Below are 72,089 nucleotides of genomic sequence, written 5' to 3'. Positions count from 1 at the left end.
GATAAATAAGAGCTTTAAAAAGTTGCAACTCGTCTATGTAAATTACACTGCAGTGCTAAAATTAATGTTTGGAGCTACGCAAAATTCAAATTCTGCAACCCTGTTCTGATCAGTCTTTGAGCAGAACACCACCAGTTAATAAATAAAAGGTTTTTAAAGTAACATATGTATATGTGTATACATATATATACATATGTAGTGTACAAGCGTGATAATCATTTGTGTGCGGGGCAGCATGTGAGTGACCCCGATCTGGGGGTTAAGTGACCTGGAGATGAAAGAAGGAAAAAAAAAAAAAAAAAAAAAACAATAAGAAATGCAAGTAAGGTTGTATATGACAGCTTTATTTCAGAAATAAATGGATATACATATATATAAAGTCAGATAAGCTGCTAAACAGTAAAATCAAAACAGATCTGCAGAAAATAAATATATAAACTATTCCTCAGAGTGCTCTCAAAAAATTGCAATTGGATTTGCTCTAATGTTACATAAGTCCTGCTTAAAAGCATAGTAAGCAATAAATTCTGAAAATAACCAGTGAAGTGTTAAATAAATTCTGTGCTTAAAATATTATATATATATAGAGAGAATAAATAAGTGACGAACTGACTTACTTTAAAAAAAAAAATAAATAAATAAATAAAAAGAGACTGTGACAAACAAAGAATGTCTCTGTGCCTTGTGAATGAGTGAATGCGTGTCTTCTTGCATGAGAAGTAAATGCTGCTTTCGCTGGATCTTCTGAATGACTCAGTTTTTAATAGAGGGAGCAGCTGCTTGAGAAACAGGGTGCGGTCCATGTTTTTGCTAGACGGTTATTTAGTTCAAGAGACTGTGGAAACAATAGAAAAAGAATTTATCGTTAGTGTGAGGACAAGAAAATCCCTTAAAATACAAAAGTTGTATGGTCGTGGTTATAAAGGAAGTATTTTGTCTGATTATGGGCCGTGGAGTCAGCTGGACTCCCTCGCTCTCACAGTTTTTCTGTGTAACATGCAGTTTTAAGCAATTTGTGACTTTAGAAAGGATATTTTTCGGTGTTTTGGACGTACCTTAAGGCTTCTGGTTAGGGTATTCAGGAGATCCTTCCTCTCGGACAGATTTAGTGAGAATGACTGGAGTTTCAGCCTGGGGACCTGACTCCACCCACTTTTACACACAGGAGTCCCGCAGTCTAAAAATAGCACAGGGTGCTGCGAAAAGCAGCTCTGAACCTCTCAGGATCATCTTTATGAAAACCATAAAATTAACAAATAATCAGTCAGGAAATAAAATATTTGTTAAATCTTGCTATAAAACAAAATCCAATAATTGTCTTGCCTCAACTTTAAGAACCATTAACGTTAATGGCTGGATTTTGAGATGCTGAATAATGAAAAAACAGATAAACTAAGTATTATTTCCTGTAACCTGGCTAGAAACTGTACTAGGCTGTTTTGAGTTAAAAACTGGTAGTTATTTTCCCAAAATAAAATAGATAAATAAAAAATGAAAGGAGGGATCTTGCATTTGGGATAGATTGTGCCTAAAGTTTTGAAGCCCAGAGGTGTGCTCCGCGCCGTTCCCTGTGCAGCAGCGCAGCACCACGGACAGCTACGCTCTGAGATGTTGTCCTTACTCCAGCACCATGGAGAGCGCCGGAGCGGCAGGCACAAGCAGCTGGGACTTTTTATCTCATCAGCCGGCCCTTCAAAAGCGGCCAGCTGGAGCTCATCAGGGGAGAGAAATGTTTGGAGTTGCAGAGGCAACGTTTGTTCTCTCCCCGTTGGCAGTTAACAGGTTGTTGTTGGCTTTTTGTAAAGAAGCAGCTTTAGAACCTTTTGTGTTTTGGGATAGTTGCATTTAAGCGGTAATTTTGGTTTTGGTGTGTCTGCTAGACCATCTTGTGGTTTAAATTACCAGGTGGGGATTATTCCCCTTTTGAAGTCTCAGTTTCCTGAGCTATTTTTGTTGTTTGGGTAACCTAAGTTAATTCAGCATTTGGTTTTGTCTGTTAGACAAACCTTGGTTAATTTAAGGGTGGGATTTTCCCCTTTTGCTGTTTCATTCCCTTTTTAAATAAAGGAGATTAATTTTAAGAGTGGTTGGTCCTCTGGACATTTTTAGTTATTCGTTTAAACTCAGTTTGGTAAGGGTTTTTGGCCCTTCTTTTGGTACTTTCTTTTTGTAATAAAATCCTTGAAAGGAAACTTTGAGTTTGGTCTTGCTTGGACAAGCCTTTTTCTCCCCAACGAGGGTCACTTTTTGTTAGACTGGTCCATCTTATGTTTATTCCCCTCACCTTCCTAGCTGAGCCCATAGAGGGGTGTAACATAAATGGGGGCTCGTCCGGGATTTCACTGATTTATAGCTGTTTTATTACACGGTTATAGCCTGTTTTAGATCAGTTAAGCCCGTGCCAAACGTTTGGACTAGTTTTAACATTTGCTCTTTGTTGGTTTTGTGAAGACACAAAACCCACGCTGTTTTGTGTTGTGTCATTTTGTTTTGTGCTTAAACATGGCTCAGTTTTGTGTGGAGACATTTATGGAGGCTCCATCCCGTGAGGTGCTGGAGCGTTGCCGCAAGGCTGACCTTCTGCAGATAGCTGTCAACCTTGCTCTTGACATCCCAAACCCTGTGCTGAAAAAAGACTTGAAATTGCTCATTGTGGAGCATTTGGAGGACATGGGGATTTTAAAGACTGAGAATGAGTCTGGTGCAAAGACGGAACCAGAAGGATCTCCTGCAGATCCTGATGAATGTGACGATCCTGAAGTCCCTGCTGCTGCGGAGGATCATGAGGGTGAGACGATGGAGACAGGAAAAACTCCTCTAACCGTACGAAAGTCTGTTCCGACCTCCCCAGGTTCGCCGACGGAAGGATCTCGAGACGCACGACTGCAGGTGCGGCTGGCACGTCTGGACATGGAAAGAGAGGAGAGAGCCCAGGCTAAAAGACTCCAGATGGAACTGGAGGTTCGGAGGATGGAGATTGAAGCTGACACAGCTGTGAGAATAAGGAAATTGGAACTGGAAGCCCAGCTTTCCAACCCTGGACTTCATATCACGCCCACCAAAGCTCCGCAACCCGCCACAACCCCGGCCTTTGACATTAGTAAGTGCATTTCCTTAATGCCTACATTTAGAGAGACCGAGGTTGACAGCTATTTTGTAGCTTTTGAAAGAATTGCGGAGACGTTGCAGTGGCCGCGCGGGGTGTGGTCTCTGCTGCTCCAGTGCAAGCTGAGCGGCAGAGCTTTAGAAGTTCTGTCTGCGCTCCCTGTCACAGATAGTCTGGACTATGACCGAGTGAAAACTGTTATACTACAAGCGTATGAGTTAATCCCAGAAGCTTATCGTCAAAAATTCAGACAAGCTAAGAAAAGTGCTGGACAAACACATGTGGAATTTGCACGTGAAATAAGCATGCTGTTTGATAAATGGTGTTCGTCCACAAAAATTAAAACTTTGAGTGACCTCCGAGAGCTTATCCTTTTGGAGGATTTTAAACGTAAGCTGCCTGAGAGACTGGTAACCTACTTAAACGAACAAAAAGTCAGCACTTTATCAGCTGCGTCCCTTTTAGCGGACGAATTCACACTCACTCACAGAGAGATTGTGAGGAGAGATGAGAGAAAAGACGTTCAGCCCGTTTTGATGAAGAAATCCATAAAAAGAAGCTCTCAAAACGGAAATCCTGAAACCCGTACCTGTTACTATTGTCACAGAACGGGACACGTTCTTAAGGATTGTTTTATGTTGCAGAAAAAGAACGGGAAGCCCACTGCAGCTCCTAAGGAAGTTGCATTCCTTAAAAAGTCGCCTGTGGTTAACCCCTTGTGCGCCGCCGGGGAGCCTGATGCTTGTTTTGCACCCTTTATTCTTTCGGGGGAGATCTCGTTGACTCCTGGTGATGCAGACAAGCAAAACGTTCGCATTTTGAGAGACACAGGTGCGTCTCAAACGTTAATACTGAGCAGCGCACTCCCATTTTCAGCCAGTAGTTCACGCGGGTACGCTGTTTTGTTACAGGGAATTGAAATGAAATCCCTGCCTGCCCAGGTGCACCGCGTTCACCTGGAATGCCAGCTCGTTAGCGGCTGCTTTGATGTTGCCATTTGTGACCATTTACCGGTAAACGGGGTTGATGTGTTGTTGGGGAATGATGTTGCTGGAGGTAAAGTGCTACCTCTTCTAGAAGTAGTTCCTCAACCTCAAGCCGAACATGTAAATTGTGCTGCTGATTCACATTTTTACCCAGCTTGTGCTGTCACCCGTTCGCAAACGCAGAATAATGCGGACATCCAGTTAAGTGACTCGGTGCTGATGAGACTCCTCAGTGATGACTCCGAACAGACAGCCCATGATGAACTTGGATTTGTTCCGTCATCAGACGCAGAAGAGCAGAGAGAAAAGGCTGATGCTGATCCTCAGCAAGGAGAACCTTTTCCACTTACGGCAGAAACCCTTTCTGCTGCACAGAAGAGTGATATTACTCTGAAACCTTATTTTGAACAGGTGACCACTTCAGATAAAACAGACAAAACTACAACACATTATTTATTAGATAATGATGTGCTGGTGCGTTGTTGGCCTCAGCCCGCGGCTGAGGGCATGGAATGGGGGTTGGTGAAACAAATAATTGTTCCATCCTCTTACAGAGAACATGTGGTCTCCTTGGCACACGAGAGTGACTGGTCTGGCCATTTGGGTGTCAACAAAACTTATAAACTGTTGTTGCAGCATTTCTTTTGGCCAGGGATGAAGAAAGAGGTGTCTCTCTTCTGTCGGCGTTGTCATGTCTGTCAGATGACAGGAAAGCCGAACCAGCCCATTCCTCCTGCCCCGTTACAGCCCATTCCTGTAGTGAGTACGCCTTTTGACCATGTCATCTTAGACTGTGTGGGACCTTTACCTCCTTCTAGAACAGGAAAGCGATTTTTGTTAACCCTTATGTGTTCAGCTACAAGGTTTCCGGAGGCCATACCGCTGAACTCCATCACCACCAGGTCTATAATCAGAGCTCTAACCCATTTCTTCTCCATCTTTGGGTTACCAAAGGTAATACAGACCGACCAAGGGACAAACTTCAAATCTAAACTGTTCAAACAGGTAACAAAAACCTTAGGAATCACACATGTCATGTCATCCGCGTATCATCCTCAGAGTCAAGGCGCTTTGGAAAGATGGCACCAAACTTTAAAGGCAATGCTGACAAAGTATTGCTTAAGTAAAAGCAAAACGTGGGAAGAAGGATTGCCTTTTGTGTTGTTTGCTGCTCGTGAGGCTGTGCAGGATTCTCTTGGTTTTAGTCCTGCCCAGCTTGTGTTTGGACACACTCCTCGTGGTCCCCTGAAAGCTCTAAAAGAGAGATTTCTTTTTTCTGATCCGCCTGACAGAAAAGTGCGGGAGTATGTCCAACTCTTCCAGAAAAGATTAAAGGAAGCAAACTCTATTGCTAAAACTCACTTGGACAAAGCTAAACTGAAGATGAAGGTTCAGTAGGATAAGACGGCAACCAGACGTAACTTTGCAGTTGGAGACAAGGTACTGGTTCTAACTCCTTTGTCCAATTCGGCTCTCAGCACCAAATTTGAGGGACCATTTGAGATCCTGAGTAAGCTCGGGGACACAAATTATGTGCTACACACACCTGCCAGGAGACAGAAAAGCAGGGTTTGTCATGTTAACATGTTGAAGCGCTATGAGGATGGTTCCCCTCTGTCTAAACCTGTAACAACTTGTGTTTTAGTACCAGATGCTGCTAACAAACCTATGGTACCACAGGAAGCTGGTGAAGTCGGAGAAGACTTCCCCTCTAGTTGTAGTCCTCGGTTAAATAACTCCGAGGCACTTAAGGAACTGGAAGGACAGATAACACATTTGTCACCTGAAATGGCTGGAGACTTGGTGAAGTTAATTCACTCTAGGAAGAGTCTGTTTGTTGATGTGCCCACTCAGACCACTGTGTTAGCACATCATGTTGAGGTGAGTGAAGCCAAGCCCATTAGACAGCATCCGTACCGTGCTAGTCCCGAGAAAAGACTGATTATGAAAGAAGAAACGGAGTACTTATTGAAAAATGGCTTTGCTATTCCCAGCAGGAGCCCCTGGAGTTCACCCTGTCTGGTGTAGAGGAAACCAGATGGAACCGCTCGGTTTATAACCGATTACAGGAAGTTAAATGCGGTTACCATCTCAGACTCATATCCTCTACCCCGTATAGATGATTGCGTTGACAGTGTGGGACCTTCCAAGTTTGTGACTAAGTTGGACCTGTTAAAGGGATATTGGCAGGTACCTTTAACAGAAGAAGCTTCTCTTATGTCAGCTTTTGTTACCCCAGATGCCTTTTTACAGTACACTGTGTTACCCTTTGGCATGAAAAATGCACCTGCCACCTTCCAAAGGTTAATTAACACTGTTACTTCTGGCCTCTCACATTGTAGTGCTTACCTCGACGATATTGTTGTTTATACAGACACCTGGGAAGAACACCTCAACACTCTCACTCAGTTATTTGATCGTCTGGTGCAGGCCAACCTGACCCTGAACTTGGCCAAATGTGACTTTGTTAAGGCTACCGTCACTTACTTAGGTAAAGAAGTTGGGCAGGGGAAAGTAAAGGTCCTGCATGAAAAGGTGAAGGCTATGATGTCGTTTCCTCCTCCCTCTACTCGCCGAGAACTGAGACGGTTCCTGGGCATGGTTGGATACTATAGGGGGTTTTGTCGAAACTTTTCTGCTGTTGTTCTTCCTCTCACAGATCAGCTAAGTCCCAAAAGGAAGTTTGAATGGACTTCGGAGTGCCAAGCCTCTTTTGAGGCTGCCAAGCTGCTGCTGTGCTCTGCTCCTGTCCTGGCTGCACCCGATCTGACCAGGCCGTTCAAGCTGGAAGTTGATGCCAGCGCTATAGCCGCTGGAAGTGTGCTGATCCAGGAAGATTCAGCTGGTATTGATCATCCGGTCTGTTATTTTTCTAAGAAGTTCAACCGACACCAACTGCACTATTCCACCATTGAAAAGGAAACGTTGGCTCTACTCCTTTCATTGCAGCATTTCCACGTTTACGTGGGTTCCAGTTGTTCTCCTACAATAGTGTATACAGACCATAACCCTTTGACTTTCCTCAGTAGGATGTATAACCAGAACCAGCGGCTCATGCGGTGGGCGCTCATCCTACAGGAATATGCCATCGAAGTTCGACACAAGAAGGGGACTAACAACATCATTGCTGATGGGTTGTCCAGAAGTTTTGGTAACCTGTAGCGTCCAATAACCACTACATATCACAGATGCATACAATTTGTTTTAACTCCTCCTTCCAGGGCCCCTTGTAGGCACAAGGGCTTCACCCTCTTTAGGGTGTTGCCGTTTGTTGTTTTCTCTAGGGTTGCGGCAAGAGGCTAGTGTTGTCTGTGTCCTGCAGACATCTCGGGAGCACCCCAGGGTGATGGGGGACGGGCTTGCCAATGGGCCACCCCTCGTCGTCGCTGGTTTGTATGTGTACACCCACACATGTGCTTAATCTGCCCGCCTTAACCCGCATGAAGAGCAAGGGTTGAGTTAGAGAAGCTCCCCCATAGGTAGTTAGCGGGATGCCCTGGTTGTGTGTAAATGGAGGATACTGTTGAGTTTTAAATGTATCTTGCGTTTTAAGAAAAAAGATGGTGGTGTCTTATGTATGGTTTTAGATTCTTTATCTCACCCCCTCCTTTTTTCTTTTAAGGGTGGGGATGTTACGGCCGCAGCCGTTTTGAAGCCCAGAGGTGTGCTCCGCGCCGTTCCCTGTGCAGCAGCGCAGCACCACGGACAGCTACGCTCTGAGATGTTGTCCTTACTCCAGCACCATGGAGAGCGCCGGAGCGGCAGGCACAAGCAGCTGGGACTTTTTATCTCATCAGCCGGCCCTTCAAAAGCGGCCAGCTGGAGCTCATCAGGGGAGAGAAATGTTTGGAGTTGCAGAGGCAACGTTTGTTCTCTCCCCGTTGGCAGTTAACAGGTTGTTGTTGGCTTTTTGTAAAGAAGCAGCTTTAGAACCTTTTGTGTTTTGGGATAGTTGCATTTAAGCGGTAATTTTGGTTTTGGTGTGTCTGCTAGACCATCTTGTGGTTTAAATTACCAGGTGGGGATTATTCCCCTTTTGAAGTCTCAGTTTCCTGAGCTATTTTTGTTGTTTGGGTAACCTAAGTTAATTCAGCATTTGGTTTTGTCTGTTAGACAAACCTTGGTTAATTTAAGGGTGGGATTTTCCCCTTTTGCTGTTTCATTCCCTTTTTAAATAAAGGAGATTAATTTTAAGAGTGGTTGGTCCTCTGGACATTTTTAGTTATTCGTTTAAACTCAGTTTGGTAAGGGTTTTTGGCCCTTCTTTTGGTACTTTCTTTTTGTAATAAAATCCTTGAAAGGAAACTTTGAGTTTGGTCTTGCTTGGACAAGCCTTTTTCTCCCCAACGAGGGTCACTTTTTGTTAGACTGGTCCATCTTATGTTTATTCCCCTCACCTTCCTAGCTGAGCCCATAGAGGGGTGTAACACCTGTGTAGAACCGATTTGACGATTCAGAAAAATTGTGCATAGGAAGTAGTCTAGATTTACCTTTGAGTCAATAAAGTCGACTAAATATTAGAAACCATCGTTGATTTTGATTTGTAAAAGAGAAAGTTCTGTCATTTCAACTCAATCAACATATTTAAGGAAAACGTTTGCTGTGCATTGTGGAGGCATGAACTTTACTGGGTGGGCCTGTCACAACCAGCTGCAAAGAATGTTTGGCTCTGACTTCTATACAAAGAGAACCTGGAAGCCCTCACCAAAAACTGTGACTCATAACATCAAGACGGGGAGCACTACAAGATGGACAAAGAGGCAGAAACTTATTTGCCCTGCTGCTGATGAAACAAAGTACAAAAGGGGGAGCATGTGTGCTAACATGTGAACTTTAATCAATGACGGTGGTCATCCTGGACTTACAAAGAGAGGCTCAAAAGAGACTGTTTCCTATGGTTACACCCAGTAAAAGATTGCTTGCTGCAGTCAGGTAATGAACAAGGCTTTTTGGCAACAACCAGTTGAATTGATGAAATGTCAGAACTGTGGAAAATTTACTAAACTACTGTAGAACATAGTTAACTGAGAAAGTTAGCCTAAAAAAAAAAAAAAAAAAAAAGATAATAATAATAACAATAAATAAATAAATAATAGGATTAGTAACCTGGATTTCAGCCCAACTCATCATTGGACGTCAATATAATCTTTATTGTCTTAGGATTCTCAGCTGCAGCGGACATGCAGTAAAGCCTTATTTTCTTTTCAAAAAGTCATTCATCGGCGTCATCACTTATCTTCATTAGTTAAGGAAACGGTGTCTATTTATAAGTCTAGGAGAACGCTTTAGGCTTCAACAGTTCTCTCCTTCGAGCAAACATGCGCAAATTTCCGGACAGTTTATAGTAACGTTCCATCCCATTCCATTCATTGCATAAAAATAAACATTAAATGAATAATTTGGCATTCAGCTGACTAAATGATTCATGGAACATCTCATCCGAGACAATAGTGAGGTAGTAAATAATGTTACAAGATATTGAATAAATGGTACCCCTCATTCGATAAAAATTATGTACACATTTTTTATCTTGTGAAATCTTTAACATAATATTTTAATTGGCCTTTTTGACGACAATTGGCTAAAAAGTCTTTAAGATTATCATCACAGGATGGCATGATAAATAAATAAATAACATAAATAAATAAATAGATAAAAATAAGAGAGAAAAAGCAAAATTAATTAAATGAAACGTAATAGTCATAAAACGTTAAATTGATCTAAAATCTGTCATTCAGTGCCACTGGAAAAAGGAAGAGGATAGGGGAGTATTTCTTAGCACAAATCACGTTATTGATTTAGCAATGCAGCTTAATTTCAGATGCTTTAAGGATGATACTAACTTGTGTTATAGATGGAGAAGTAGCACAGAAACACACTTCTAGATGTGGAGATAAGGAAAAAAACTGCTGATTACCAATACTATGCACAAACAAACCTGTAACTGCAGTTTCGTTATTTACAAATTAACCTTAAGTAGTGAATTAATTCTTAGGATTTCTTGTGCTAAGTGAGGTTCTTAAAAAAAATAAAATAAAGAAGGTAAGAAAGACAAGTAGTTTAGGTAAGGGACAACCTGAAACTTTTTGGTTGAATTGATAGTAAAGTGATTGTCCTAATTTCTAATTGGAGAGATCACATCGCAACGTGAGTTTAGAACAGCAGTTATGGGAAGTTTTGTTGGATTAATTTGATTACACGCTTTAGGTCTTATTTTTTCTTTCCACTGATTTAGCGTTAGGTTAAGTATTTCACACTTTCGCTTCAGTCTGACATTTGCTTGGTGTGTGAGGGCACAGAGACGTGTATGGACCGTGTGTTTGACTGTGTTTGTCTTGTTTGTTTGCTTATTTATCTATATGGGCATGGCCGAGCCTTGAGAAACATCAACAAAGACATTGGACTATTCTGAGTAAATTAACCAATTCAAATTCAAATTCAGGATCCTGAAACAATTTGGCTATAACCTCTAATTGATGAAGGACATCTTAAGAATTCATTATACAAGGCTTCCTCTCCAGTGTTGCCGGAACTGTTATAAAACCCATGCATGGTTGTATATTTTAGTTTGATCATTTATACTCATTGAATTATTGTTGTTTGCTTTGTGTTTTAATTTCTTTGTAATTTTTCTCTGTGACACAGGTGGAGATGCTGGTGGCAAAGTGGATCCCACTCATTTCTTTCTCCCACACACATTCTTACTCTCTCCCTCTCTCTCTGTGTATGTGCATGTGTATGTGTTTGTGTGTCTGTGTGTGTCCATGTCGTGATGTCACTGTACCTTTAATTGCGCTTGCTGTTCGTAACTGTATGTGTCTGATGTTGAAGGTATCAGAGGCTAGGGTCAGTGAGAGCTAGGACATTTTTGTGCATAACCTCTAATCCCTAGGCGATCGTTCCGGGGAACTTCTGGTCCGGCCGGAGTGTGAATCTTCCTACCAACTATCTGCCGAGATCAAGGACTGCACAAGCCGAGAAAGCCTTCATTGGACCAAAACTACACACACGAAGATGCTTCGCCTTCGGTGCCAGGCGTCTGGGTCCTGCTAAAAGTCACCAAAAGGAAGTGGACGGAACCGAGGTGGACTGAGCCATACAGGATCACGGAGAGGACGTCACACGCTGTCCGGCTGGACGGGAGGAGCCTAACCTGGAAGAGAAGCAGCTGACATCTGCCTAACCAGAGAAAGGATCCAAAAAACCAGGGAGAGAAGTAGCTGACTGCAGTAGCATGCCAAGCTGCCACCACATCCTGCTGGACGAGAATCATGACATCATCACCCCCTGCAGCTGCCTGGAGCCAGTGAAGGGACCTCAACAGGGGGAAGAAGTAACCACCCTATGAACATTCTACAAGGGTTCTATTTAACACCCTCATTTATTTTACAAGGGTAATATTTTACACCCTCCACCTGCTGACCCAATTATCCAGATGCCCTTGTTACTAGCCAATCCTAACATCTATTTGGGAGGGGAACCTTCTGATGAAAGTGATGACTCTCATGATGAAGAAGATGTTGTTAGAGTGTGAGAATGTTGAGTGATTTATGTAACAATCCCTTCACCTGTTCATTTCTATGAGTTTTTTGATTGTGTTGTTTTTATTTTTTTGATCTTTGATGTCCTAGGCATGCCCACTCTGTGCCAAAAGGCGTTCGCCTCAAAATGAGGGGACATGGGGGAATTTTCCCTATTAACGTACGACAATTAGGGTTTTTCGCCCTCATACGGTGAGCATGCGATCCATTCATGTTGTAACATGTTCAGTTGAAAGTATGATCATGTTTTTTGTATTAGTTTACTGCTAGAAAGATGAGTAAATGTAATCTGATTGGTTGTTTGTATTGGTATTTTAAAACTTTGCTTATTGGATTCTTTTTGATGGAATTTGGTGTTATTGTTTTGATTTCTTATATCTTTATTGAACTCTTAAAAGAGTTCAAAAGGGGGATTGAAAATATATATCTCTCATATAAGCTCTTTCATATATTATTATAAGCTCTTTTATATGATTAAATATGTATCTCTCACTTTTGCCCCTTATATATTATCATAAATACATTATTATATGCCTTTTCATGGAATCTTGTTATAATATCAAAGACCTCTCTGTGCCTTTTCTGCTCAAGCTGAACAGCTCCATAAGGGAGTGAAAGCGTTCCTTCCTTCAGTTCCTCAATACAAGAACAACTGTCTTTGTTAGCAAAGGATGTTGCAGGATGTGTCCTGATCATCTCAAGGTTGCATGTCCTTGGGATGAATTGGTCTTTCATTAACAAGGCTATTAGCTGACGTGCGTCTGCAGGTGCAGATGGCAGAATTACGTGTGTGTATGGCAAACTGCGTATGTAACATTCCTGTAATCTTCAATAAAAATCAGCCGTTTTCAGTAGAACGGCGAGAGTCTGTCCGAAGCAACTGACGGGAGCAGGTCGCGGGACCGGCTGTATGTTGCAAAGGCTCTCCCCCTCATGAGCGGTGAAACAGTGAATGGACTTCTGATCATTTGTCTCCACGTTCTGTCAACTTAAAAGGTGTTTAACTCCATCTTCTCCGTACCCGTGCTTGGTCTAGCAGAAGAAAGACCAACATAGGTTTTAATGTCTTTGTATCATGAGTGAAAATTGGTTTGATGAACTTTCAGATTTGTGCGAAGTAGATGTTGAATTAAACGTAGATGATGATTTGTTAGATCGAATTTTAGATAATGAAACCCCCCCTCTTCATCCATCCGGCGAAAATCTGTTACCGGATTGGTTTGATGTAAGCGGACTGAGTGAAGATGAGGTTTCAATCGAAGATATTTTGGACGATATTTTAGCATCCCAAGCCGTTTCAAACGAGGTCGATGAAATTCTATCAAATTCAGATCCGCCTTCACCACATGCTGTAGATGTAATTTTGAGACAAATACAACACCAGCAGATCGGAGGGAGCGTAAACGCAGCTTTTAACCAGCGTGAAATTAGAGAGAGAGTGTCTTTTCAAGCAATCAACGACCCAGCCGAGTTTTATATTAATCTGATGCAAATATTAACCAGGTTTGTTGAAAGAGGAAGTCAGATCGCACGTCCCAATGATAGGGTACAGTTTGAAATTAATACTTTGCACACGACGCACCACGTTATTTTTAATTATGACGGGTCAAATATGCTAAATCAGCTTCAACATTTATTGGATCGAATAGTCCAATCAAATGAAGCATTAGCGGCCGACAACGAATTTAATTTCAGACTGCAGGTGATAAATAACCCTTATGGCGGGGGGAAACGAAAAATCTAAACCATTCTGGATCACGAATTAGTCAATGAAAAACGAAACCATCTCATCTGCCCTCCAGAGGCCAATCAGCCGTTGTGTTTTGCGCTAAGCATAGCCGGCCTGTTAAATCCCTCAGCGAGAGATACAGAATTATTGAATGTGGCTAAAAATATCCATCATCAGTCAGGGCTTCAGGAGCAATCACCCGTTTCATTTAGCGACGTGATTCGATTTGAAAATATTGTTCAAAGGAAAATAATCATTTTTTACAGATACGACAAAATCATTTCTAAATTTGAAACAGATTTTAACGATCGGTCAAATCCGCTGTTCATTTTGCTAATGAATCAGAATTATTACGGAATAAAAAATATTAAAGGTTTCTTAGGAGCCAAATATTTTTGTTCATGGTGCTTTACCCCTTATCAAAACATGAACGGACATCATTGTAAATGGTTCTGTCGCGTGTGTAATACCGATTTATGCAAACGGGCAGAAACGTCTCTCATCACATGTCCTGATTGTAATTGAATATGCCAAAATGTAATATGTTTTCAAACTCACAAAACACCTGTTTTCAGGCCTCAAGCAGACAGGGCAGTTTCTCCTTGCGAAATGTTTAAAAAATGCACGATTTGTAAACAAACTTATTACATCGCTATGGGTGGAAATAGCTCACAGCACGTTTGCTCCGCGACCAAATGCATCGTTTGCAAACAGTCGGTGGTCACGGATGACCATCGCTGTTTCATTCAGCTTGAAAAAAAAGATGACGGTTTAACGGAAAAGGTTATTTATTACGACACTGAAACGTTTACGGATCAGAACGGCGTGCATACACCTTTTTTAATCTGTGCAAAATCCGATTCAGGTGAAGTTTGGGAAAAATTTGGTTTAGGATGCGTTAAAGATTTTATTATGCAGATGAGGCGGCCTAAATTCAACAATTATACATTTGTTGCACACAATGCGCGTGGATTTGATGCTTATATAATTTTGAGAGCTATGTGTCAATTAAAAATTGTTCCCAAAAATATTCTCATGCAAGGTTGTAAAATCTTAAGTTTTAACGATCCAGATTTTGGGTTGAGATTTATAGATTCATTAAGTTTTCTCATGATGAAACTAGCCAACCTCCCAGCTGCTTTGGGTTTTACAGATAAAACTAAAGGTTATTTTCCTCACAGATTTTCATCGCTTGAACATCTGAATTATAAAGGGCCTTATCCAGATGTCAACCATTATGGGTTTGAACAAATGTCTCCAGAGCATAAAAATATATTTTTAGAATGGTACAACGATGTGACTAAACATCAGCTGTTTGATTTTAAGAAGGAAGCAATGTTTTATTGCAGAAACGATGTGGAAATTCTGCGTAAAGCATGCAGTATTTTCAGAGAGGACTTTTTTAATGAAACGGGGATCGATCCGCTGAAATCTGTCACGATCGCTTCAGCTTGCATGCGCGTGTTTAGATCAAAATTCCTAAAACCAGACACTTTGGCCATCCCTTGTCCGCTCGGTTATCGACCGCAACAAAAACCATTTTCAAGTTCAAGCATCGTGTGGCTGGAATGGGTTGCACACAGTAGACATTCAACACGCTTTAACGCCTTTGGGGGAGCATAAAGTGGGATCTTTTTTTCTCGATGGATATGCTGTGATTTCAGGCGTTGACAACGGGTTTGAGTTTATGGGGTGTTTTTTCCACGGCTGTCCAAAATTTTTCCTACCGTCAGCCATATGTCCTCTGAGAAAAATCACTTTTGGTGAAATTTATGACAAAACCGTCGAAAAGCTTCAGACGTTGGAAACTGTGCATCGATTAAAACTGAATGTCATTTGGGAACATGATTGGCAGGAGATGGTAAAAACTGATCCGGACGTGAAACAGTTTGTCTCAAGATTTGACCCCCCGCCAGCTCCTCTTACCTCGTGAAGCCCTGTACGGAGGCAGAACATGCCCGGTTCAGCTGAGGCGTACGGCGCAGAGCGATGAAAAAATTCACTATGTGGATTTTACGAGTCTGTACCCTTATGTAAACGCCACTCAAAATTATCCCATCGGGCATCCCGAAATTCATGTTAAAAATTTCAAAGATCCGAGTCAGTATTTTGGACTGGTTAAAGTGGTTGTTTCTCCACCCAGAAAACTGTTTTTCCCCGTTCTGCCTTTTAAAACATCCAAAGGTAAACTAGTTTTTACACTATGTCGTACATGTGCTGAAATGAATAACCAATTTGATTCTTGTTCACACAGTGCGTCTCAACGTGCTTTGACGGGTGTATGGGTGAGTGATGAGTTCAATTATGCGTTACAGTCAGGCTACCGTCTGGTGAAAATGATTGAAGTCTGGGATTTTGAGAAAAGCAGCAAAGACGTGTTTGCAGGTTACATTAAGACGTTTCTGAAGCAAAAACAGCAAGCTTCAGGTTTTCCTGAAGGACTGAGTGACGATGAGTCGAAAAGAAAATACGTTCAGGACTACAAGCTCCGTCAGGGGATACAATTAGATGCGTCAAAGATTCAACACAATCCAGCTAAGCGTGCCATTTCAAAATTATGTCTCAATTCACTCTGGGGAAAGTTTGGCCAAAGAGATGATCTTGTGCAGACCACATTTGTTCAAAAACCTGATGAATTTTTTGACCTTCTGTTTTCAGGAAAATACGAAGTTAAATTCTTCAGCTTTGTCACTTCAGGAGCCGTTTTGGTGCAACAAACCTTGACAGATAAATGCCTAACGACTCCTGGCAGAAGCAACAACATAGTCATAGCGGCGTTTACCACAGCTCATGCCAGATTGAAATTATTAAATGCGTTGAACAAACTGGGAAATCGCGTCATTTATTACGATACAGATTCTGTAATTTACTCTGTTAAAGAGGGTGAGTGTGCTTTACCAACAGGATCGCTTCTGGGGGATTTAACCGATGAACTGCAAGGTGACTCCATCCAAGAGTTTGTATCCGCTGGTCCTAAAACGTATGCTTACAAAACCCGGGACCGCCAGCAGGTGGTGATAAAGGCTAAGGGTATCACACAGTCATTCATTTCATCTAATCACATCAATTTTGACAGCTTGGCGCAGCTGGTGGAGGGTTACATCGCTGGAGAGAGGGGGAGGTTTTTGCAAACTCAACAGGATATCATCAAGAGGAATAAAAAAGGCCTCATTCTCTCGAATGTTTCATTTGTGAAAAGGTTTCGTGTGATTTTTGATAAAAGGAGGTTGTTTGCTGACGGGACGACAGAACCATTCGGGTATTAAAAATGGAAACTGATTTTGACGCTAGACTGAAAGCTCCATTCAGTGTACAAATTGCTGGTCCGTCAGGCTGTGGAAAAACCTTTTTTGTAAAAAGTATTTTGGAAAATTGTATGCAATGTTTAACTGAAATGCCAAAAAACATCGTGTGGTTTTTTACATCTTATCAACCTATGTATGATGATCTTTGTAATAAAAGTATCAGATTCATTCAAGGTCTCCCGCCTTCATTCGACGATGATGATTTATTTCCATAGGGTCAAAACCACTTGGTGATCTTGGATGACATGATGTCTCAAACGTCCACCCATCCTGGAGTGTTAAAATTATTTACACAGCTGAGACATCACAGAAATATGAGCGTCATTTTAATCACTCAAAATGTTTTTCATCAAGGAAAACATAGTCGTTCCATCAGCTTAAACACTAATTATTTGATTTTGTTTAAAAACCCTCGAGATAAATTGCAAATCAATGTTTTAGCAAATCAAATCTACCCTACCCAGAAAAGATATTTCATGGAGAGTTTTCAAGACGCTACGTTGGAACCATACGGATATTTAATAGTGGATTTAAAAGCGGAAACGCCAGAATCTTTTCGTCTTTGTACGGGTTTACTTCCGGATCAGCTCACTGTGGTGTATTTACCTAAAACAGATCCATGTCAGCCAGGATAAAATGCAACGCCAAGATTCTACGTGCTTTGTCACATATGAAGCCTCGCCAACGTCAGGAGTTTTTAAAAGGGTGCTCCGAGGACGTTCTCAAGGCTTTGTGCGAGATAGCATTAAACGTGATCAAAGGAAATATTCGTCTGTCACCGCGTCAATTTCAAAAGTTGTCTAAAAGCAAAACGGTGCTCAGGCAGTTGACTCATAACAAAACTAGCCTTTTTAAAAAAAAGAAGCTTTTAGTCGGCCAGAAAGGCGGATTTCTACCCATACTCTTAGCTGCCGCTGCGCCTTTGATCGGGGAACTGATAGGTGGGTTAAAAAGGAAATAAACGATGGCTTCTCAAAAAATGTTTATGGTGACCCCCCAACAATTACGTCAGCTTGTTAAACCTACGATACGGGACGTGGCGAAGAGAATCTTGACTCTGAAATGAAATTAATTATGCAGGAGACGGGATTAACGCCGTATGAGAAAATTAAAAAATACAACGCGCTGCTACAGCGTTATTTAAAGCTGTTGAGAAGCGGATTACACAAAAGTGCAACTCCCACTGAACCACCCGCTGTGATGGCTGAACCAGCTTTAGAAACAGCCGCTGACACACTCATTAATGAGACGCTACAGAATCTTCCTGTATGCGGAAGGAAAAACGCCGAGTACTTGCTGAAGATGACACGATTAAACTGGACTCCGACGGGGGAATTTAAATATAAAGGCGATGTGCAGGAAGGATCACACATCCTTGACTTGATTAAAAGCATCAGCAACCCGTTAAAAAAACATCCACAATCAGAACCGACGGGTTGGACTCATTTCCTAAAAACTCTGGTAGAAAAAAATTTACCCATATCTATCGTGTCCAATCCGCTAGCGAAACGTCAGATTACGCACCTCAGGAACGAAGGGGGTGTGCTTCCGGATTCTGAAGCCGGTGTTTTGAAGAAGAAGAAAAAACCGAGGAGAGATATCATTTTATCACCAAGTTGGACCGATATCCCCACTTTGAAGAAAAACCAAAGAGGGATATCATTTTATCACCAAGTTGGACCGACCCCCCCCCCCCCCCCCCACTTTGAAGAAGAAATGGATCAGCTTTTCACCTTAACTCTCTTGTTTGTTCAATAAAACTTTATTCAAAACAAATTTCACAGTCCATGACATTCTTTAAACATTTCAAAAGTACAATTTACCTGTGTAAAATATATATCATGACGTTTGATACAATTTGAAAATTTTTTAACAAAATGATAAACCATAGCATCATTCTTATCTACGTTTTTATGATATTTTGACAGAATTTGTTTCAGAGAAAGTCCACAAGCCTTATGACACAGGAAAAAAGCACAATGCTGGCCACAACGGTCGGATGCAAAACTCTGTAGCTGATGATCTTGATATTGTATTCGCGAACAACGTTCTGTTAGAAAATTCAGGATGTTTTCAGGGTAATATTTAAATTCAGGCGATAGACCGTAAGAGTCAAAAAATGTCCCGAGGCCATTTTGTTCCACAGCTAGCGCCAACCAGTGTTCACTGGGTAAATGGGCAGGATGAGTGTTCACCACAAAGTAGGCCGGTAATTGAATGTTTTTTGGGACGGTAGACAGCTGATCAGATGCGTACACTCCGCAAAAATAATCTCCCAGCAGGTTCGATAATATTCCGTCCAATTCGTGATTATCCATTAATAATAATCCACCAATACCTCTCTCTTTGAGTTTATCTCCAGAATGGAGTCGTAACATGCATACACAATGAGTGTAGTCGTGGCTCTCAGAGGTTCTCCAAAGCGCATCTCCATCCTCAGGTTGCCGGTGGAAACGGTTGAAAGCACCTCCGAGTCATCCGCTGTGTTCAGATTAAAGGCAAAGAGTGTATACCCCTGTTGATATTCCAACCTATTAATCGATAGAGGCAAATCTTTCAATTGTCTGGAGGTGGCTGTAAACAGATTATAAAATTCTCTGACCGATGTTCCCTGGTAAAAAGTAGGTTGTGAAAATATATGTATCTACCTTATAAGCTTCTCTTATATATTTACCTTATAAGCTTCTTTTATATATTTACCTTTTAAGCTCATTTGTATTACTCTATGATATGTACACTTGCTCAGATACTCAAGGCCTCTACACAAAGATTTACAGCAGCATGTTCTGTTCTGCAACCTTGAAGGGAGTGAGCACATTCCAGCTCCTCTCGGCACCGGTGAAATGTATCTTCATGTATCAGGATGCTCCTAGTAATCTCAAGGATGCATGTTCTAGTGATGTATTAACTGTCCACTAACAAGGCTGTTATTTTCACTTGTCATGATCATTGACGTATGTACATGGCAAACTGCGTATGTAACATTCCTGTAATCTTCAATAAAAATCAGCCGTTTTCAGCAGAACGGCGAGAGTCTGTCCGAAGCAACTGACAGGAGCAGATCGCGGGACCTGCTGTATGTTGCAAAGGCTCTCCCCCTCTCGAGCGGTGAAACAGTGACTGGACTCCTCTGATCATTTGTCTCCTCATTCTGCCAACTCAAAAGGTGTTTAACTCCATCTTCTCTGTACCCGTGCTTGGTCTAACAGAAGAAAGACCAACAAAATTTGGCGTCACGAACAGGATTTTTTCTTTTTGAAGAAAAAGGAGTTTTTGGAGGACGATTCGACCAACCGACCCAGTGAACGATCTTGGCACAAAACACCGCGGTGAAAAACTAAGGTAAGCAGGCCTTATTTCCTAAAATCTGCTCATTGGATTTATCCAAAGCCTTTGTGTCCAGAATCATAGTAGCTGTGGTCCTAAAATAATAGTTGGAGACGAAAGTGGAGACAAGTGCAGAAGAAATAAGAGATTTTTTTGTAATGGTTTAATGGTAAAATAAAATGAGGATTTTTACAATGGTTAAATGATAAATGAGATAAGGAAATAGTACAGAAGAGGGATGGAGGCCCAGGGTTATTAGAAGAGCCCTAAAGTTCCATTTTCCAGGTCATGGCTGACCACACTATTTGCTGACGAGCGAATAGAATATATAACAAGGTTATATAATGCTTGGTTGGAGTCCATAGGTGTGGGAAGCCTAAAATTCTACAGGTCAGGGACCTGGTTCAGGTTAAGGCCCTGGGAGGCTAAAGAGAGCTCCCTAAATTTTAAAGTACAGGTCGAGGACCTGGTATGGGTTAAGGGCCTGGGAGGCTAAAGAGAGCTCCCTAAATTCGAAAGGTCGAGGACCTTTGCATGAGATGAGAAAAATGTTCTAAGGTAACTGATTTGCATAAAATAAGCAATGCTTTTGGCTGTTTCTGCGTGCTTTTGGCTGTTTCTGCGTAAAATGAGCAATGTTTTTGGCTGTTTCTGCGTAAAATGAGCAATGTTGTTGTGAAACTGTTGTTTTCTTTTGACACAAAACACACTCTATAGTTAGAGAACACGCTGTATGAATGTCAAGTCTCAATCAGCTCTGTCGGTAAAACAGATGGAGCTGACTGATTAACTTGAATTACATAATAAAAGAGACAGAATAAACTCCAAATGAGAGTGAATAAGTCTCTTTAGGCTTAGCAAACATATTATCTGCACTCACAGTGCAGATAGTAAGGATAAGTGTGAAAACACATAGATTTTTCATATCACAACTAATAGGGATTAGTTGAATAAGCGGTGATCACCACACACCCACCGCAGTTAAAGATGGGTAATGAATGAATGAACTGTACTAACAAATTGTATGTGTAAGTGAGAGAAATACAGCGCGCCTTTGTGGATGCTCTAGGCAAGATTTCCTCACCTGAGACACAGGTTGAAGAAGGAAATACCACAGAGGTCATTGGCGCTGTCTCACTAATTAATACTGGTGAGTTAGAGCCCCCTATGGGCTGAAACCCTCGTCAGTCCAAATTGTCACCAAAATCAGCAACATACTAACAGAATGATGGAAAAAGAGCATGATTGTGGAACGGAGGATGATGGATGGGGACCTAATGACATTCCGAGTACACTGGGAGAGCAATTAGCTTGTATGGAGACTGTAATAAATTTGACAAGTAGCCCGGTTGAAGCCACAAGAAATAAGGTTTTATTGAGAAAGTCAGCAGAAAAGGCGATGAAGGAAAAAGGAGTAGATGTTAACAGCAGAGGTAATTGGAGCAGGATTTGGGAAGTAAAGGCTGCAGAAGCGAGAGATAAGAGGCAAGAAGCTGCAGAGACTCTGAGGGAAGCTGGAATGTTGACAAGGAAGAAAATAAAAAGTGAGGTTGATAAGCAGGCAGCTCGTGTGAGCAAATACATGCAGTGGATAATGTGATGGAACGCCGCCAGACCCAACATGAAAAAAGTAAAGAAGGAAAATAAATCTCCACCTCCTTATTCTTCTACTACTGCTCCGACAGCTGGAATGTATCCATTAATTAAAGTTACAAGCGGTACATTGGACATTCAGCCTGAAGTCCCACTTGATAATATGAGTGAGTGGTCAAGTGTAACTATGACCTCAGGATCAGACGTTAAAGTCAGTCCCACAGCCCCTGAGACACATAATCCTTTTCTGATAAGAAATGAAACATTAAACAGCAGTCCGTCTGCAACCAACCCAGCTGCACCGTTCGAATTAAGAGCTAAACGACAGGAAATAGATAACTCACAAAAACAGTTCACCACTCCCTACTTCAGTCAGGGCCTGGTCGCTCCTGATTACAACATGGGTATGAGCTCCCATGCTCCCCCTCCAGCGCCTTGGGCAAATTGCCCACCAGTATGGCCTAAAGCACCTGAACAAAAGCCAACACCAATTTTTTCATCCTCCCAGCTAAAAGGTGAAGAGCAGGAAGACCCTAATAAAAGTGTAGTGGTTAAGATGGTTCTGGTAGGGCATGAATCATCTGATCCCCCTCCAGCAGCCAGTCAGAGTCATAAATCTCTCCTAGAGGAGGAATGGCCAGAGCCGCCCACTAAGGAAGAGTTTGGGGGAGAAGGGGATTTGCTTTCCCACCCTCCATCCCCAGAGCCAGAAAGAAGACACACTAGGTCCATGGGACCACCCACTTACCAATTACCCCTGGTGCAGAATAAACCCAACGCCCAGAAAGTCTATCAGCCGTATTCCCTTGGGGACATTCAGGCTTTAATAGATAAATTACCAGACATACAGGAGGGTGGAAACACTTGGCTCTCAGACTTTGACACCCTCACTGCTGGACAGGATCTTGCATTGGGAGACTTCAGAGCAGTAATCACTAGATGCACGTCACGCTCACAGGCGGAGGCCTTAGAAAAGGATGCTGGCACAACTCGTGATTCTAATTCTGTACCTCTCGGTAGAGTGATAGCCCAATTAGGCCCAGCTGTCAGAAAGATGTTTCCCCTAAAAGATAGCAGCTCAATGTGTAAATTTAAATGGGATGCTAAACAAAATCCTTCGATTTACTTGAACCAAGCCATTGACACCTGGGTGGCCCAAACTGGCCAACACCCATCCAAACGGGGCACGAGCAGTATGTGGTTTAAAACTGCAGTCCTGAAAGGAGTCCCTGACTCAGTGACTCAGAAAATGGAGGACAACCCTGATTTGCAGGATTGTGATTTTAGCAAGTGAAAAAAAACATCTTATTTTTAACCTTAATAAAATGCAGGTAAAGGAAGAAAAAGACTCTGATAACTTAGAAGATTTACAAAAACAATTGCTCAGGGTCCAATTACAAGCAGCAAAAAAGACTTTAGGTGAAAAGGGGGACAAGGTTAAGAAACAAATGGTTGTGTCCACAGCCACACCCCCACCACAGCAGACACTTCCTGATCAGGTTTCACCTATAGCTTGGCAGCCGCAGCCACCATATTCAGGGCAGCCACAGCCACAATATTCAGGGCCATATGTAAACACACCCAACCCATGTGCTGCCCAGCGACCACCTTTTGCTGGTCGAACCAGAGGCGGTTTCAGGGGAAGGGGACAGTGGAGGCCAGTAGGCGGCAAAGGGGGACCACGTGCACAAGACATTTGCTACAACTGTGGTCAACCTGGACATTGGTACAGGAACTGCCCTTTGCCATACAGCCCACAAAAGGAAGGTCGAGGCAGAGGCACCTTTTCAGGACAAGGAGGGCCTACCGGACCCCACACCCAGATGCCAATGATGGGCTGGGAACAGTGGGAGGGTGGTCCAAGACAATAGGACGCCCCACAGAGAAACTCCGACGGTCAGGGAGCCACGGCAGACCCCCTGCTGTCAATAACTGTAGATGGACAACATCAACCATTTTTGGTTGACACTGGTGCCACCTGCTCCACCATGCAAACTGTACCGCCCTCTAAGACATCTACGCGCACTATCTCAGTTACGGGCTTCTCTGGGGAACAACAAACTCTGCCTTTCTCCCTGCCACTCCCAACTACGGTGGGAAACCAGACAGTACTGCACAGCTTCGTCTGTTCACCAACAGTTCCAGTCAACTTACTAGGAAGAGATCTCCTCATCAAATTAGGAGCCACCATTTTGTGTGGTCCTACGGGACTTACTGTCACTCTGCCAGAAGGGACTATTTTGCCCTGCACCGGAGAAGCCAGTGATGGCATGTACTTGGCCCAAAAACTGCCTGACATATCAGACTGTGCTGAGATTTATTGGGCTCTGTTGGACACTGAAACCAAGGACACTCCTGGCTTAATGACTCTGTACCAGCAGTGGAAACCCTGGCTGACTCAGGTCCATCCTTATGTTTCCCCCCCTGACCCTCCTCACCTAACATTATTCTATGACAGACATGATTCAGTTTGGTATAAAGAAGCCTTTCAAAATCATTTAGAGGGACAGCAATGGTGTGTACAAACAACAGATATTTATGCTGCACCAGAAGGTGTGGCTGCTGCAGCCAACCTAACCCAGGAACAATTGGCATGGTACATGATGGGAGATGAGGCAGTACCTCATGTCTCTCTTGCTTTACATCCAGCCCATCAGGCAAAAGAACTAGGAGGAATGGTTAAACGTTCCCTAGCAACCACTGATTGGCATTCAACTCCTCTTCCACAAGTGTCGTATTCAGACTCAACACAGACGTTTAAAATCACTGCGGTTTGTACTAATTCGGCACATTTACAACAGGAAACAATTAGCCGATCTCATGGCCGTGAACGAACCGATCACCCTGATGCTCTAACAATGTTAGACTCGCTTCCCACCTCCCTGTGGTCAACAGGCCCCACTGATGTTGGGTTGGTGTCCATCCCACCTGTGACCTTTCACCTAAAAGATCATGCTCCCCTGTGGGTTCCACAATACCAACACAAACCATATGCTGAAGAGGGGATAGCAGACACCATCAATGGCCTGTTGCAGGCAGGGGTGTTGGAGCCATCCATGTCAGAATGGAACACTCCGATTTTACCTGTAGAAAAGAAAAATACTGGTGTTACGTCCTCTATTGGTGGATATGGAGAAGGACGGGGAGTAACACAGAGGCATGTGCTTCAGTTGTGGAAATTGTAAACACAGATTTATTAAAAGGATTTTAAAATGACAAAAAGCTCCAAATCTAAAAGTACTTAAACACATTGTTAAAATGGCCAAGGGTTCACATTTAAAACAGACATCAAATGCTCCCAAAACATTCACAAAACAAAGTCCACTGACTTAAACACAAGTTTGGGAGCCAAGAGGTAACCAGCACTCTGGTCCCTCGTCTGTTAAAAACCTCTAAAAGCTCTTAAGCTTCACTAAGCTTAAAGAACTAAAACCCATTTAAAAGCCATTAAAACACAAACAAATGGAGCACATGAGAGAACTGGCACAGATCCAGTCTCTCCCTTCCTCCTGGCAGCTCTCCCTTTTATGCTGCTCAGGAGGTGATCAGCCCAAGTGAGTGCAGCTGTGCAGGTAGGAGGTGGAGGCAGCACTGATTGTCCTCTGCAGTGTCAGATTTCTGAGGAAAACAGCAACAGCCGTAACACTTCCTCCCTTAAAAGAAAGAAAAAAAATTAAAACACGTTCAATCACAATTTTTTTTTCTTTCACCTTTGTCCTCCATGGCTTTTACCACAAACACTCCCAGGTCTTTTGTCCAACAAGAATTCCCTCTAGCTAACTGAAGGAGTCCTAGCTGATCTCCTCCCTAGTCTTCATGGGGCGTAGAGATGGGCCGATTAAGCACATGTGCCGAGGCACATTCAAACCAGCAAAAGGAGGGGGTTAGCCACAGCCCTTCCTGGGGTGCTCCCGAGATGGTGAACTGAATCACCAACACTAACCTCCATAACCCCAACTCTAGAAAAACAAAAACCAGAACGCATCCTAAAGAGGGTGCGCTCCTACAGCCTATAGGGAATTCACTCTGTTCACTTTAAAATTTAACAAGCACAACAGAATAAAACAAAAAGGACATACTCACAATACCCGAGAGGACACAGCTGACCACACATCTTAAAATCCTATGAATAAAACCTGTTTGCAAAAAGCACATGCCATTAAAAGTCCTTCATGGGATGGTTGAGAATCCCGGACGAGCCCCCATTGTGTTACGTCCTCTATTGGTGGATATGGAGAAGGACGGGGAGTAACACAGAGGCATGTGCTTCAGTTGTGGAAATTGTAAACACAGATTTATTAAAAGGATTTTAAAATGACAAAAAGCTCCAAATCTAAAAGTACTTAAACACATTGTTAAAATGGCCAAGGGTTCACGTTTAAAACAGACATCAAATGCTCCCAAACATTCACAAAACAAAGTCCACTGACTTAAACACAAGTTTGGGAGCCAAGAGGTAACCAGCACTCTGGTCCCTCGTCTGTTAAAAACCTCTAAAAGCTCTTAAGCTTCACTAAGCTTAAAGAACGAAAACCCATTTAAAAGCCATTAAAACACAAACAAATGGAGCACATGAGAGAACTGGCACAGATCCAGTCTCTCCCTTCCTCCTGGCAGCTCTCCCTTTTATGCTGCTCAGGAGGTGATCAGCCCAAGTGAGTGCAGCTGTGCAGGTAGGAGGTGGAGGCAGCACTGATTGTCCTCTGCAGTGTCAGATTTCTGAGGAAAACAGCAACAGCCGTAACAACTGGTAAATATCGAATGGTTCATGACCTGCGTCGTATAAACGCCCTACTTAACACAGACTCACTTCCCGTCCCTAACCCATATGTGGCTCCGACAAACTTACCACCTTCACATGCATGGTTTACCTGCATAGATTTGGCAAATGCATTCTTTTGTCTCCCACTTCATGAGTCTCTGAGGGACATTTTCTCTTTCACATTCAGAGGACAGCAATTCAGATACACGCGTTTGCCACAAGGGTTCACCCTGTCACCTGGTTTGTTCAACCAATGTCTGCGTCAGCTCCTAGACACATGCCCCCTACCTGATGACAGTGTTTTAGTGCAGTATGTTGATGATTTGCTTCTGTCAGCGCCCTCTGCAGGCTCCTGTCTGCAAGCTACTCAAACATTACTAGCTCATTTGGCCAAGCTTGGATTTAAGGTCAGTCGGTCCAAACTTCAAATAGCCAGGAAACTAGTGTCATTTTTGGGCAGGATGGTTTCACAAGTTGGTGTGTCATTGTCACCAGATCACAGAAACTCCATTCTCCATCACTCTAAACCTGAAACAGTCAAAGACATGTTATCTTTCCTAGGCCTGACAGGCTACAGTAGACACTTCATCCCTAACTATGTTGGTCTCACTGCCCCACTACGTGCTCTTATAGCACCTTTTGGGATGCGTCAACTCACAGCTCACCTGAACTGGACTATTCCAGCAGAAGAAGCTTTCATAAAACTCAAACAACAACTCTCAACTGCTAGTGATTTAGCTACTGCAGACTACAACTCTACGTTTTTCCTTGATGTTTCTGGATCAGAAACTCATGTAAATGGAGTTCTGTTCCAGAAAAAAGGGGGAGGTCAGAGACAAGTCTTGATGTACATAAGTGTCATGCTAGATAACATGGAAAAAAGACACCCACCCTGCACACAACATGTAGCAGGTCTTGCCAAAATTTTACAAAAAACAGCACATATTGTAATGGGCTATCCTCTGAAAGTACTAACAACACACAGTGTAGTAGCTTACATTACATCACAAGCTTTCACCATGACCCCACTAAGACAAAGAAAAATCAGTAAGATCCTAGAGGCCCCACACATTACCTACACACATGAAGGGATAAACATGGCAGACCACATGGGTAATGGGGAACCTCATTCGTGCGAACAAAGAACAGCAATAGAAGAAAAAGTCAGACCAGATTTAAGTGCAATCCCACTAGAAAACCCTGATAAGAACTGGTTCACAGACGGCTGTTGCTACAGAGATGACAATGATGGATTAAAAGCTGCATGGGCAGTAGTAGAGCAACTCCCTACAGGCGAGTGGTTCACTGCAGGAGCAGAAAAGCTGAAAGGACAACAGTCAGCACAGAGAGCAGAAGTGTTAGCTATTATTGCCGCTCTCAAAATGAGCACAGGGAAGAAAGTAAATATTTACAGTGACTCAGCTTATGCTGTAGGAGCCGTGCATGTTGAATTGAAACAGTGGTTGAGAGCTGGCTTACTGACTGCTGGGGTGAAACCCATAAAACATGAGTCTGAGATGAGGGAACTAGCAGAAGCTTTATTCCTTCCAGCAGAAGTGGCAGTGATAAAATGCAAAGGACATAGTCAGGGCTCTGACTTTGTATCTAAGGGAAATCAGGAGGCAGATAGGGCTGCCAAGATAACAGCTGAATATCTTCCTGTATATAACCTAGTGGTTGAAACAGTAACTGTTGAAAAAAGCATTGATCCTAGAATCTCCATCACAAAAGAAACACTGAAAGACATGCAAGATCAAGCTTCAGCACAGGAAAAAACTTTATGGTTGGCAAGAGGTGCCACTAACACAGATGTTTGGTGAAGTCCAGATGGTAGGCCCATACTACCACCTGGCATCAGACAAACAGCAATGGAAGAAGCACATGGTGTTGGACATGTTGGTGTTGCACAGATGATGAGAAATTTGTCCCCCTGGTGGCATCCATACCTAACAGACATGGCCAGATATTTGGTTAAAACTTGTACAGAGTGTACTCAGTTTGGCATTAAACCTACCCTGAAACCAATCCAAGGTCAATTTCCAATACCAACATGCCCTGGAAAAGAGATAATCATAGATTTCACAGATATGATTGACAGGGTAAAAGGCTACAGGTATCTCCTAGTGTGTGTAGATGCCTACACTGGATGGCCGGAGGCTTGGCCTGCGAAAAAAGAAGACAGCAAAACAGTCATCAAATGTCTGATCAATCATTACATTTCCCAACACGGGTTCCCGGAAAAAATTAGATCGGACAATGGGACACATTTTAAGAACAAAGATCTACAAGAGGTTGAAACCATGCTGGGACTGAAACACAAGTTTGGTTCAGTGTATCATCCTCAGTCCCAGGGAAAGGTGGAAAGAATGAATCAAACGCTAAAGGTCAAATTGGCTAAAATCTGTGCACAGACCAAATTAACTTGGTTAGATGCTTTTCCCCTTGCTCTGATGTCCACACGGAGCTCAGTTAACAAAACCACAAGGTTCACTCCCTTTGAACTACAGACTGGACGGCCGTTCCCAGGACCTGCCACAAAACTACCTCTGACTGCTGACCTGACTGACTCCCTCGACTCAAGGTCATATTATAACCTGTTGCATAGTCTTGTCTCTCAGTTCTGGTTACAGGTTAAGGCTTATCGTACCACCACAGATGCCCCATCTCCACAACCTGGGACAGACTGGGTCCTGCTGAAAGTCACCAAAAGGAAGTGGACGGAACCGAGGTGGACCGGACCCTACAGGATCACAGAGAGGACGTCACACGCTGTCCGGCTGGACGGCAAAGGAGACTCCTGGTACCATTGGACCCAGTGTGCTGCAGCGGAGGAGCCACACCGTGCCCTGACCGAGGTCCAAGAGAACCTGTCACAGAGGGAGGAGCCTAACCTGGAAGAGAAGCAGCCGACATCTGCCTGACCAGAAAAGTACCCAAGGACCAGGACGAGAAGCAGCTGACATCTGCCTGACCGAAAAGAAAAAAAAAAAAAAAAAAGGACCCAAAAACCAGGAAGAGAAGTAGCTGACTACAGTAGCGTGCCAAGCTACCAATTCTGCGGGACGAGGTAGCGTGCCAAGCTACCATCACATCCTGCAGGACGAGAATCTTGACATCATCACCCCCTGCAGCTGCCTGGAGCCAGTGAAGGGACCTCAACAGGGGGAAGAAGTAACCACCCTATGAACATTCTACAAGGGTTCTATTTAACACCCTCATTTATTTTACAAGGGTTATATTTTACACCCTCTACTCATTTTATATTATTATTCATTTACCTGTTTAGTATTAGATATATGTTTGCGCTCATTGCATTTCTAAAACTGAATGTACAGATTGATAACTATTGCCATCTCTCCTCCACCTGCTGACCCAATTATCCAGATGCCCTTGTTACTAGCCAATCCTAACATCTATTTGGGAGGGGAACCCTCTGATGATAGTGATGACTCTCATGATGAAGAAGATGTTGTTAGAGTGTGAGAATGTTCAGTGATTTATGTAACAATCCCTTCAACTGTTTATTTCTATGAGTTATTTGATTGTGTTTTTTTTTTTTTTTTTTTTTTTTGATCATTGATGTCCTAGGCATGCCCACTCTGTGCCAAAAGGCGTTCGCCCCAAAATGGGGGGACATGGGGGAATTTTCCCTATTTGACGTACGATAATTAGGGTTTTTCGCCCTCATACGGGTGTGCATGCGATCCATTCATGTTGTAACATGTTCAGTTACACATATGATCATGTTTTTTGTATTAGTTTACTGCTAGAAATATGAGAAGCTGTAGTCTGATTGATTGTTTGTATTGGTATTTTAATCTGATTGATTGTTTGTATTGGTATTTTAGAACTTTGCTTATTAGATTCTTTTTGATGAAATTTGGTGTTGTTGTTTTGATTTCCTACATCTTTGTTGAACTCTTAAAAGAGTTCAAAAGGGGGATTGAAAATATATGTATCTACCTTATAAGCTTCTCTTATATATTTACCTTATAAGCTTCTTTTATATATTTACCTTTTAAGCTCATTTGTATTACTCTATGATATGTACACTTGCTCAGATACTCAAGGCTTCTACACAAAGATTTACAGCAGCATGTTCTGTTCTGCAACCTTGAAGGGAGTGAGCACATTCCAGCTCCTCTCGGCACCGGTGAAATGTATCTTCATGTATCAGGATGCTCCTAGTAATCTCAAGGATGCATGTTCTAGTGAAGTATTAACTGTCCACTAACAAGGCTGTTATTTTCACTTGTCATGATCATTGACGTATGTACATGGCAAACTGCGTATGTAACATTCCTGTAATCTTCAATAAAAATCAGCCGTTTTCAGCAGAACGGCGAGAGTCTGTCCGAAGCAACTGACAGGAGCAGATCGCGGGACCTGCTGTATGTTGCAAAGGCTCTCCCCCTCTCGAGCGGTGAAACAGTGACTGGACTCCTTTGATCATTTGTCTCCTCATTCTGCCAACTCAAAAGGTGTTTAACTCCATCTTCTCCGTACCCGTGCTTGGTCTAACAGAAGAAAGACCAACAGTTGAAAGGCTTTCGAGGGAATCTGTTTTCCGTCTCTGGACAACGCCAGAAATTCCACATTCATGTGGCGAAAATTAAATGGAGAAAGGTCCCTGCGTCCTGTGTAAGCCTCATGGTCCTCCAATCCCAAGACGATATATTTAGGAATGGCGCTGAGAAAGAGGTTCTCCAGATTACATATCCTCGAATTTTGTGGAATGGAATAAGTTTTGACGGTCACGCGTGAGAGCGGATACATGGCGTTTGCTTTTAGTAAAGCAGACTCGTGACCCAAACGTACGGCGGGTGAAATATTAACTTTCTTCACAAAAAGTGATGCACCCAGCAGTTTCAGCTTGTAGGTGGAATCACGCGCCCCCATCAGGCAAAAAGCATCGCACGCTCGTGTCAGTTTAATTCTGAGATCGACAGAATTTAAAAGAAGTCTTTCACAGAAAAATATATCAGAATGCAGGGGTCCTATCAGATCCACTTCTCTGGAGTTTTCTGTAAAAGTCGCTCGTTGATTGAGGCCTGAATTGGGGCCGTTAATTACAACGGTGGAATCGTGCGCACCTGCGGTGTCTTTGAAGAACAATCCCGCGCTGAATTGAGAATTCAAACTCGCTTCAGAAAAGTTCAGCAGGGTTTCGATAATCGCCCTGTAGGGGTGCGTGGCACTGGACTATGAAATCAGACGGTCGCCGAGAACCACGTCACATTGTGAGAAAATCTTGTTTATCGGGTAATTAATCAGAGCGGTGGCTACACCATCAGCTAGCGGGCTGCCGTCATCGTTTGTAATTTTCACCCGCAAAACTAGAAGAGTGTCGTTTAAATCCAAATATTTCTCTCCATCTCCGGGGACAAAAAATTCTACAGGCCCGCCGTCCGTCAGGGCCGCTATGGGTAAAATTTCGCTGTAGATCTTATCTTCGATAGACAACTGCGTCATGGGGACGGTGAAGAGGTCCAATTCACTCAGCGTACATTCTGACGATTTGCTGTGCAGCAGTGACATGATTAAAAAATATCAGAGCCCGGCTGACGAGACTTCTTCCTCATTTGCTTGCATTTTGTAACTGGAGCTTTGATGCGCCGGTCGCTTCGTGATGTAGATGTCTTTAAACGCCTGCCGGGTGGTCTTTTGCGAACTCGCCTCGACAGAACCATGAGGCCTGACCCCTCTTGGGCATTAGGGTCAGTGATTTTACCGACGGCTCTCGTCAACACATTTGACACGATTCCGGTAGCGGCCTTTTTGAGATGCGGTTTAGCCAGAGCAAATCCTTTTTTAACAAAAGGTGATATGAATCGAAACAGTCTTGAAAATATCGATCCAAAGCCATGTCCGTACATATAAGGAACACCGCTAAAACCTGGTAAACCATGACCGGCCTGAGTGACTTAATAATTGATAAAACGGTTGGGATCGTTTCTCTGCAGGTGATAAATCATGTTTGCAAGACGTAGGAGCGTAACTGACTCTCTCACCCTGTTTCACGAGCGTTATATTATTGTATTTCTCTGATGTGCAGGCCTGAAATGAAGCCTCACCGTTGTTTTTCCGTATAAGAAGTGAATCGGCTCATTCTGATCAGATTTTATTTCGATATGAATGCTTTCTATATGATTCGTAGAAACGCTGATGTAATCCACAGGGTTAAACACATGAGTGATGTTGGTCTCTCTTCCGTTAGACCAAGCACGGGTACGGAGTAGATGGAGTTAAACACCTTTTAAGTTGACAGAACGAGGAGACAAATGATCAGAAGTCCATTCACTGTTTCACCGCTCATGAGGGGGAGAGTCTCTGCAGCAAGTCCCGCGACCTGCTCTTGCCAGATGCTTCGGACAGACTCTCGCCGTTCTGCTGAAAACGGCTGATTTTTATTGAAGATTACAGGAATGTTACATACGTAGTTTGCCATACACACACGTAATTCTGCCATCTGCACCTGCAGACGCACGTCAGCTAATAGCCTTGTTAATGAAAGACCAATTCATCCCAAGGACATGCAACCTTGAGATGATCAGGACACATCCTGCAACATCCTTTGCTAACAAAGACAGTTGTTCTTGTATTGAGGAACTGAAGGAAGGAACGCTTTCACTCCCTTATGCAGCTGTTCAGCTTGAGCAGAAAAGGCACAGAGAGGTCTTTGATATTATAACAAGATTCCATGAAAAGGCATATAATAATGTATTTATGATAATATATAAGGGGCAAAAGTGAGAGATACATATTTAATCATATAAAAGAGCTTATAATAATATATGAAAGAGCTTATATGAGAGATATATATTTTCAATCCCCCTTTTGAACTCTTTTAAGAGTTCAATAAAGATATAAGAAATCAAAACCATAACACCAAATTCCATCAAAAAGATTCCAATAAGCAAAGTTTTTTTTTTTTAAAATACCAATACAAACAACCAATCAGATTACATTTACTCATCTTTCTAGCAGTAAACTAATACAAAAAACATGATCATACTTTCAACTGAACATGTTACAACATGTATGGATCGCATGCAACTCCATATGAGGGCGAAAAACCCTAATTATCATATGTTTATAGGGAAAATTCCCCCATGTCCCCCCATTTGTCATATCTCAATTTTGGGGCGAACACCTGTTGGCATAGAGTGTGCATGCCTAGGACATCAATGATCAACAAAAAATAAAACAAAACAAACAAAAAAATCATAAAAATGAACTGGTGAAGGGATGGTTACATAAATCACTGAACATTCTCACACTCTAACAACATCTTCTTCATCATGAGAGTCATCACTATCATCAGAGAGTTCCCCTCCCAAATAGATGTTAGGATTGGCTAGTAACAAGGGTGTTGGTCTCTCTTCCGTTAGACCAAGCACGGGTACGGAGTAGATGGAGTTAAACACCTTTTAAGTTGACAGAACGAGGAGACAAATGATCAGAAGTCCATTCACTGTTTCGCCGCTCATGAGGGGGAGAGTCTCTGCAGCAAGTCCCGCGACCTGCTCTTGCCAGATGCTTCGGACAGACTCTCGCCGTTCTGCTGAAAACGGCTGATTTTTATTGAAGATTACAGGAATGTTACATACGTAGTTTGCCATACACACACGTAATTCTGCCATCTGCACCTGCAGACGCACGTCAGCTAATAGCCTTGTTAATGAAAGACCAATTCATCCCAAGGACATGCAACCTTGAGATGATCAGGACACATCCTGCAACATCCTTTGCTAACAAAGACAGTTGTTCTTGTATTGAGGAACTGAAGGAAGGAACGCTTTCACTCCCTTATGCAGCTGTTCAGCTTGAGCAGAAAAGGCACAGAGAGGTCTTTGATATTATAACAAGATTCCATGAAAAGGCATATAATAATGTATTTATGATAATATATAAGGGGCAAAAGTGAGAGATACATATTTAATCATATAAAAGAGCTTATAATAATATATGAAAGAGCTTATATGAGAGATATATATTTTCAATCCCCCTTTTGAACTCTTTTAAGAGTTCAATAAAGATATAAGAAATCAAAACAATAACACCAAATTCCATCAAAAAGAATCCAATAAGCAAAGTTTTAAAATACAAATACAAACAATCAATCAGGTTACAGCTTCTCATATTTCCAGCAGTAAACTAATACAAAAAAAAAAAACATGATCATATTTTTAACTGAACATGTTACAACATGTATGGATCGCATGCAACTCCATATGAGGGCGAAAAACCCTAATTATCATATGTTTATAGGGAAAATTCCCCCATGTCCCCCCATTTGTCATATCTCAATTTTGGGGCGAACACCTGTTGGCATAGAGTGTGCATGCCTAGGACATCAATGATCAACAAAAAATAAAACAAAACAAACAAAAAATCATAAAAATGAACTGGTGAAGGGATGGTTACATAAATCACTGAACATTCTCACACTCTAACAACATCTTCTTCATCATGAGAGTCATCACTATCATCAGAGAGTTCCCCTCCCAAATAGATGTTAGGATTGGCTAGTAACAAGGGCATCTGGATAATTGGGTCAGCAGGTGGAGGGTGTAAAATATTACCCTTGTAAAATAAATGAGGGTGTTAAATACAACCCTTGTAGAATGTTCATAGGGTGGTTACTTCTTCCCCCTGTTGAGGACCCTTCACTGGCTCCAGGCAGCTGCAGGGGGTGATGATGTCATGATTCTCGTCCTGCAGGATGTGGTGGCAGCTTGGCATGCTACCTCGTCCCGCAGAATTGGTAGCTTGGCACGCTACTGCAGTCAGCTACTTCTCTTCCTGGTTTTTGGATCCTTTTTCTGGTTAGGCAGATGTCAGCTGCTTCTCGTCCTGGTCCTTGGGTACTTTTTCTGGTCAGGCAGATGTCGGCTGCTTCTCTTCCAGGTTAGGCTCCTCCCGTCCAGCCGGACAGCGTGTGACGTCCTCTCCGTGATCCTGTATGGCTCGGTCCACCTCGGTTCCGTCCACTTCCTTTTGGTGACTTTTAGCAGGACCCAGACGCCTGGCACCGAAGACGAAGCCTCTTCGTGTGTGTAGTTTTGGTCCAATGAAGGCTTTCTCGACTTGTGCAGTCCAATTGATCTCGGCAGATAGTTGGTAGGAAGATTCACACTCCGGCCGGACCAGAAGTTCCCCGGACCGATCGCCTAGGGATTAAAGGTTATGCACAAAAATGTCCTAGCTCTTACTGACCCTAGCCTCTGATACCTTCAACATCAGACACATACAGTTACGAACAGCAAGCGCAATTAAAGGTACAGTGACATCACGACATGGACACACAGACACACAAACACATACACATGCACATACACAGAGAGAGAGGGAGAGAGTAAGAATGTGTGTGGGAGAAAGAAATGTGTGGGATCCATTTTGCCACCAGCATCTCCACCTGTGTCACAGAGAAAAAATTGCAAAGAAATTAAAACATAAAGCAAACAACAATAATTCAATGAGTATAAATGATCAAACTAAAATATACAACCATGCATGGGTTTTATAACAGTTCCAGCAACACTGGAGATGATGCCTTGTACAATGAATTCTTAAGATGTCCTTCATTAATTAGAGGTTATAACCAAATTGTTTCAGGATCCTGAATTTGAATTTGAATTGGTTAATTTACTCAGAATAGTCCAATGTCTTTGTTGATGTTTCTCAAGGCTCGGCCATGCCCATATAGATAAAATAAGCAAACAAACAAGACAAACACAGTCAAACACACGGTCCATACACGTCTCTGTGCCCTCACACACCAAGCAAATGTCAGACTGAAGCGAAAGTGTGAAATACTTAACCTAACGCTAAATCAGTGGAAAGAAAAAATAAGACCTAAAGCGTGTAATCAAATTAATCCAACAAAACTTCCCATAACTGCCGTTCTAAACTCATGTTGCGGTGTGATCTCTCCAATTAAAAATTAGGACAACCACTTTTACTATCAATTCAACCAAATAGTTTCAGGTTGTCCCTTACCTAAACTACCTGTCTTTCTTACCTTCTTTCTTTCTTTCTTTCTTTCTTTTTTAGGAACACTACTCGCACAAGAAATCCTAAGAATTAATTCACTACTTAAGGTTAATTCATAAATAACGAAACTGCAGTTACAGGTTTGTTTGTGCATAGTATTGGTAATCAGCAGTTTTTTTTTTTCCTTATCTCCTCATCTAGAAGTGTTTCTGTGCTACTCCTCCATCTATAACACAAGTTAGTATCATCCTTAAAGCATCTGAAATTAAGCTGCATTGCTAAATCAATAACGTGATTTGTGCTAAGAAATACTCCCCTATCCTCTTCCTTTTTCCAGTGGCGCTGAATGACAGATTTTAGATCAATTTAACGTTTTATCACTATTACGTTTCATTTAATTAATTTTGCTTTTTCTCTCTTATTTTTGTCTATTTATTTATTTATGTTATTTACTTATTTATCATGCCATCCTGTGATGATAATCTTAAAGACTTTTTAGCCAATTGTCGTCAAAAAGGCCAATTAAAATATTATGTTAAAGATTTCACAAGATAAAAATGTGAACATAATTTTTATCGAATGAGGGGTACAATTATTCAATATTTTTGTGACATTATTTTCTACGTTAGAACTTACAGCTGATAGAAAAATATAGGATCAGCTAGGTTTGGCTAGATCTGTTGGGAAACTCAACGGAGCTGAAACAACACTGTTGTCTCGGATGAGATGTTCCATGAATCGTTTAGTCAGCTGGATGCCAAATTATTCATTTAATGTTTATTTTTATGCAATGAAAGGAATGGGATGGAACGTTACTATAAACTATCCGGAAATTTGCGCATGTTTGCTCGAAGGAGAGAACTGTTGAAGCCTAAAGCGTTCTCCTAGACTTATAAATAGACACCGTTTCCTTAACCAATGAAAATAAGTGATGACGCTGATGTATTCCGTTTTGAAAAGAAAATAAGGCTTTACTGCATGTCCGCTGCAGCTGAGAATCCTAGGACAATAAAGATTATATTGACGTCCAATGGTGAGTTGGGCTGAAATCCAGGTTACTAATCCTATTATTTATTTATTTATTGATATTATTATTATCTTTTTTTAGGCTAACTTTCTCAGTTAACTATGTTCTACAGTAGTTTAGTAAATTTTCCACAGTTCTGACATTTCATCAATTCAACTGGTTGTTGCCAAAAAGCCTTGTTCATTACCTGACTGCAGCAAGCACTCTTTTACTGGGTGTAACCATAGGAAACAGTCTCTTTTGAGCCTCTCTTTGTAAGTCCAGGATGACCACCGTCATTGATTAAAGTTCACATGTTAGCACACATGCTCCCCCTTTTGTACTTTGTTTCATCAGCAGCAGGGCAAATAAGTTTCTGCCTCTTTGTCCATCTTGTAGTGCTCCCCGTCTTGATGTTATGAGTCACAGTTTTTGGTGAGGGCTTCCAGGTTCTCTTTGTATAGAAGTCAGAGCCAAACATTCTTTGCAGCTGGTTGTGACAGGCCCACCCAGTAAAGTTCATGCCTCCACAATGCACAGCAAACGTTTTCCTTAAATATGTTGATTGAGTTGAAAGGACAGAACTTTCTCTTTTACAAATCAAAATCAACGAAGGTTTCTAATATTTAGTCAACTTTATTGACTCAAAGGTAAATCTAGACTACTTCCTATGCACAATTTTTCTGACTCGTCAAATCGGTTCTACACAGGTTTTAAACTTTAGGCACAATCTATCCCAAATGCAAGATCCCTCCTTTCATTTTTTATTTATCTATTTTATTTTGGGAAAATAACTACCAGTTTTTTACTCAAAACAGCCTAGTACAGTTTCTAGCCAGGTTACAGGAAATAATACTTAGTTTATCTGTTTTTTCATTATTCAGCGTCCCAAAATCCAGCCATTAACGTTAATGGTTCTTAAAGTTGAGGCAAGACAATTATTGGATTTTGTTTTATAGCAAGATTTAACAAATATTTTATTTCCTGACTGATTATTTGTTAATTTTATGGTTTTCATAAAGATGATCCTGAGAGGTTCAGAGCTGCTTTTCGCAGTACCCTGTGCTATTTTTAGACTGCGGGACTCCTGTGTGTAAAAGTGGGTGGAGTCAGGTCCCCAGGCTGAAACTCCAGTCATTCTCACTAAATCTGTCCGAGAGGAAGGATCTCCCGAATACCCCAACCAGAAGCCCTAAGGTACGTCCAAAACACCGAAAAATATCCTTTCTAAAGTCACAAATTGCTTAAAACTGCATGTTACACAGAAAAACTGTGAGAGCGAGGGAGTCCAGCTGACTCCACGGCCCATAATCAGACAAAATACTTCCTTTATAACCACGACCATACAACTTTTGTATTTTAAAGGATTTTCTTGTCCTCACGCTAACGATAAATTCTTTTTCTATTGTTTCCACAGTCTCTCGAACTAAATAACCGTCTAGTAAAAACATGGACCGCACCCTGTTTCTCAAGCAGCTGCTCCCTCTATTAAAAACTGAGTCATTCAGAAGATCCAGCGAAAGCAGCTCATGCAAGAAGACACACATTCACTCATTCACAAGGCACAGAGACATTCTTTGTTTGTCACAGTCTCTTTTTATTATTATTATTATTTTTTTAAGGTAAGTCAGTTCGTCACTTATTTATTCTCTCTCTCTCTCTATATATATAATATTTTAAGCACAGAATTTATTTAACACTGCACTGGTTATTTTCAGAATTTATTGCTCACTATGCTTTTAAGCAGGACTTATGTAACATTAGAGCAAATCCAATTGCAATTTTTTTTGAGAGCGCTCTGAGGAATAGTTTATATATTTATTTTCTGCAGATCTGTTTTGATTTTACTGTTTAGCAGCTATATGACTATATTTCTAAAATAAAGCTGTCATTTACATCCTTACTTGCGTTTCTTGGTGGTTTTTTCCCTTTTTTCATCTCCAGGTCACTTAACCCCCAGATCGGGGTCACTCACATGCTGCCCCGCACACAAATGATTATCACGCTTGTACACTACTTATGTATATATATGTATACACATATACATATGTTACTTTAAAAACCTTTTATTTATTAACTGGTGGTGTTCTGTTCAAAGACTGATCAGAACAGGGTTGCAGAATTTGAATTTTGCGTAGCTCCAAACATTAATTTTAGCACTGCAGTGTAATTTACATATACGAGTTGCAACTTTTTAAAGCTCTTATTTATCTTATTTATTTATTTTCTGGTACCGCATCAGGCCTTCACACACACACCCAGCGCTGTACACTCACACACACACACACACGGAGCTCCCAAAACTCTGCTCTGCATTCTGCACTCTCCTAGTGCTGCACTTTCAATCCAGAGCCGTAAGCAGCCTCTTGCTGCGCCTCACACACACAGGCTGAACTCAGCTTACACACACAGTGAAGCTTGTCTACAGCTGTGCCTTTTTTCTCTCGATTCTGCAGCCTTCACTTCCCAAATCTTTCTCCAGTTACCTCTACTGTTAACATCTACCCCTTTTTTCTTCATCGCCTCTTCCGCTGACTTTCTCAATAAAACCTTATTTCTCGTGGCTTCAACTGGGCTGCTTGTCATATTTAAACATTGCTCATTTTATGCAAAAACAGCCAAAAGCACGCAGAAATAGCCAAAAGCACTGCTCTCTTCACACAGAAGCAGTCAAAACATTTATCATCTTATGCAAAAACAGTTACCTCAGAACATTTTTCTCATCTCATGCAAAAGGTCCTTGACCTTAAAAATCCAGGGAGCTCTCTTTCAGCCTCCCCTTCCCTTAACACAAAAACCAGGTCCTCGACCTGTGGACTTTTAGGGTTCCCACACCTATGGATCCAGCCAAGCATTATATAACCTCGTTATATATTCTATCCGCTCGTCAGCAAATAGTGTGGTCAGCCACGACCTGGAAATGGAACTTTAGGGCTCCTCAGCCCTGGGTCACCATCCCTTCATCTGTACTATTTCCTTTTCTCATTTACTCATTAAACCATTACAAAAAATCCTCATTTCATTTCACCACTAAACCATTACAAAAAAAAAATCTCTTATTCTCCTGCACTTGTCTCCACTTTCTTCTCCAACTATTATTTTAGGACCTCAGCTACTGTGATTCTGGACACAAATGCTTTGGATAAATCCAATGAGCAGATTTTAGGAAATAAGGTTCTGCTCACCTTGTTTTCCACCGCGGTGTTTTTGTGCCAAGATCTGTTCGCTGGGTCGGTTGGTCAAATTGTCCTCCAAAAACTCCTTTTTCTTCAAAAAGAAAAAATCCTGTTCGTGACGCCAAATTTGTTGGTCTCTCTTCCGTTAGACCAAGCACGGGTACGGAGTAGATGGAGTTAAACACCTTTTAAGTTGACAGAACGAGGAGACAAATGATCAGAAGTCCATTCACTGTTTCGCCGCTCATGAGGGGGAGAGTCTCTGCAGCAAGTCCCGCGACCTGCTCTTGCCAGATGCTTCGGACAGACTCTCGCCGTTCTGCTGAAAACGGCTGATTTTTATTGAAGATTACAGGAATGTTACATACGTAGTTTGCCATACACACACGTAATTCTGCCATCTGCACCTGCAGACGCACGTCAGCTAATAGCCTTGTTAATGAAAGACCAATTCATCCCAAGGACATGCAACCTTGAGATGATCAGGACACATCCTGCAACATCCTTTGCTAACAAAGACAGTTGTTCTTGTATTGAGGAACTGAAGGAAGGAACGCTTTCACTCCCTTATGCAGCTGTTCAGCTTGAGCAGAAAAGGCACAGAGAGGTCTTTGATATTATAACAAGATTCCATGAAAAGGCATATAATAATGTATTTATGATAATATATAAGGGGCAAAAGTGAGAGATACATATTTAATCATATAAAAGAGCTTATAATAATATATGAAAGAGCTTATATGAGAGATATATATTTTCAAGGGCATCTGGATAATTGGGTCAGCAGGTGGAGGGTGTAAAATATTACCCTTGTAAAATAAATGAGGGTGTTAAATATAACCCTTGTAGAATGTTCATAGGGTGGTTACTTCTTCCCCCTGTTGAGGACCCTTCACTGGCTCCAGGCAGCTGCAGGGGGTGATGATGTCATGATTCTCGTCCTGCAGGATGTGGTGGCAGCTTGGCATGCTACTGCAGTCAGCTACTTCTCTTCCTGGTTTTTGGATCCTTTCTCTGGTTAGGCAGATGTCAGCTGCTTCTCTTCCAGGTTAGGCTCCTCCCGTCCAGCCGGACAGCGTGTGATGTCCTCTCCGTGATCCTATATGGCCCGGTCCACCTCGGTTCCGTCCACTTCCTTTTGGTGACTTTTAGCAGGACCCAGACGCCTGGCACCGAAGACGAAGCCTCTTCGTGTGTGTAGTTTTGGTCCAATGAAGGCTTTCTCGACTTGTGCAGTCCAATTGAGCTTTGGCAGATAGTTGGTAGGAAGATTCACACTCCGGCCGGACCAGAAGTTCCCCGGACCGATCGCCTAGGGATTAGAGGTTATGCACAAAAATGTCCTAGCTCTTACTGACCCTAGCCTCTGATACCTTCAACATCAGACACATACAGTTACGAACAGCAAGCGCAATTAAAGGTACAGTGACATCACGACATGGACACACACAGACACACAAACACATACACATGCACATACACAGAGAGAGAGGGAGAGAGTAAGAATGTGTGTGGGAGAAAGAAATGTGTGGGATCCATTTTGCCACCAGCATCTCCACCTGTGTCACAGAGAAAAAATTGCAAAGAAATTAAAACATAAAGCAAACAACAATAATTCAATGAGTATAAATGATCAAACTAAAATATACAACCATGCATGGGTTTTATAACAGTTCCAGCAACACTGGAGATGATGCCTTGTACAATGAATTCTTAAGATGTCCTTCATTAATTAGAGGTTATAACCAAATTGTTTCAGGATCCTGAATTTGAATTTGAATTGGTTAATTTACTCAGAATAGTCCAATGTCTTTGTTGATGTTTCTCAAGGCTCGGCCATGCCCATATAGATAAAATAAGCAAACAAACAAGACAAACACAGTCAAACACACGGTCCATACACGTCTCTGTGCCCTCACACACCAAGCAAATGTCAGACTGAAGCGAAAGTGTGAAATACTTAACCTAACGCTAAATCAGTGGAAAGAAAAAATAAGACCTAAAGCGTGTAATCAAATTAATCCAACAAAACTTCCCATAACTGCTGTTCTAAACTCACGTTGCGATGTGATCTCTCCAATTAGAAATTAGGACAATCACTTTACTATCAATTCAACCAAAAAGTTTCAGGTTGTCCCTTACCTAAACTACTTGTCTTTCTTACCTTCTTTATTTTATTTTTTTTTAAGAACCTCACTTAGCACAAGAAATCCTAAGAATTAATTCACTACTTAAGGTTAATTTGTAAATAACGAAACTGCAGTTACAGGTTTGTTTGTGCATAGTATTGGTAATCAGCAGTTTTTTTTTTCCTTATCTCCACATCTAGAAGTGTGTTTCTGTGCTACTTTTCCATCTATAACACAAGTTAGTATCATCCTTAAAGCATCTGAAATTAAGCTGCATTGCTAAATCAATAACGTGATTTGTGCTAAGAAATACTCCCCTATCCTCTTCCTTTTTCCAGTGGCACTGAATGACAGATTTTAGATCAATTTAACGTTTTATGACTATTACGTTTCATTTAATTAATTTTGCTTTTTCTCTCTTATTTTTATCTATTTATTTATTTATGTTATTTATGTATTTATCATGCCATCCTGTGATGATAATCTTAAAGACTTTTTAGCCAATTGTCGTCAAAAAGGCCAATTAAAATATTATGTTAAAGATTTCACAAGATAAAAAATGTGTACATAATTTTTATCGAATGAGGGGTACCATTTATTCAATATCTTGTAACATTATTTACTACCTCACTATTGTCTCGGATGAGATGTTCCATGAATCATTTAGTCAGCTGAATGCCAAATTATTCATTTAATGTTTATTTTTATGCAATGAATGGAATGGGATGGAACGTTACTATAAACTGTCCGGAAATTTGCGCATGTTTGCTCGAAGGAGAGAACTGTTGAAGCCTAAAGCGTTCTCCTAGACTTATAAATAGACACCGTTTCCTTAACTAATGAAGATAAGTGATGACGCCGATGAATGACTTTTTGAAAAGAAAATAAGGCTTTACTGCATGTCCGCTGCAGCTGAGAATCCTAAGACAATAAAGATTATATTGACGTCCAATGATGAGTTGGGCTGAAATCCAGGTTACTAATCCTATTATTTATTTATTTATTGTTATTATTATTATCTTTTTTTTTTAGGCTAACTTTCTCAGTTAACTATGTTCTACAGTAGTTTAGTAAATTTTTCCACAGTTCTGACATTTCATCAATTCAACTGGTTGTTGCCAAAAAGCCTTGTTCATTACCTGACTGCAGCAAGCACTCTTTTACTGGGTGTAACCATAGGAAACAGTCTCTTTTGAGCCTCTCTTTGTAAGTCCAGGATGACCACCGTCATTGATTGAAGTTCACATGTTAGCACACATGCTCCCCCTTTTGTACTTTGTTTCATCAGCAGCAGGGCAAATAAGTTTCTGCCTCTTTGTCCATCTTGTAGTGCTCCCCGTCTTGATGTTATGAGTCACAGTTTTTGGTGAGGGCTTCCAGGTTCTCTTTGTATAGAAGTCAGAGCCAAACATTCTTTGCAGCTGGTTGTGACAGGCCCACCCAGTAAAGTTCATGCCTCCACAATGCACAGCAAACGTTTTCCTTAAATATGTTGATTGAGTTGAAAGGACAGAACTTTCTCTTTTACAAATCAAAATCAACGAAGGTTTCTAATATTTAGTCAACTTTATTGACTCAAAGGTAAATCTAGACTATTTCCTATGCACAATTTTTTCTGAATCACCAAATTAGTTCTACACAGGTTTTAAACTTTAGGCACAATCTATCCCAAATGCAAGATCCCTCCTTTCATTTTTTATTTATCTATTTTATTTTGGGAAAATAACTACCAGTTTTTTACTCAAAACAGCCTAGTACAGTTTCTAGCCAGGTTACAGGAAATAATACTTAGTTTATCTGTTTTTTCATTATTCAGCGTCCCAAAATCCAGCCATTAACGTTAATGGTTCTTAAAGTTGAGGCAAGACAATTATTGGATTTTGTTTTATAGCAAGATTTAACAAATATTTTATTTCCTTACTGATTATTTGTTAATTTTATGGTTTTCATAAAGATGATCCTGAGAGGTTCAGAGCTGCTTTTCGCAGCGCCCTGTGCTATTTTTAGACTGCGGGACTCCTGTGTGTAAAAGTGGGTGGAGTCAGGTCCCCAGGCTGAAACTCCAGTCATTCTCACTAGATCTGTCCGAGAGGAAGGATCTCCTGAATACCCTAACCAGAAGCCTTAAGGTACGTCCAAAACACCGAAAAATATCCTTTCTAAAGTCACAAATTGCTTAAAACTGCATGTTACACAGAAAAACTGTGAGAGCGAGGGAGTCCAGCTGACTCCACGGCCCATAATCAGACAAAATACTTCCTTTATAACCACGACCATACAACTTTTGTATTTTAAAGGATTTTCTTGTCCTCACACTAACGATAAATTCTTTTTCTATTGTTTCCACAGTCTCTCGAACTAAATAACCGTCTAGTAAAAACATGGACCGCACCCTGTTTCTCAAGCAGCTGCTCCCTCTATTAAAAACTGAGTCATTCAGAAGATCCAGCGAAAGCAGCTCATGCAAGAAGACACACATTCACTCATTCACAAGGCACAGAGACATTCTTTGTTTGTCACAGTCTCTTTTTATTATTATTATTATTTTTTTTAAGGTAAGTCAGTTCGTCACTTATTTATTCTCTCTCTATATATATATAATATTTTAAGCACAGAATTTATTTAACACTGCACTGGTTATTTTCAGAATTTATTGCTCACTATGCTTTTAAGCAGGACTTATGTAACATTAGAGCAAATCCAATTGCAATTTTTTGAGAGCACTCTGAGGAATAGTTTATATATTTATTTTCTGCAGATCTGTTTTGATTTTACTGTTTAGCAGCTTATCTGACTTTATATATATGTATATCCATATATTTCTGAAATAAAGCTGTCATATACAACCTTACTTGCATTTCTTATTGTTTTTTTTTTTCCTTTTTTCATCTCCAGGTCACTTAACCCCCAGATCGGGGTCACTCACATGCTGCCCCGCACACAAATGATTATCACGCTTGTACACTACTTATGTATATATATGTATACACATATACATATGTTACTTTAAAAACCTTTTATTTATTAACTGGTGGTGTTCTGTTCAAAGACTGATCAGAACAGGGTTGCAGAATTTGAATTTTGCGTAGCTCCAAACATTAATTTTAGCACTGCAGTGTAATTTACATATACGAGTTGCAACTTTTTAAAGCTCTTATTTATCTTATTTATTTATTTTCTGGTACCGCATCAGGCCTTCACACACACACCCAGCGCTGTACACTCACACACACACACACACGGAGCTCCCAAAACTCTGCTCTGCATTCTGCACTCTCCTAGTGCTGCACTTTCAATCCAGAGCCGTAAGCAGCCTCTTGCTGCGCCTCACACACACAGGCTGAACTCAGCTTACACACACAGTGAAGCTTGTCTACAGCTGTGCCTTTTTTCTCTCGATTCTGCAGCCTTCACTTCCCAAATCTTTCTCCAGTTACCTCTACTGTTAACATCTACCCCTTTTTTCTTCATCGCCTCTTCCGCTGACTTTCTCAATAAAACCTTATTTCTCGTGGCTTCAACTGGGCTGCTTGTCATATTTAAACATTGCTCATTTTATGCAAAAACAGCCAAAAGCACGCAGAAATAGCCAAAAGCACTGCTCTCTTCACACAGAAGCAGTCAAAACATTTATCATCTTATGCAAAAACAGTTACCTCAGAACATTTTTCTCATCTCATGCAAAAGGTCCTTGACCTTAAAAATCCAGGGAGCTCTCTTTAGCCTCCCCTTCCCTTAACATAAAAACCAGGTCCTTGACCTTTAAATCCAGGGAGCTCTCTTTAGCCTCCCCTTCCCTTAACACAAAAACCAGGTCCTCGACCTGTGGACTTTTAGGGTTCCCACACCTATGGATCCAGCCAAGCTTTATATAACCTCGTTATATATTCTATCCGCTCGTCAGCAAGTAGTGTGGTCAGCCACGACCTGGAAATGGAACTTTAGGGCTCCTCAGCCCTGGGTCACCATCCCTTCATCTGTACTATTTCCTTTTCTCATTTACTCATTAAACCATTACAAAAAATCCTCATTTCATTTCACCACTAAACCATTACAAAAAAAATCTCTTATTCTCCTGCACTTGTCTCCACTTTCTTCTCCAACTATTATTTTAGGACCTCAGCTACTGTGATTCTGGACACAAATGCTTTGGATAAATCCAATGAGCAGATTTTAGGAAATAAGGCCTGCTTACCTTAGTTTTTCACCGCGGTGTTTTTGTGCCAAGATCTGTTCGCTGGGTCGGTTGGTCAAATTGTCCTCCAAAAACTCCTTTTTCTTCAAAAAGAAAAAATCCTGTTCGTGACGCCAAATTTGTTGGTCTCTCTTCCGTTAGACCAAGCACGGGTACGGAGTAGATGGAGTTAAACACCTTTTAAGTTGACAGAACGAGGAGACAAATGATCAGAAGTCCATTCACTGTTTCACCGCTCATGAGGGGGAGAGTCTCTGCAGCAAGTCCCGCGACCTGCTCTTGCCAGATGCTTCGGACAGACTCTCGCCGTTCTGCTGAAAACGGCTGATTTTTATTGAAGATTACAGGAATGTTACATACGTAGTTTGCCATACACACACGTAATTCTGCCATCTGCACCTGCAGACGCACGTCAGCTAATAGCCTTGTTAATGAAAGACCAATTCATCCCAAGGACATGCAACCTTGAGATGATCAGGACACATCCTGCAACATCCTTTGCTAACAAAGACAGTTGTTCTTGTATTGAGGAACTGAAGGAAGGAACGCTTTCACTCCCTTATGCAGCTGTTCAGCTTGAGCAGAAAAGGCACAGAGAGGTCTTTGATATTATAACAAGATTCCATGAAAAGGCATATAATAATGTATTTATGATAATATATAAGGGGCAAAAGTGAGAGATACATATTTAATCATATAAAAGAGCTTATAATAATATATGAAAGAGCTTATATGAGAGATATATATTTTCAGTGACCATGTGACCGAAGGTCCCTTCAACTTTCATCGTACGTAATAAAGGCGCAAAGACGTCGCCGACCAACTGCTCGGTCACGACATCCGTGTAGCAGTAAAATTGATATAGACCACCTGTTAAATCGGGGGGGGGGGGGGGGGGGGGTGAGGCGCCGATTTGATCGGTTCATCGAAGCCGGAAGTACCTTCAGGCGTCAACCACTCACCCGCGTTGAAACCTAACAGATAGGCCAGAGGCGCTAAAAATCTAAATTCTATTTCATCACCGATCTGATATTTGAGAATGGGGTCGGGGAATCTGTGAATGAGATAGAAATCAGGATCAATCTTTCTCATAGCAGTCTCACATTCCATTCTAAGTGTTTGGATAGCTTTATAATATCCGGGAGTATTCGGAGCTCTGTTGATTTTCTTAGGTTCTTTCACTCGTCGCCATTCAACAAACGCACAATCGTTCGGTAAATTAAACCATGAGTGCACGTAAGTGATTTCAGACAGTCCCACTTGCCACCTGCCATTGAGATTGATGTGACGGGCTAGATCGGTTCTGTAACTGGCAATCGTGTTATTTTTAAACACTTCGTTACTGGCATTAGAAGGTAATGTGATATAAAAACCCTCCTCTTGTCTCAGATCCATTTTTTAATTGTATCTGTTTTTAAACGTCGTACAAGTCTGAGGCTTTAATCCAACTGGAAAATTTTTGAGGCCAGCCAAGCCATTTAACAAAAACTTGCTTCTGGCCTCTGTAAGTTCTGTGCTTTAAAACTTTTTCAACGTGGAAGGATCGTTCGGTCGATAAGTTTACTTTCTGCAATTCGGGTTCATGAAATGAGCCTTCAATTTTTTCCCCATCAAAATCTTTGAGTTTATAAACCGGCGGCGATCGATGAAGACACTCGTCCACGGTGAACAGCTCGTGCGTGAAACTCTGCTCATATTTTTTATCAAAAACACCTCTGAGTTTGGAAATTCTCGCAACGTCACCCCTGTTAAACTTCATTTTCTTTGCAGGCTTCGGTGTGGTGGTCCCGTAAAGGTTGCGAAACACTTGCCATTGATTTTCCGTGTTAACTTCAAAGGGGGCCATTTTGATAGAAGAATGGTAGCTATGATTTGGCCTTTCACCAAATCTTGAATCACATCTATGTAGCGATGGGTGTTTTTGGCTGTGAAATATCTCCACATTCTACCTTTTAGAGTCCTGTTAAATCTCTCCACAACGCTGGCCTTTACGCTGCTGGCTGTGGCAAAATGCACAATTTCGTGTTTCTTCATGAGGGCTTCAAATTTCTTATTAAAAAATTCTTTACCAGAATCCGTTTGCAATTTTTTAGGGACACCGCTGTCTTTCAAAACTGAAGCAAAAGCTTCTGTAACATCTTTCCCCGATTTGTTTTTCAGGGCTCGTACGTAGGCTTTCTTTGAAAATACATCTATGATGGTTAATAGGTAATTAAAGCTGTCGTTTGATTTTGACAAGGCCCGCATGTCGCATAAGTCAGCTTGAAACTGTTTTAGCGGCCCTGAGACAAAAACCTTATTTCTCGGAAAATGAACTCTTGCAGGTTTGTGGAGTGTATAAGCGTCTTGTTCTGAGAGAAAATCACGAGCCTTATCCGATGAAACTTTCTCCCCAATCTCTTGTTGTAAACCGGTTCTAAACCTTTCCACACCACCGTAACTACCCTGATGTTCTGGTGAAAAATAAACCTTTTTCATTACCTCCTCCATCTCTGATGAATGGTTGGCAAAAATGATGCATATTTGTTTTCATTAGTTCTTTTTATTTCATAAGTTGTACACACAACCGTCAGAAATAAAATCTAATCATACTGTAAAAACCAGCCGTCAAATATAATGAATAAAATCACACAGTCTAGTCAGAACTAAAATCTAATGATGCTACCGTCAGAAATAAAATGTAATCATACAGTCATCAAATATAATGATAATAATAAAGTTGTAGAAGAGACCCTCCGCAGCTCGCTCACTCCATCACCACCCCGGACAGCGCGTCCAGGTCAGCTTTGGATAGGCGATCGTGCACCGGAAAAATGTCTTTGTGAATGGGCATCACAGCCCTGAATCCGTGCAGCTGCGTCACAGCCATGGTGAACAGAATCTCAGCGTCCAGAGGCTGGAAGCCGTGCAGACTGAGAAAACTTTGAAGAGCCGGAATCAGTTTAGGTGTTAAAACCCTGCGAATAATGTCCGTAATGTGAAAATCGTAAAATAATTCATTTTCAGCTACGTAAAGACATTCGTGTTGCCGTTGACTGGGGTGATCGATCTTGCATCCGTGGCAGATGGTTGGTCAGTGAGCTTTGATCGCCATGTTGACCAAGTGAAGAAGACCCATTTTCACATGGTCTACTTTGTCTTCTGAAAACACCCAGTCAGGCAGACGGTGAGGCTCCTCATCGAGGGGTTGCACATCCTCCTCCTCCTCATGACCTGGCGACGGTTCAGGGTTTGATGTCACCAAAGGTGGATCAGTACTCGCAGGAGTCCCGTCGACCCAGGGCCTGAATGGTACGTTCTCCGGAACCTCCATGATGGTGGGGAGTCGTGGTAGGTTATCCTCTGGAAAACACGGTGGCGCCGATGCGGGCCTCGGACTGCCGTTGTATCTCGGCGGTGGTGGTGATGGTAGCGATCTGGACCTCGGACTGGTGTTGTATCTCGGTGGTGATGAATCCGTTAGTACCCAGCTCGGTGGCGGGCTCCATAGGTCTTCAAGGGTCGTCTGATTGTAGAACCCCGTCATGCTGATGCCTTAGATCGTCTGGATGAAATGGTTTCTAACTGTAAGCACTTTATAACTAGTGCTGGGTGGGGGCGTGGTATGATGATGATGCGACCTCCTCCTCCTAAGGCAGGTCTTAGAACTCCAGCTTTTTTCGCACTGTCAGAATGTCGTTCCAACAGCGGCTGGTACGAAAAAGTGAAGTAATACGATCCTCCACTTCATTTATTTTTTCACACCAGGCTTCGAAAGGTACAACCTGTAGAAGGCGGTAAATTCCGCATACAGAATGCACATTTTCCAGCACAAAAAAGAGCTCAAATCCTCTCACACGGACCGAGGCCTTGAACATCCACTCTCCATCCGCATCCTCTTCCCCCTCCCATGAAGCGCTGAATGCTGTCACAGCGTTCTGGATTTCATCCAGCGTTGGAAGAGCTTGCGGTCCGCTGCCATTGACAGGCGGACGAGGTCTCTCACCATCATCTCTGTACACCTTGCGTGGAACAGCCAGCCTGAGCACAGCCCAGTCGTTGTAGGAGAGAACCGCTGGTGAGTTTGATAAATAGGATTTAAGAGGTTCGCCCTCAGCCACATCTTGGATTAGACAAAGTTCCTTGGTGTCATAGCTGAACCGGTACCCAAAACTACCGGTATAGCCGTAAGGTTCCAACTGCCATATTTGCTCCAAGATCTCTTTACCGCCGAAAGGAGGAACCTGCACTCTGCAGATGTAGAATGTAGATTTGCGGGGAGCACCAATCCCTGCAGGCATCTGATGGATCGCGATGGATTTTTCACAAAGCATGGTTTTTGACAGCGGCGTATCCACGCTCTCTTCTTTCACTTTTTGAGTTGAAGTTGAAGCATCGGATGTAGTAGACACTTCTTCCTCGTGGCTTGGTGCTTCATTCATCTCCTCGTGGTTCATCATTTTTTCTTAGAGGTCGGCTTTTCACCATTTGGACACGATCTGAGCTTTTAAAGAGGAGATCGGGAGGCTAACACTATAGGATTACACTCAGAAGGGAGGGGGCTGTGGGAACCGTTGGGCTAACACAAAAAGAAACTTCACGCACCATTACACACATTAGGCTACGGCGTGGGGGGTCATGGACATCTGGCCGTTCAACAATACGCCATTGTTGCTGCGGCGTGGGGGGTCTAGGCCATCTGCTCGTTCAACAATACAAATGTCCAATTGATTGATGATAGGAAAGGGGGGCAAGGTCAAAGGTCAAAATGAACAATAGACCTGAAAGGTCAAAAGGTCAAAGAACAATAGACCTGTCAAAATGTTTGACGAAAGGTGGGTTATTATACTACTCGCTCTCTCTCCGCTGCCTCATCCTCATCCGCCTCGTCCATTCCACTCATCCACTCCGACTATCACAAGTCCCTTCTGGAAATCACCCCGGCTCACCTCCCCTCCACATTCATCCCAAACTTCCTCACCGTAAGTTCCGCCTTCAAACATTCCTTCTGAACTACAACTCCCATCACTCACCTGTGGTCTCCCTCTCAGTTACCGCTTCTGGATTCGTCCTCCCGCTGGATCTCCAGTACGCCTTCAGTTCACCTCCACATTAAAATAAAAGTATTATTTTTTCTTTACTTAATCTCCGTGCATGATTCTGCATGTCTTGGGTTAGACACCTACCTCAAAACATGACAATTACTGGTAAAATCACCTTTATTTTGCTGTAGGAAGGCTCTTGCTGTATCAGAACAAACTGCATGAGCTCATCATGCTCAGAACAGACCCTCGTCAGTTTCTCCTTTGATCAAGTGAATGCTGATGTAACAACCTGGGATGGAATGAAGCAACCAGCAAACTCACCTTTTGCTGTGCCAGAGAAGGAAAGGAGGCCCCCACGAATTACTTTTAATTCCTTTCCAAAGGAGGGAAAAGTTTATTCCACACTCAAAAAGGAAAAAAGATAATCCAACACAGGGAAGAACAGCTTAGGCTAACTAGGAAAAGTTCTTATAATAAATAAACCGAGATTCTAGCAAATCCGAGGAGAACAAGCTCTCTCTGTGTTTACACACACACTTTCCAACCCAGTAGCAACAGCCACCCTGATCAGAACCAACACTCACTTTTTATTCCACCCCTCCCACCTTCATGCATCATAATTTTCTTGTCATTTTTCCGGGCTGTTTCTTTTTTTATTAGTGTCTCGAATCAAAGATCAACTTCTTATCAGGAAGACTCATATTTTATTTTTTGCAGCACACAAACTCCCCCTCCACCTTTGCAGGCCCCTTTTCTTCAAGTGTGATCTTTGTGGTTTAACACTTCTTCACCCAGGCAGCAGGAAGCCTCCCTCCTCTTCATTCCTGCTCTCTTCACACATGCAGTACTTTCTAGATTCCTTGCTCTGGTTTCTGAGAAGTCAGGCATACAGTCTCGGTTCCGATAAACCCAGTCAGCTTGCTCTCTTCTACAGAACATGGGTGCAGGGGTGTGTGTGTGTGTGTGTGTGTGTGGGGGGGGGGGGGGTCAGTAGGGCTGGAGGTCAGAAGTTACCGCACAGAGAGGAGCTTGGCTCAGGCTCGAATCATGTTATCAGCGAGTCTGCCCCGAGTCTCCTCTCAACAGTTTCCATTACCGATAAGAAAATGCATGCGTTACTATAATTTTGTATTTGTTAGCGCAGGTTGTTGAATCCATCATCAGCTGATTGGGAGATAAAGGAGTGATTGTTTACATCCAAGCGCTTCACAGGCAGTGATGGATAGTTGCAGCTGCAGATTCTGAGAGCTACTGATTCGCTGCTGCAGGCGTGAATCTGCTCTGTGGTCTGTGAGTCTGCAGATGTACCCTTCTTGACATGACAGCCAGACTTCCTGAAGGTCCGCTCACCTGTTCATCACTCAGACGTCAGTTCATTCATTCCTTTTATATAAAGAATATACAAAATCTTTTATATTCCTAGATCATCCAACTTAAACCTGTTCCTGATAACTTCTTAAGTCCCTCTGATGTAGTTTTATCTTTACAAGTGGGGGGTACACAACCAGCAGGAGGACCAGGGGTTGTGTGTCCTTACAGTAAGTATACAAATGTGTTGGTATAAAACCACAACCTAGAGGCTCTTTTATACAATATCAGGAATGCAGAACTGTGAAGTACACAGGTGGCAGTAAAACAAAAAAACTAATACTTTCATTTCAACTTTGTTTTTCACCTTGTTAGTCATTTTCATTCCTACGTATTGTCACCATTTTGCACTTATTTTTTGAGTCCATCTGATCAATGGAGCTCATTTACTTTGGAAAAATTGTGTGTGTGTGTGTGTGGGGGGGGGGGGGGTGGCGGGGGCATGTAAATAATTGAGTTACCAAGTAATTAATAACTATAACAAATAACGTTTTAGAAGTTCCCAACAATGCTGTTTTCACACATTCTGCTCGTTTATCCATATCATCAGATTGAAGGTGTTTCATAATTGAAATAAATCTATCTCATGACATTGTCTTTGATTACTGGCAACTGCAACTTTACTCTAATTTTGATAAATAAAAAAGAAGTTGTTTTTAACCAGGTGAATTAAATGCTCAGTAAATCATTAAATAGGTCAGTTGATGCATTATCTTTGTCTTCAGTTTAAGGGCAAAGTCATTCTAGAGGAAAATAATGTAGTAAAAATAAAGTTAATGTTATCGCCTCCCATAATAGTATTGATTGTTTCCCTGGAAACAATACTGTTTGTTTGTTTCGAACTGAGCCTTTTTCTGAATCTAAAACAGAAACTCAAGAATCTCTCAGAATTGTTTTTTTTTATTTCTAACTATCTTATATTTACCTTCTCTAATTACAATTTTCATTTTTTTATTTTATGATGCAAAGAGCTAAGATTAGAGAATTTGAGTTGTTAATACATCAGACAATATTTAATTTCACACTGATTTTCATTTTCATCTCTTATCTGATCTCCATTAAAACTGCAGCAAACATCTCAGAAAAGCAAATGGAACCTCTGAGAGGAGGACGAGACTTGTAGATTCAGAAACAAACTCAGTTTGCTATATTATATTATAAATTATGCAAATGTAACTTATTGCTTTAAGGCCAAAATTGTGCTTTTTATTATAATAAAATAAGTTCAAAGTACCAAGTCATATCACCTGAGAGTCAGTTAATATTTAAGCAAACAAAAGCTGTATTTAAGGCTTGAGTCACACAGAAAACACAAAGCTGACCTGCAGAGCCTGACAGGAAATGGATGTAACAGTGGTTTTTACACTGTTGTTAATCGGCTCTCTTACTGAGGCTCAGCTTCAACAACAACCTGATCCTGACTCAAATTCATATTTGAAGCCAGCAGGTTCACATGTAGAAGCAGGAAATCCCTCAGAGCACCAACAAACATGTACACAGGACATCAATGCTGCGCTGAGAGAGATGAGCGCCTCGCTGGCTGGACTGAAGGTGGAGGTGAAGTACTTACAGAAACAAAATGAAGGTATGTTCACGATATACAGCTAGAGTAACTTAATAGAAATAATACTGATGCTTGATCTTTTTTTCCTAAACACTAACAGCTAAAACACGAGAACTGGAGCTGCAGAAGCAACAGGACCAAGGTATTGGAAACGATGAATAAAACAGTAGATGTAAAAGTTACAAATCAGAAATAAGAATGGCCTTTTTACTTGTAAGTGCTACTTTTGGTTACTGTTTGAAAACCAGTTAATTGTTTTCTAAAATTTCTAGCACATGAAAAAGAACTGGAGTTACAAAAGAGAGAGCTGGACAAGTTGAAGCAACAGGACCAAGGTATTTACTGTTCATCATTTATTGTTAAGTAAACTAATGGATTTGTTAAACATTACACATCTATATTAATGAGGACAAAAACAAAACTAACAATGTTCATCTTTAAAAGACCCTAGTCAAATTGTTCATGTATAATGTACAGTGAAAGCTGTCTGGTTAAATTTTTTTTTTTTTGCCATCTTATTGTTTTTGCTTTCTGTAATTTCAGCTCATGAAGGAGAACTGATCACCATTAAAGCCTCCGCAAACATCACTGAAAACCAAGTGGAGGCTCTGAGGAGAGAAGGAGAAGGTTTGTTAACCCTCTGGAGGCAGATGTTGCAGATTTGCATTATCAAAACCTACCTACCTGGTTACTCCACAAACGTATTTCATGAGCAGTTTTCAACTCAGAAGTAGCCCTGAACGACTTAGTTGTTCATCCTTTTATCAAAACTTATTTTGAACCTGAAATGGTTAATGTACTGTAGATACATACTGGTGGCGCTCTCTCTCTGTGTGTTTGTGTGTGTGTGTGTGTGTGTGTGTGTGTGTGTGTGTGTGTGTGTGTGTGCGTGCGTGCGTGTGTGTGTGTGTGTGTGTGTGTGTGTATTGCTGGATTCTAAAAGGTTTTAGAACTGGACAATGGTTTAGCTCATTCAAAAATTTCATCAATACTATTTTAGTGAGACTAAACCTCTATATGCATAATTCTGAGAAATTAATAAAGTTTTTGTCTCTCAGTGAAACAAGTGGCTTTCTCAGCCTCTCTGATGGACTCAGGCCATGGAGATATTGGACCTTTTAATGCACAAACACCTCTGGTCTTCAGAAATGTTGTTACTAATATTGGAAATGCCTACAACCCAAATACAGGTACTCAGTTTCACTAAATACTAGTAATAATACATTCATACATCTTCTGTTACTCCAGTAAGAATTGAGGGGAACTGTTTTTATCTCCAGTCCATCATGGACATGTAACACCCTCCTTCCCTCACACACAGTGAATATTTAGACAAGCCACATAACCTAACATGCATGTTTTCATAAAATAATTTTCAGGTTTTTTCATCGCACCTGTGAGAGGAGTCTATCACTTTGTGTTCCACATACATGGACATGGACATGCTTCACATGCTACAGGAGCTGTGTTGTTTAAGAATGGAGAAAGGACCTTCATTGCATACGAGTATCAGCCTTCCCATTTTGCTAGCACTGCCAACAGTGTCACACTGCTGTTGGAGGTTGGAGATGTTGTGTTTCTGCGTCAGTGGGAGAATACAAGGATTCATGACAGTCACGACCATCACACCACCTTCAGTGGTCACTTGATTTTCACCATGTGATCAACAGATGTTAGAAAATCAGATGTTTTATTAGATCATTTCACACATCCAGCAAATTTATACATAGTCATCATTTACCCCCCAGCATATTGAAAAAAACAGTCACTTTTCTGATGAGCTAGTTTGTTTGGTCTAAACCAGACAAATTAGCAGCAAATCAAATCAGCTCAACTTGCCTAATTTATTTCTTTTTACCTTGCAAAGATTTTATTTAGTTCCATAGAATCTGATGGTCATATACTGCTCAATTCATAGAAATGAACATGTTTTATACGCTTGAATGACTTACTGTATGTGCTTGTTTTTATGTTTTAAAGCGCAAAGTAAAATCCTCATTTAATTAAACAGCAATTGTAACAAATAGTGATGTGTCGGTCACGAACAAACTGGCTCTGGTGAACGACAGGAGCCGGCTCGTCATTGGGAGCCGTCCCCCCTTCCCCTCTTGTCTTGGTGAAAGCCACAGGCGATTGGTCAACATGTGCAACTGCATGTCCAGACTGTCCACACACAGAGCATTAGGGGCGGGGAAGAGGGAGGATGTTACACCCCTCTATGGGCTCAGCTAGGAAGGTGAGGGGAATAAACATAAGATGGACCAGTCTAATAAAAAGTGACCCTCGTTGGGGAGAAAAAGGCTTGACCAGCAAAACCAAACTCAAAGTGTCCTTGTAATTTCAAAGGTTTTATTACAAAAAAAAAAAAAAAGAGAACCAAATGAAGGGCCCAAAAACCCTTACCTAGAACTTAACTAAGTTATCCTTAATTAACTGAAAATGTCCAGAGGACCAACCACTCTAGATCCTAAATAAATCTCCTTTAGTTAAAAAGGGGATGAAACTCAAAAGGGGAAAAAATCCCACCCTTAAATTAAATAAGGTTTGTCTAAAGGACAAAACCAAATACTGAATTAACTTAAGTTTACCCAAACAACGAAAATAGCTCAGGAAACTGAGACTTCAAAAAGGGGAAAAATCCCCACCTGGTAATTTACCCACAAGGTGGTCTTGTAGACACACCAAAACCAAAACTACCGCTTAACTGCGAATATCCCAAACACAAAAGGTTCTAAAGCTGCTTCTTCACAAGAAGCAAACCACAACCTGGTATTAACCACAAAATCTCTGGTAACCGCCAACGGGGAGAGAACACACGTTGCCTCTGCAACACCAAACATTTCTCTCCCCTGATGAGCTCCAGCTGGCCGCTTTTGAAGGGCCGGCTGATGAGGTGAAAAGTCCCAGCTGCCTGTGCCTGCCGCTCCGGCGCTCTCCATGGTGCTGGAGTAAGGACAACATCCCAGGGCGTAGCTGTCCGTGGTGCTGCGCTGCTGCACAGGGAACGGCACGGAGCACACCACTGGGCTTCAAAACGGCGGCGGCTGTAACAGAGGATCAGACTCAAACACACAGCAGAGCACATGTGGGCGGAGGAAGATGAGAGGGAATGAGGAGGAAAAAGGCGAGCGAGAGAGAGAAGAACAGTATTCTCTCTCTATTCTGCCAGATGAGCTGATAGGTTACAGGTGTGTGAGGACATCATCAGGCTGTCATAACCAGATGACAGGAGTTATCAGGTGATCAGCCAGCTAATGATGAGATGCAGAAAGAAAACAAATCCAGGACAGTGTACAGTAATAACATTAATCTGTGGTGTTGCTCACCTTATGTGCTCTTATAGAGTATTAACGTGTGCCTGCCTCATGGTGTAGAGTCCACATTTTGCTGAGTGTCCTGCAATAATGCAGGTTATTAGTTAATTTACTTTTGATAGCAAAGAACAAAATATTTAATGTAAAAGTTATTTACCAGGTGAATCAGCTCACACGTCACCACCAAGTGTCACAGGGCCAGAATCAGTAGCCTCCTTCATGATGTCATGATGTAATCACATACTTATTTAATTGTTAATATCTTAAATTCTGAAGTGTTTAATTTTTTTTTACCTTGAACAGTTCACTGAGCTTGCACTGTCACCGAGCTGGAAGCTGGAATCAACAGCAGACACCTCACATATTGGTCTTTTCAGGGGTGTGGACGCTGCTCTGGGACTTTCTGGAAGATGAATTTCCGTCATGGTCCCCGTGTCACAAGACACACTGAGGCTGGGAGCTCTAAACTGGGTGGCTATGTAAAAATCTAGAAGTAGCACATTTATAAATGTTTAAAAGAGCATACAATCACGTGTAACAATAATCTGTAAAACAAATTAAAACTAGAAGGTGATAATAAAATGTTTACATAGAAGATTATTAAAAAATAATTCACCTTTGCTACGGGTAACACTTCACGTCAGCGTGGACAAGTGCATTCTTGCAGCTAAATCAGTCTGACAGCCAGTGTCTTGAGTAGATTTAGCCTGGAAAAAAAATAGAAGCACATTGTTGTTGGAGTTTATAAAGTCAGATAATATACAAAAGAAACTGTCCTATATAGGCGCTTTATAACATTCCTAGTGTGTGATCGTTTTTGTAACGTAAAAGTCAGTCATATGATGTGGAGAGCATGAAATGCGACCTCCTGAACAAAATTCCTCACGGAACCGGGTCACAAGCTGGATTTCATGCTGTAATGCTGTCTGTCAACTAGTGCTGCGTTAGTTAGAGCCACTGTTGCAGAATTACCGACTGACACAAAAGCAACCCGAATTTTCTCCGAGCCTGACAGTTAGTCATGTGGACCATTTTGTCGGCCAGGGCTTCGAGACATGTTCCGATTCGCTGCGGATTCTAACCAGGCCTGGAGTGGCTAATCAGGAGGGTCTGAAGAATTCCCGGTGGGCCGCGCGATGTTTGGGCCGCATGGGCCGGTGCTCTCGTTTTTGTTTTTTATCATTTTATTTTTATTTTTTGGTGCCGGTGTTCAATCATGGCACTGAGGCCGCCGGGCTAATCTCATTCACTCCTCCCGGTTGTCTCTGGCTGGCTCTACCTGCAGGCTGCAGCTCGTTTTTTTTCCCTGTATGCGCCTGTGCGCACCACGTGACATGCAGTTGATGGAAAGATAGAAAGTAGAAAGAGCAAGGGTGGCACGCAGAAGGCAAGAATTAAAAAGAGGAAAGCGCTGGAAACAGATGCAGCTAAATGTGCAAAAATGAGCACCTTTTTTTCTCAAACAAGCTCGCGGTCTTTAACTTCAAATGAAGATAAAACGGGTAAGGCAAGTCAAGATCAGAATCAGAAAAACTTTTTCCCCGAGGGGCAATTAAAAAAAATAACAACAGAGCAGCATGATGTTGGACATACGAACATTGAATAAATAGGCAATAAGATATAAAGCAGCAAGAAGATGGATTAAACCGAAAAATATGCAAAAAACACTGAGTAAGTGAATAAAGTGACTAAAGTGTCGTCTGTATAAAAGTTAAATATATGGAGAGCCCAAGGAGCGGGTTTATCGGGGGATGGTCTTATCTTATCTGCTGGAGTTAAAGAGCAGAATGGTTTTGGGGACAAAGGAAATGCAGCGTAGGCGTCGCCCAGAGGGGAGCCATTGAAATGCGGGGTGAAGAATGTGAGAGGGGTAGTGGAGGATTTTGGCTGCCTGTCTCAGGGCTTGTTGATAGAAAACCTGAGCAAGAGTTCTGACAGGCAGGCCAACGATTTTGGAACACACTGATGCAGTGTGCTGCAGTCTGTTCCTGTTCTGGAGGCTAAGAGAGTAGAACCAGCAAGTGATGGAGAAGGTCATGATGCTTTCCAGGAAGGCACAGTAAAAGGTCATCATGATTGAGGAGCTGATTCCAAAGGAGTTGAGCTTCCTAAGGAGATATAGCCGTTGATGGCACTTTCTGAGAATCTCTTCTGTGTTAGCAGAGAATTTCAGGAGGTTGTCAAAGGTGGTTCCCAGATACTTGTACTCCTCCACTACCTCCTCTGGGTTCCCATGGATAATGGTGGTTACTGAAGCAGCCGGATCCCTCTGCCTCCTGCAGAAGGTCACCACCATGTTTTTGGTTTTGCTCACATTCAGTTCAAGTTTGGAGCTATCACACCACTCTACAAACTCCTGAAGATCAGGTCCGTGGTGTTGTGAGGAGCCTGACAGCAGTGATAGGAGGACTGTATCATCAGCGTATTTCACCAGGTGACAGTTGGGATGTGTGGATCTGCAGTCGTCGGTGTAGAGGATGTAGAGCGGGGGGGCACAGCCCTGGGGGGAGCCGGTGGAGGTGGAACGGAGACCGGAGAGACAGTTGTTGACCTGAACTTTCTGAGTCCTGTTGGTTAAAAAGTCCAGTATCCACAGGGCTAACTGGTCATCCAAATGAAATTAGGAGGAAAGTTTAGTAGCCAGGATGTGAGGCTGCAGAGTGTTGAATGCTGATGAAAAGTCAACAAACAGAAGTCTGGCCAAGGAGTCAGGGAGCTCCAGATGTTTGTGGATGGAGTCCAGGATGAAGATTTTTGCACAGACAAAACAGACTAAGGAGCACTTTGACCCAGAAGAAACTTGAGGCCTTCATGCTCATGTGCACTGAGAAAGAAATTCTCATGTCTTTGGACAATGATACAGTAATAAAGTCGCAGAGACCAGTGCACTTCTCAAGCGTTTATTATTGTTGTAGGTTGGGCATGTGTTTTTGAAACTACTATGCAAAGGAAAAACAAGATAATGAAGAACCCTTTTTAGGGGGTATAATGGCATCATTACAACATTATCTTATACTGTGAATTGCAAACTTGCAGAAAACAGTGCAATTTTTTCATTCTTTGTTCATACTGATTAGATGTCTGTGAACACTAATTGATTGGTATTTGATGTAGCAGAAAAGGACAATTTGATGTTGTAAAAAGTGTTATGGAGCTTATTTGTTAAAACTAAGTTGTGGTGAAACTGTTTTCTTACAGAGAAAAAAGAAACTAGTGCTAATAGAAAGTGCAACACTTTATTTTATGTATCACTATTTGAAATCTATATTTTCATTTATTATTTTATTTCATTTTAAAGGTTTGAAAATCTCAGAACAGCTGTTTGAACAGAATGTAGATTGTTATATTGTTAGAGAATGTGTTGTAAAGAACAATGTTGGAGATGTGCACTGATGTTCAAATAAACCTACATTGTAAAGCAACTCTTTCTTGCACTGAATTACAAGGCTTTACCGAGTAGTGTGCTTTTATAGACTATACATATGAAGTTGTAACATGATTTTAATAATAAGTTGTTAAGTGGGCCGGTCTGGGGTCTGAAACTCCAGGGCTGAAAATGTGTCCCACTCCGGCCCTGATTCTAACCATCCCGTTCCAAAGGCAGTGCAGGCTGATATTAGCTAAATGGAGTGAACCATGTCTCTCAAACTTTGCATTTAGGTAGGGAATTGTCTTTAGAAGATGTTAAAACTTTTATTTAGCTTACTCACCTCAGACTGGAGCGTGCCATGGTGGGGGAGCAGAGTCGGTGGGCTGCATCTAAATCGCGGAAGAGCCACGGTGGGCACAGCCTCCCTCTTCAAACGGAGACGTGCAGAATCGCGGGTAAATTGCTGGTTGCAAACTACAGCACCAGGCGGGAGCTGAATGTTTTCCAGACACCGATTGCGCGCAACCACTGGCGCCTAATTTCTAAGTCCAGCGGAAAGGAGTGCAACCACACTACACTACACCTTCTCACCATACTAACACGACATGGAGCACTAAACCTGAACTACTTTCCTAATTACACTAACAGCCAAACACTAACTAAACTACAATATCCAACAGCCAAGCTAACACTAAATAAGTAGGTATAACACTAAAAGCTATGCTAAAGACTAGGATATGCTAATGCTATATGCTAATGCTGAACTACGGCTACCTCCTACACTCGCTTGCAAATCCAACTCCCAACTCGTCACAAGGCGTGGCCGAGACTCTCGATGCGTTTATAACTTTGATACAGAGCTGCTACGTAGTACTCTACTGGTTTACGTAGTATCTTACTCTTTAGCCATTGGCTAAAATTTATTCAAAATGACTCAAATTCTATGTTTTAAGCTGAAGGTGGCACAATACTGCGGTATTTAGGCAGAATTTTTAATAAAAAAAATGCACCAAAATGCTAAAATAATGAATACACACATTTAAAACACTATCAGACACTCATTTATACAGTTCATCAGCAAAACAAAGTTAATTTAGACGTTACTTGCTCTTTCAGTTTAAGGGCAAAGTCATTCTAGAGGAAAATAATGAAGCTGTAGTAAAAGTAAAGTGAATGTTATCACCTCCCATAATATTATTGATTGTTTCCCTGGAAACAACACTGTTTGTTTGTTTGGAACTGAGCCTTTTTCTGAATCTAAAACAGAAACTCACAATCTCTCAGAATTGTTTATTTTTCTAACTATCTTTAATTACAATTTTCATTTTCTTATTTTATGATGCAAAGAGCTAAGATTAGAGAATTTGAGTTGTTAATATATCAGACAATATTTAATTTCACACTGATTTTCATTTTCATCTCCTATCTGATCTCCATTAAAACTGCAGCAAACATCTCAGAAAAGCAAATGGAACCTCTGAGAGGAGGACGAGACTTGTAGATTCAGAAACAAACTCAGTTTGCTATATTATATTATAAATTATGTAAATGTAACTTATTGCTTTAAGGCCAAAATTGTGCTTTATATTATAATAAAATAAGTTCAAAGTACCAAGTCATATCACCTGAGAGTCAGTTAATATTTAAGCAAACAAAAGCTGTATTTAAGGCTTGAGTCACACAGAAAGCACAAAGCTGACCTGCAGAGCCTGACAGGAAATGGATGTAACAGTGATTTTTACACTGTTGATAATCTGCTCTCTTACTGAGGCTCAGCTTCAACAACAACCTGATCCTGACTCAAATTCATATTTGAAGCCAGCAGGTTCACACGTAGAAGCAGGAAATCCCTCAGAGCACCAACAAACATGTACACAGGACATCAATGCTGTGCTGAGAGAGATGAGCGCCTCGCTGGCTGGACTGAAGGTGGAGGTGAAGTACTTACAGAAAGAAAATGAAGGTATGTTGACTAAGTACAGCTAAAGTAACTTAATAGAAATAGCTTGATCTTTTTTTCCTAAACACTAACAGCTAAAACACGAGAACTGGAGCTGCAGAAGCAACAGGACCAAGGTTACTGTTTAAAAACCAGTTAATAGTTTTCTTTCTTTCTTTCTTTCTTTATTTATTTATTTTTTTTTTTTTACCGTGTCCTGTCTGGCTGTGAAGCAAGCAGAATTGATGTCTGAATGCTGGTGACAAGCCTTACAGATTTATTCTCAGGTGGAGCATCAAAGCGTTTGCTTTTAATGTCACGCCTGATACTTAAAACTTTATTGTTATTGTTATTGAATGCTTTGTAATTCCGACCAGACACGGAGACAGAGGTGAAAGAAAAAGGAAAAGAAAAGGTGGGGAGAGAGAGAGGGGGGGGGGGGGGGGGTTCCACAAAAATAAACAAAAATGAACAAGAGTCTGCTTCTAGACCTGCAGAAAAAGAGACAAAAAAAAAACAAAGGGACACAAAAAAGGGACACAACAACAATACAACAAGATCTACCTATCACTGCGTCAACTTGATGAAAATAAGAATTATATATATATATAATCAACATTGCTTAACTGAAGAATCACAATAATAAATCACAATGCATTAAGTGCCCACCATAGTCTTAAGACCTGTGTTTAACGTGCCCAAGCCCATACTTTTGAGAGCACCATGTGAGCACCTGTGTGTGTACACGCGCTTGTTTATGTAAGGTTTCTCTATAGGAGCGTCCAACAGAGAGTGTGAGGGACCACAGATCCGCCCCCCAAAGATGCGCAGGAGACGGGGGGAGCTTCAAGTCCCAGAGATCCAGGCGCTGCCCCAGAACGCAGGAACCCCAAGGAGACTGCAACCAGGAAGGCCCCCGCCCCCCTCGAGAGGCACAGAGGATCGCCCCTGGGGGCCACAACCAGCAGCCGGCAGAGTCCCTGGAGATATCAGCGGCAAGCCCACAGGCCCGCCCGCAGCCTCCCACCCCCTAGCCGGCCGAGCCCGGGACCCAGCGACCCGGGACCCAGGGGCGACCACCCCCGCCGGGGACCCAGCAGAGCCCAGGGACCCAGACCCTACCAGGCAGCCACCGGGATCTAACAGGCATATGCCAAAATCTTAAACCCCCAGACCCAGTTGCCATGAACACTCAGGCAGACCAAGGCACAAGCCCCCACACCAGGTGTGGCAGGGGGAGGGGGGACAGAGATCTATATCATCAAGAGAAGTTCCAGGAGAGGGGAGGACCCAAAGGCCCCACCTGACATATACAGTCATACACAAACACAGTCACACGCTCCCTCCCTCATGCTCACACATGCACATACAACCCAAGACTTACAAAAATGCACGCCGGACATCCACTCATGCTCCCCATACACACCCTATTCACAATGGTCCCGGTACTGATGCACATTGGGTACAACCATCACCGGTAACCAGAGTTTGACCCTTTCTGCTGGGGTGCTGATGAGCAGGCTCCCCCGCCCAACGCTGAGCACAGCAACCCACCACCCCAGACCCCAACCAGACGGCCAGATCTCCCTCCTAGCCTCCAGCCCCAGGAAGCCTAGCAACAACAGAGGTGGCTAAGACCCCTAGTCTCCCTCCGCCTGCTCCAATATAGTGTTGTGTGATCATGAGGTGTATTCCATGGCTGTGGTGAGTGGGCAGTGCGGGCATCATCCAGCATATGCCAGCTGATGCCACTGCACCACCCCACTTACACCCTCAGCCATCAGTGTCTAAGTGCGGTTTAAAAGTGGAAGTGGGCACCGGCACTCGGGAGGAGGCTGAAATATCCCCCTGCCAAATGCCGTTGAATGTGCTCACTCCCAAGGCCCTAAGTGTGTGTTTGTGTGGAATGTCGTCAGTGGAAGTGTATAAGGTGCAAATAAAATTGGGGGGCAGGTTTCCACAGGAATGCGGAAATGGGGTCCATACCCGCACTCCCTGACTTGCCTACCCCCCAGGGTCCTATGTGTATGTTTGTGTGATGATGTGAGGGAGCAGGAGGAGAGAAATATGCGGGGATGGGGAGGAATGGCTGGTTGGGCTTAGCCCTCCAGGTAGCCAGCTCCCCTACTGGCCCCAATAGGCACCTCTGTTGTCAAACCGCCACCCAGGGCATGGAGACCCAAGCCCATCCTGCCAGGGCCCAAAGCAGCAGCATTACAGAGCCTCACGGAGTCCGAGGGCACCAACCCAGCCCCACCCCAGCAGAATATCTATGCCCACCCCTGCATTTGCACAACTTCCAGAATATATAAGACATGGGACATCCAGGTAAGGTTGGGTCCTCCCCCTCCTGGACCTCCCCCTCCCCTGTGATGGAACGGCAGAGGAGCCAAGGTCTACCTGAGGCCCCCGAACCCGGGCCAGGCACTGCTGGGTGTCCCTGCCTTCTTCCCGGCAGCATACATGTCAGGACCCGACCCCCAAGGCCCCGCCCAGATCCCCCCACGGGGCCGGCCACCCCCAAACCTCGAGCCCCCAGGCCCCCACCCAGACCCGCCCAGGGGCATTGCAGCCGCCAGGCAGTGACCCATGGCCGCCGCCAAGATCCCCAAGGGGCCCCACTCACAACCGCCAGTAGTCCACCCCCCGAGGCGACCCAAGCACCTCCAGAGGGGGGCAACGGCCCCCCAGTCCCAGACACCCCCAGTGAACCCACCTCCAGGGAACATCCGGATACTCCAAACTCAGACCCCACACCCCATCACCCACACCATCCCGCAGGACAACATCAACGGCCCCCCACCCTCGCTATGTGATGGAACCGATCAAAGGAGCCCAGAGAGATTCATCTGAAGTGGAAGCAGAGGCTATATCAAGTGCAATATGATCTAACAAAAGATTTCTATACTGGTTAATGCAGAGAGTTTCTCTATTTTTCCAATTCAAGAGGATAGTTTTCTTAGCGATGCATATGGCAGTCAGAACCACGTGAACCAAAGATGTTGCAATCGGGACATCGTCCAGCTTCCCCAGTACACAAAGAGAGGGGAAAGTTGGGATATGACATGTCAGACATTTTGACAGATCCTCACATACTCTACCCCAAAATTCCTGGACAGGTGGGCAGGACCACAGTGCATGAATGTAATTGTCAGGAATGTTGTTTGTGCAGTGTGTACAGGTGTCAGACGACACAAACCCCATCCTGAACATCCGATGACCTGTATAGTGTACTCTGTGTAGAATTTTGTACTGAATTAATTGTAAATTGGGCTGTCTGATCATCAGTTAATTGTTTTCTTAATTTTCTAGTAAATGAAAAAGAACTGGAGTTACAAAAGAGAGAGCTGGACAAGTTGAAGCAACAGGACCAAGGTATTGGAAACGGTGATGAAAAAACAGTAGATGTAAAAGTTACAAATCTGAAATAAGAAGGACATTTTTACTTGTAAGTGCTACTTTTGGTTACTGTTTAAAAACCAATTAATTGTTTTCTAAAATGTTCTAGCAAATAAAAAAGAACTGGAGCTGCTGAAACAACAGGACCAAGGTATTGGAAACAATGAAAAAAACAGTAGATGTAAAAGTTAAAAATCTGAAATAAGAAGGACATTTTTACTTGTAAGTGCTACTTTGGTTACTGTTTAAAAACCAGTTAATTGTTTCTAAATTTTCTAGCAAATAAAAAAGAACTGGAGTTACAAAAGAGAGAGCTGGACAAGTTGAAGCAACAGGACCAAGGTATTTACTGTTAATCATTTATTGTTAAGTGAACTAATGGCTTTTTTTAAACATTACACATCTATATTAATCAGGACAAAAACAAAACAAACAATGTTCATCTTTATAAGACCCTAGTCAAATTGTTCATGTATAATGTACAGTGAAAGCTGTCTGGTTTAAAATTTTTTTTGCCATCTGATTGATTTTGCTTTCTGTAATTTCAGCTCATGAAGGAGAACTGATCACCATTAAAGCCTCCGCAAACATCACTGAAAACCAAGTGGAGGCTCTGAGGAGAGAAGGAGAAGGTTTGTTAACCCTCTGGAGGCAGATGTTGCAGATTTGCATTGTTAAAACCTACCTACCTGGTTACTCCACAAACGTATTTCATGAGCAGTTTTTAACTCAGAAGTAGCCCTGAAGGACTTAGTTGTTCGTCCTTTTATCAAAACTTATTTTGAGCCTGAGAGGGTTAATGTACTGAAGATACATACTGGTGGTGCTCTCTCTCCGAGTGTGTGTGTGTGTGTGTGTGTGTGTGTGTGTGTGTGTGTGTCTGTGTGTGTGTGTGTGTGTGTGTATTACTGGATTCTAAAAGGTTTTAGAACTGGACAATGGTTTAGCTTATTCAAGAATTTCATTAATACTATTTTAGTGAGACTAAACCTCTATATGCATAATTCTGAGAAACTAATAAAGTTTTTGTCTCTCAGTGAAACAAGTGGCTTTCTCAGCCTCTCTGATGGACTCAGGCTATGGAGATGTTGGACCTTTTAATGCAAAAACAACTCTGGTCTTCAGACGTGTTGTTACTAATATTGGAAATGCCTACAACCCAAATACAGGTACACAGTTTCCCTAAATACTATTAATAATACTTTCATACATCTTCTGTTACTCCAGTAAGAATTGAGGGGAACTGTTTTTATCTCCAGTCCATCATGGACACGTACCACCCTCCTTCCCTCACACTTAGTGAATTTTTAGACTAGCCACATAACCTAACATGCATGTTTTCATAAAACAATTTTTCAGGTTTTTTCATCGCACCTGTGAGAGGAGTCTATCACTTTGTGTTCCACATACATGGACATGGACATGCTTCACATCCTACAGGAGCTGTGTTGTTTAAGAATGGAGAAAGGACCTTCGTTGCATACGAGTATCAGCCTTCCCATTTTGCTAGCACTGCCAACAGTATCACACTGCTGTTGGAGGTTGGAGATGTTGTGTTTCTGCGTCAGTGGGAAAATACAAGGATTTATGACAGTGACAGCCATCACACCACCTTCAGTGGTCACCTGATTTTCACCATGTGAGCAACAGATGTTAGAAAATCAGATGTTTTATTCGATCATTTAACACATTCAGCTAATTTATTCATATTCATCATTTACCCCCCCCCCCCCATCATAGACATGAACAGTCATTTTTCTGATGAGCTAGTTTGTTTGATCTAAACCAGACAAATTAGCAGCAAATCAAATCAGCTCAACTTGCCTAATTTATTTCTTTTTACCTTGCAAAGATTTTATTTAGTTCCATAGAAACCGATCGTCATATACTGCTCAATTCATAGAAATGAACATGTTTTATACGCGTGAATGACTTACTGTATGTGCTTGTTTTTATGTTTTAAAGCACAAAGTAAAATCCTCATTTATGTAAACTGCATTTGTAACAAATAGTGATGTGTCGGTCACGAACGAACTGGCTCTGGTGAACGACAGAAGCCGTCTCGTCATTGGGAGCTGTCCCCCCTTCCCCTCTTGTCTTGGTGAAAGCCACAGGCGTGGTCAACATGTGCAACTGCATGTCCAGACTGTCCACACACAGAGCAGTAGGGGCGGGGAAGAGGGAGGATCAGACTCAGACACACAACAGAGCACATACGGGCGGAGGGAGACGAGAGGGAATGAGGAGGAAAAAGGCGAGCGAGAGAGAGGAGAGTGTGACGAAGACGGTGAGAAAATGAGCGACAGCAGTCGGAAAGTTGAGATTTCTTAGTGTTCAGCTAAAAAATCCATATAAATGATAAATATTTGGTATATTGCATTTTTTTATATTAGTAAATCATTTTACATATAGTTTTGCATGAATTTTGGTGACAAATATACTTTACGCAACAGAAAATCTGAGGAGCCACTTGGTAGCCGAAAGAGCCGGCTCTTTTTGGTGAGCTGAGCCAAAATAAACGGCTCTCTAAAAAGAGCCGGAATTCCCATCACCAGGAACAAAACTGAATACAGCCTAAACCCCTTCTGTTTAACTAGTTTGGAATTATTTGTAGGTGTGGCGCTGGAATTTCAGCCGTAGTGAAGTGCCACACCTGGGAAACACAGACTACTTTATGAAACAGCTCGACGTCACTACGGTCCCATTACTCGGAATGGAACCCTTTCTCACAGTGCAAAATTAACACTGTAACGGAATGAAATGACTGTTTTCCACCTAAAAGTCATTCCCCTCCTCTCCTCAGCAAGAACTAATCTGCATGAGATATTGCCTCAAGGTCTCATGCATTTGCTTCTAAACTGATTTCCTTTCCAGCCCAAGAGAAGAATGAAGACAAAGGACTCTTCCTTTTTAATAAATCAAAGAACTCTATTTTTAATAAGCTAATTAAACAAAATGTTAGTCAATAACAAAATGTGAACCAATTTGTGAAATGAAAATATTAATTACTTTATTATAATCCTACATAATATAATAAGTAATACAACTTTAAATGTTTCCATTAGAGACTGATCACATGTAGCGTTAAGACCTGGCACATTGCTTTTATTGATCCAATCAGAATCTGCCAGATCTGACGGAGGCGTGGTTTTGGTGATGCTTAGTAAATCAGTCATCTTTTCATTTGACCATAAACCAAAACATCCGAAGTATAAAATTATGCCCACATCATCTTTAACGCAGTTCAAAGCGTTCTAGAGACGTTGACGGAGTGGCCAATCCGTAATTTTCCTCTTCAGCCGAAAGAACCAACGACAAGCTGGATAAAATCTGTTGCATTTTACCAACCAAGCAACGGTTCCTTTCAGAATAAAAGCTGAACTCATTGACCCTCCGGGTCCATCTGACACAGTTAACCAACTGTCGCTTTTAACCTGGAGACAATCCAAAGACTAGTCTGTCGTACTGCTGATGCTGTTTCATTGGCTCCGGTACCGAAAGAGAGGTTCGAGGACCTGGCAGTCTGGATCTGTACGGAGGTCTCATTCTAAGGGTATGTGTGGAGCAACAAAAATGGTGTCTTATGTGTTTATGAATCTCCGAATCAAAGCTTAGCGCGAAGACATCACCTTCACTCCCATCGGAACTAATCGTTTCTCCGGATTTGCTGGTTCTGAACAACATTCCACACTACACCATTCTCCGTACCAAAGTACCAAAGATCCATAAGATTGATTTCATATTTTCTATGGAATCTCATATCTCATGGTTCATTAAATAACATGTAAATTAACCCTTTAGAAGACCAACCCAAAATAACACCCAGCAACTAACTACAACATCCAACAAAACCCAACCCTAGCAGTAACCCCCCCCCCCCCCCCCCCCCCCCAAAAACACATGAAAACACACCAAAATAGAAATAATCAACTGAAAACCGGCTACCCACAATGCACCTTGCCCATGGATGGTGAAAATGCGCATTGGCCTTTGTTTGGGCAGGCAGCTCATGTGGCTATCATGTTGGGCAATAAGGTAACTCAATGGTTTTGTGTAGAAACAGAAATTAACAGTATTACATTACAGTTGCTCAAGCACATTAGCAATCTTTGCAAAATCAAGTTTATTAAGTAGATACAACAAAATGAACTTTATTAAAAGCAGCAATAGGCAAAGTTTGTTTTTTTGGGTGTAGGTGTCACGTCTCTTGTCTCCTGCATCCCTTCTTGTCTCCTTCCCTGGCTGTGTCATTTAGATTCATTCTAGTTCTTGTCTCTTTCATTTCTTAAATATCCAGTTTTCAGACAATATTAGACAGGCATCTTCTCTGGTCGTTTTTAAGTCCCTCCTCAAGACTCACTGTTATTCACTGGCTTTTAACACTGACTGATTATTCTTATACACTCCTGTTTTTAAGCAGTGTTGAGTTTAATTTCTTTTACAATGTTTTTGTATGTTTTAATATATTATCCATGTTTTTATTGTTTTTAGTTATGTCGCTATGTTTTTATCTGTGTGTGAAGCACTTTGGTCGAAAGTGCTACACAAATAAAGGTGGATTGGATTGGATAGTGTTTCTAGTTTATTATGGTGTTTCAGTTGTCATGTATGTTGTTTAGGTATTTACTCCCCCGCTCTACTGTGTCTCTAGTTCTGTAATTTCAGGTTAAGTAGTTCACTTATCTTTAGTTTTCTTAGATTTATTCTCCAGCCCTCCAGTTTGTTGCTCACTGGTTTTTGTTCTTCAGTTTAATTAAGTTCAGGCTTTTTTAGTGTTTGTGTTTCCCTTTGCAACCTTTTTGTCCATCTTAGTTAATTGTGTTCATTTTCATCATGTTAGTTTCAGCCTCCTGCTTATTTTACCTCCCCAGTCAGTTCATTGGCCACACCTGCTCCCAGTCTCCTTGACCACCTTTCCTGTGTATAAAACCATGTTTTTTTTCTCAATGTCAAGGCGCCTTGCCTTGCGAGGCCATGCCTTGCGAGGCCATGCGCCTTGCTTACAAGGACACTGTCCTTCCTTGGTCAAAGAAAACGGTTAAATGGAACAGACTTGCATCACTTGACCACGGCTTCCATGGTGGTCACGTAACTTCACGTGACACGGGAGATAAAGTTATATTTTGTATGTATGTTACAACCCGTCTAGGAGGGCCAGGCTGTAACATCAAAATGGTTCCATCTTCCACCAATTCCAAACCACCACACCACAATTCCGAGTACAATCATTTATTATGATAATATAATTGCTTCACACGAT

At 42.0% G+C, this 72,089-nt stretch overlaps 3 protein-coding genes across 4 annotated transcripts; all 3 read left to right on the top strand.

Annotated features, from left to right (window-relative positions):
• Positions 1 to 1,572: 1,572 nt before the first annotated feature.
• LOC139063291 (uncharacterized) lies at positions 1,573 to 5,198 on the top strand. The gene is made up of 2 exons (XM_070544673.1): positions 1,573 to 4,851; positions 4,949 to 5,198. Exons 1-2 carry the CDS (start codon positions 2,503 to 2,505, stop codon positions 4,976 to 4,978), a joined length of 2,379 nt encoding a protein of 792 aa, XP_070400774.1. The 5' UTR covers positions 1,573 to 2,502; the 3' UTR covers positions 4,979 to 5,198.
• A 49,344-nt stretch (positions 5,199 to 54,542) lies between these two features.
• Positions 54,543 to 62,269, top strand: LOC139063292 (uncharacterized). Its single transcript, XM_070544679.1, has 6 exons — positions 54,543 to 54,828; positions 54,908 to 54,949; positions 55,080 to 55,142; positions 55,351 to 55,434; positions 55,866 to 55,997; positions 56,187 to 62,269. Exons 1-6 carry the CDS (start codon positions 54,585 to 54,587, stop codon positions 56,468 to 56,470), a joined length of 849 nt encoding a protein of 282 aa, XP_070400780.1. The 5' UTR covers positions 54,543 to 54,584; the 3' UTR covers positions 56,471 to 62,269.
• Positions 62,270 to 63,176: 907 nt separating this feature from the next.
• On the top strand, positions 63,177 to 68,568 carry LOC129160950 (uncharacterized). 2 transcript variants are annotated; one of them, XM_070544677.1, is made up of 7 exons: positions 63,177 to 63,454; positions 66,743 to 66,805; positions 66,939 to 66,980; positions 67,109 to 67,171; positions 67,378 to 67,461; positions 67,867 to 67,998; positions 68,189 to 68,568. In XM_070544677.1, exons 1-7 carry the CDS (start codon positions 63,211 to 63,213, stop codon positions 68,470 to 68,472), a joined length of 912 nt encoding a protein of 303 aa, XP_070400778.1. In that variant the 5' UTR covers positions 63,177 to 63,210; the 3' UTR covers positions 68,473 to 68,568. The 2 variants fall into 2 exon arrangements, with proteins under 2 accessions (XP_070400778.1, XP_070400779.1); XM_070544678.1 differs by lacking the exon at positions 66,939 to 66,980.
• The last annotated feature ends 3,521 nt before the right edge of the window (positions 68,569 to 72,089 follow it).

The sequence above is a fragment of the Nothobranchius furzeri genome, chromosome 15 (genome assembly GCF_043380555.1).
Source record: "Nothobranchius furzeri strain GRZ-AD chromosome 15, NfurGRZ-RIMD1, whole genome shotgun sequence".
Lineage (NCBI taxonomy): Eukaryota > Metazoa > Chordata > Actinopteri > Cyprinodontiformes > Nothobranchiidae > Nothobranchius > Nothobranchius furzeri.
This window is presented reverse-complemented; position numbering and strand designations above follow the sequence as displayed.

Coding starts and splice junctions, on each gene's coding strand:
- LOC139063291 (XM_070544673.1), top strand. CDS start 2,503: ATGGCTCAGTTTTGTGTGGAGACATTTATGGAGGCTCCATCCCGTGAG. Junction 4,852..4,948: donor CGTTACAGCCCATTCCTGTA/GTGAGTACGCCT, acceptor TTATGTGTTCAG/CTACAAGGTTTCCGGAGGCC.
- LOC139063292 (XM_070544679.1), top strand. CDS start 54,585: ATGGATGTAACAGTGGTTTTTACACTGTTGTTAATCGGCTCTCTTACT. Junction 55,435..55,865: donor TCTGAGGAGAGAAGGAGAAG/GTTTGTTAACCC, acceptor TTTGTCTCTCAG/TGAAACAAGTGGCTTTCTCA. Junction 55,998..56,186: donor TGCCTACAACCCAAATACAG/GTACTCAGTTTC, acceptor AATAATTTTCAG/GTTTTTTCATCGCACCTGTG.
- LOC129160950 (XM_070544677.1), top strand. CDS start 63,211: ATGGATGTAACAGTGATTTTTACACTGTTGATAATCTGCTCTCTTACT. Junction 66,806..66,938: donor GTTGAAGCAACAGGACCAAG/GTATTGGAAACG, acceptor AAAATGTTCTAG/CAAATAAAAAAGAACTGGAG. Junction 66,981..67,108: donor GCTGAAACAACAGGACCAAG/GTATTGGAAACA, acceptor TAAATTTTCTAG/CAAATAAAAAAGAACTGGAG.